Source organism: Psammomys obesus, unplaced genomic scaffold (assembly GCF_907164565.1).
Source record: "Psammomys obesus unplaced genomic scaffold, mPsaObe1.curated_primary_1811, whole genome shotgun sequence".
NCBI classification, from domain to species: domain Eukaryota; kingdom Metazoa; phylum Chordata; class Mammalia; order Rodentia; family Muridae; genus Psammomys; species Psammomys obesus.
Genome location: NW_026596051.1, coordinates 39533204 through 39605292, shown reverse-complemented (window position 1 = coordinate 39605292; position 72089 = coordinate 39533204).

Here is a 72089-nt window from a genome sequence, read left to right as displayed (position 1 = left end):
ATTTGAAAAAAAAAATGGTGTGCTTATGATGACATAGTAGAAAACAAGTTACCTGAAGTGGGAGGACAACTTTTTTAGAAGACTGAACTCATCTTGGAGTTAAATTGTGCATACATAAATGTGAAAATAATGTTACACCGAAAATATCTCCTGAGCATTTAAAATCACTCTAGAATGTATTTATGTCTTTAAAATAAGTATAACAAAAAAATTGGCCACAGTAGAATGTTCTGATTCATACTCTGAGTGAGACTGAACAGAATGAAACCTTTGTCAATATAACATGTAACTGTTATATGTCTAGAAACTGACTTTAAATCCTTCATGAAGGGCAATGTGGTAAATTTATGTAAATTCCTTTTCATTTACCAATCTGACCAACAGCAATAAAGAGTAGATCTTTGGAAGTGGTTGGTTTAAGGTTCTTACAGTCTAGACCAATATTCCCATATGACTATAGCTGCAACAGCTTTTACCTCAGGTCAAGGTTCCAAGAAATTCTTTATCAGTTTCAGTGTGTGTCACAGAACTTGTTTGCTTGCAGACTGAGTAGAGTCAAGACACAGCAAGTAGGAAAAAAGCATATATTCTGGCTTTTATGTAGAAGGCAGAAGAATCAAACCTCTAAGTAGTCTAGATGTCGAGAGAACATTTACGACTCAGGTTTTGATACACACACGCCTCCACCCCATCTAGGAAAGCTACAGGCAAGTTTTATAAATGGCCTACACATAAAACTTTTCTAGAACCCTGTTGCATTGCCTCTGATGAAGCCTGGGGATGGTACTATCAAGATGCCTGAGGTGAGAAAGCTGCAGATGACAAAAGCTGTATGTTCTAAGTAACTATTTATTGTAAAGGAAGAAAGGAACTTGAGATTTGACTTCACAGCAGTTTGGACTGAGTTTGTGGAGAAAACAAACAAGTTCAACCTTTACAGTATTAATCTACAAATATAGATATATTTAAGAATCATTCAATAATTAAAAATGACCAAACTGACTTGATTATGTTTATACTAATTCTTATTACTAACATGTTTTCTATACACATTTTTTTATTCTCCACCCATACGTAGTTATTAAAACCTTCATTTTTATAAAGAATTTGATAAAGGAGATAAGAGTGTGTTTTATACACATAGTTTAATAAGCTGGTACATTAGTTTTATTTGAAAAACAAGGCAATAGCACTTCTAAAACTACTACAGACACAGTGTCTTTACTTGTATAAAGTATTTAAAAATGTGTAGGGACAGAAAGAGTCTTCTTCATTCTATTCATGGGTAAACCCTGAAATAACTGGAAGGTCATATAATTTGCTTAGTGTCACATACTTAGTGAAAGGCAAAATCAGAACCATTCACGGCTAACATTTGGGGTGAGAGGGTTGAGCTTACTTGCTTTTTTTTCTTTAATTGAAAATGAATCTTTTTCATATAATATATATTAATTATAAGTTCTTTTCTCCCTCTATTTCTAATTCCTTCCTATTTTTCTCCCCTCTAGATCCACTCTTTTTCTGTCTCTCACTTAAAAAGAACAGGTTTCTAAGAGATAACAACCACACATGACAAAATAAAACACAATGAGATGACACAAAAAAACTATCATACCGAAGTTAAACATGGCAACCAAACAGGAGGAATTATCCGAAGAGCAAGTTTTAGCATTGGAGGTCACTTGTTCTCACAGTCAGGATTCCTATAAAGATACTAAGCTAATAGCATATATATATATGCCAAGGACCTGGTGCAGATACATGTGGACTCTATGCTTGCTGCTTCAGTATCTGTGAGCTCATATGTGCCTTGCTTAATTGATCCAGACGGCCTTGTTATCCTGGTATCCTCCGTCCCCTCTGGCTCTTATAAGTTTTCCCTCTCTTCTTCCACAGATTTGAGGGGACAGGTTTGAGGGATACCTCCCTTTTAGACTCACTCTCTTCAAGTAATATCTGGCTGTGCATCTCTGCATTTCTCTGCTGCAAGAAGAATCTTCTCTGGTAGTGGCTGGGCAATGTACTGACCTAAGAGTAAAGCAGAGTATAATTAGGAGTCACTTTATTGATACTTTTAACTTATTATTTGTTTTAATTTTGTGAGTTAGTTTGTTTGTTCAATGGACCAGGAATGGACCAGAATCCATTACTATTAATCTAATGTAAAAAAAAGAAAGAAAGAAAGAAAGAAAGAAAGAAAGAAAGAAAGAAAGAAAAAGAAAAAGAAAAAGAAAAAGAAAAAGAAAAAGAAAAAAAAATTAGAGCTGTCCTCAGAACTACAAGCCACAAATGTGCCAACCATGGAACCACAAGATTCTTTTCTCAACTCCTGAGAGGCTTGCTTAATGGAATCTTCCTTCCATATTCTGCACACTTTGCTTAGTCACTTAGCAAGCTATAGTGAAATGAACAAGTATTCTCTTCTCTAACACAGCCACACATTCATCCCTAGGAAATAATCTACCCCCCGGGATTCTCTGACTGATTGTAAAGTGGTTTTCTCATGCTGTGTTTTCTGTAACCTAATAGAAAACATTGAGTTTATGAGATACAAATCACACCTTAGGAACTACGTCCCCTTCTATGTAGGTTGCAGAAGTTAATCATAGTTAGTATATCTATCAAAAGCTATAGATGTCCACTACAAACAAAATACAAAAGACAGTCAGATGACATATTCACAACAGTGCCAGAAGGGCCTATTGAAGATACTCTTGGGGATAAGATTCTCAGCCATTTTTGAACATACACAATGAATTACCCAAGAGTAAATGATAGCAAAGTGTTGTGCAATGATAAAATGATTGATTTATTTTGGCTTTTACCCTGAATCAGATGGGGAAATCAATTGTTAATATGGCCTTGATCATTTCAAACCATGCTCACAGGCCTATGGGCAATGACACCACAAAGAACAGAAACATAAATAAAGAAAAACAAATCCAAGAAGATTGTTTGCTACCTAAATTTGGTTTGGGTTTAGAATTTATTTTTTCCCTAATAGAATTGTGATGCATTTTTTTTTATTTGTACAACAAAGACATTTCATTAAAGAACTCTCTCTCAGGAAATGTAAAATAATATTTTAAAACCATTTTCTAAGTAAACAAAATACAAAACTCTAAAGAGTTCATCTGTTTGTGGCAACAGTGGTTCCAATGAAAAGAACAAGAGGACTTTCATTATTTGTTTCCTGAATGCTGTGTGTGGTGTGTGAAAACAAAAACTAATGTTTCCCTTTGAAGCAGCTGGCTCATGTTCATTTATCTCTTTTTCTTGATTTTTTTTTCCTTGCTGGTCATTTGTGAAAACCTTTGCAATTGTAAGTTGTTGTTTTTTTTGTTTCATCCATTCCAGAATGCATTCTTCCACTCTGAGTTGCAACAGAATAGTAGGATTTAAAGAGAAATACATAGAACAATACAATGTTAGCACACATAAACAAAATATTAAGACTGGCTTTGGAAAGTTAAGAGTCCCAGCTTTTCCTAGCGTGCTTGACTTTCGCCTTCCTTACATTGATATATTTTAATAAAACACTGGCTACTGGATATAGATCTATTTGTAAGGCCACATAGTGTAACCTGTATGCCTTATCAAAAGGCAATGCTGTAGGTAGAAATATAAGCAGTATATACATTCAAATTTGCTCAAAGTATATGTATTGAGCACCTCCTGTTTTCCAGACACCATACATTAGAAGAAGCAATGAGCAAAAGTGTAAGGAAACATGATAGGTTCACAACATGGAGTACAAAGTGAAAAATCACAGCCAGAAAACAAAAGGGTGAGTATGTATGTTTATTACCTCATTAGGAGAACAGAACTTCCCCAGATGGAACACTGACCTCAAAGAAAGGATGGAAGCATATTAGGAGAACCTGTACATATTTGTGTGAGGAAAGCACTTTCTAACAGGTACAATCCCATCCATGGAGAATGTAAGATATGTCCTTTTGATCATGGTCAGTTAGCATTATAGCTCAAGAAAAAAAAAAAAAAAAGGAAGAAGAATATGGCCGAAATGGGTGCCTTTGCATACATTAGAGCAGTGTTGTAAAGGCAGTGGAGAGATGGTCAACAAGAGTGGAAACTTGGAAATTTGTGTCTCATTCCTGACTTCCATTATCAGTCATTGACAACTACAGTGACCTAGAAGAAAGAAAGCAAATCTACAGACAGACTTGTGGAGGAGACAAAACTGAGGTGCCAAATTAAATAACCTCTTTCCCTCAGCCCCTTCCCCAGATAGCTGTCTCAACGTGTGTATACTCAATTGAATTAGGAATGACTCTCAAGCTTCAAATTTGTAACCAAGGGAAAAAATATCTTTGAGTAAAATTAAAACAGATCTTCTCTAAGTTCCCCCATACATTTAAACTATTTACAAAGTGGCCAATATGTCTATTTTCCTATTGACTACATTTCAGTAAATAGAGAAGGTTGTCACAGTGACATAATAGTTAAAAAGAAAGCTGTATTCAATAAAAAGTTGATGTGCTCTTTCTTGAGCAATAGTATGTTTCCTGCATAAAGAATAGCATTCTTTAGTTGTTTGTTCTTCTTTGTGTAGGGTTGAGCCTTTTGGGCTCCCTACCAATCTAACCCAAACTCATGTCTATGTTACTATATCTATTGTTGTTGTTCTTGTTCAGCTCATGTTCGGCCAATTATGTCGGTCAGACTTTATGGGTTTAGCTTCTGACATTCCTTGCATACACAATCTCACAGTCAGTGGAGCAAATCGACGGATCTCTGGATCATAGAGTCTTTTGCCTCTTCTACAATCATCTTTACGCCTTAGGCGCCAGAGCTGTGCTGTAGAGATATACAGCTACGAATGGGGCCCATAACTGTATTTTGATTGGTTATGTTTATCTGTAATGGGATCTAACTGTGGCAAAGAGTAGTTTCCTTGTTGAAGAGTGAAGAGGACCTTCAAAAAATGGTCATCCCAGAAAAGATACGTACAAATAACATACTACAGACTGAGTAGGCTGTTTTGCCTATTTAAGTGGACTTGGAGAGGGGCATGGGTGGAGATGAGAGAGGTAGGGTGGGGTTGGGAGGAAATGATGGAGGGGGCTACAGCTGGGATACAAAGTGAATAAGCTATAATTAATAAAAATTAATAAAAATATATGTGCATATCTATAAATATCAGTTAATTTTTTTAAAGCCATGGATTTGAAAGAGAAAAAGGCATATATATATATAAAAGCATTTGGAGAAAGAGTAAGGAAGGAGGAAATAACTTAGTTCTATTACAATTCTAAAAAAAAAATCAAAAGAAAAAATTGTATGATTTCATAATTATTATTCTGAATAGAAAATGGAGGAAGGAAAATGGATGGCTGGGTTGGGCTAACACACCTGCTGCCAAGCCTAATAACCTGGGTTCAATCCCTAGAATATGATGGGAGGAGAAAAGCAACTTCTTTAAGGAGACCTCTGGCCTTCGCATGCATGAAAGTGCACAGGCACACACACACTTGAGCACACAGACATCACCTCCAGAACATGGAAGGGGAGAGAAGCAACCCCTAGAAAGTGTCCTCCTGTCTCCACGGGCATGCAGTTGCACACACACACACACACACACACACACACACACACACACACACACCACGGTGGTAGGAGAGAAGCAACTCCTGTAAGGTGTCCTCTGGCTTTCACATGCATGTAGTTGCATGCACTCGCGAGTGTGCACAGACACAGACACACACACACACACACACACACACACACACACACACACAGGTGGAGAGAAACAGAGACAGAGGAACAGAAAGAGCTCGAAGGCTGTTCTCTTTGGATACAAGTTAGCACATTAATATGTGTTTTAGCAGAGGCTAGAATAAAATGATTAAGCAAGAGAAAAATGAAGTTTCTGCAGAGCTATTTACGGATTTCATCATTACTAAAAAAAAAAAAAAATGACAAGTAGAAAAAGAAATATATTCCCCACGACCCAGCATCTCACCAACTTCCTGAAGCTTCTATGGTTCCAATATTGATAACCATTTTTAAGCTAAAACATACCATTTAAATTATGAACTACAGTAGAGCAGCTATCAACAAGCATTTTGAATCACTGTAACCAGATCTCAGTCTTCCAATTAATTAAAATATGGAGAATCCATGTAGTCATTTGAAATAGTCAGGCACTTGATAGAAGCTAAATTATCTCATATTAAATGAATTAGAGGTGTCTGAAAAGACACTGGTTTGATAGCATCAAAAATATGAGTTTCATAAGATGGTAAGTGACTTTATATCTGCCTGGCTTAATTGATTCCATTTATAATGATAGTAAAACAAATTTTCTTTCACCAAAGAAATCATTTCTTACTTAATTGGTAATAAAATGATAACTTCATATATTTAAAGGTTATTAAACTATATTATTCACTCTAATGATTATATTCTTAATAGATTAAAGAATAGTAGAAATGTTCACATTGAAGCATAAATCTGTTAACCTTTAAGTGCTTAAAATTTCATCACTTACCATATTATTACTAAATCTTTAAAATTTTAAACAATAGTATTCATGATCATCTTAATATTAAATCAAAATGAGAATGTAAGGTTCATGGTAGCAGACAATTTCCATGGTAATGTCCAATCTCTTCATAACAAAAGCAACATCATAAATATAAACTTCTTTGTTAAACAGAGTTAATAATTTTGGTTTTGGGTGCTTTTTTGGAAGAAGAAGAAAATTTATAAAGTATTATTTCCTATTGAAACCATTTACTAAAAGCAAAATTCTATCTATAGTTGTCTTTGCAAAACTTAGACTCTTTCATTAGTGAAGGAGTAACTTAACTTTCAAGCAATTTAGGAATTTAGGAAAAAGCAGTACCTCGGAGATCCAAGATCAATACAAGATCTACTGCAAAGTTAATGACTGTCTCCATGGGCAAATTATAAAGTATTCTGTAAAGAGACAGTAAGATATAATCTCAAAGTAATTAGTATTGGGTAACGCTTCTAAGTTATGTCTATTTGATTTTTGCATAATTTTATGTTTTTCTGGTGTTAATCGTTGAAAAGGCTTTATTGGGAAATTTTCAAATTCTCACAAAATTTGTTTTTCTGAGAATATATAACTTTCAGTCACGGTGATTAGTTTTTCTCTATTCGTTGTTGCTGAATTTACACTTTCAGAGATATTTCTGGGGCTTGGGTATTTCCTTAAGCAGTATTTGCTATTTTAGTGTGCTTTGCTTTGCTTTGGAAATATGTATAAAACATATTTAAATATTCTGATTGCAATTATTTGAATGTAGAATAAAGCATAAACTTATGGTATTTTATAAACACAACTATTTTCATGAGAAAAGATGCACTTTCTGGCTATTATGTCATAATCACACATAAATCTGAAACTCGGTGTTTACTGAACTGGGAATAAATATTAGAGTGAGAGTTCTGTAGAGGAACAGACTAATCAAGTGAATATATTATGAAGGACATTATTAGACTGGCTTACACAGCATAATCTCTGTAGTACAACAATGGATTCTGCAAAGTGGAGAGGTTAAAATCCCAGTAATTGTTCAGTCCGTTTTGCTGGAATCTTCAACCGTCTCCATCCAATGATGAAGGCCTGGTTGGTTCTTGAGGAGAGCCAGCAGTCTTCAGTCAAGGTGGGAATGCCACAATCATTGGTTTTCAGTGTCAGAGAGAAGTGGCAACAGGCAAAGCAACAACAGGGTAGATGCCATCGTGAAAATGAAGCGGAGACTGCTGGGCAAGTTCAGCCCTGCTCTAGCCTCAGATCTTCACACCTGGGCCACTGCAGAGTTTGCTGCCTGTCCTGGAGAAAGCCCTTTCCCTTTATATTAATTAATCCTTCCAAGTGTCACAGTTCTCTCCAGAGGCATAGTTCTTGTTTATCCCACAGCAAACCAAGTTGGCAGCCCCGCCTATCCATAACAGCAAAGTTCATACATGGACTGCTGTCAGATTCAGATGAGCAGAATGATTCTACTTCCACAATATGAAGATATTACCCTCTAACAGCAGACTGTAATGTGTGCCTTCACACACAAGTTGCTGTGTCCACTAAGGCAAAGAAAATACAGAGATTTTTTTTAAAAGACTAAGTGGTAAATATGACAAAAGTTATTTAGTCTTGACTGTTAGCATCAGCAGCACGGGAACGCTCTTCACAGGGTCAAGGAGGTCAGGTATCTTCAAGAACAGTGTCCATGAAACAATCAGGCATCTTCCCGAGCTGTGTTCGTGCACAGTTGTGGTTTTGGCAGTCTTTTGTTATGGTTTTTGTTATTGATCAAATATTAAACAGAACTTTCCCTTTCCAGTGCTGCTAGACCATTTTATTGAGATTTTTACATGACCAAATTCATTTTGATTCTGTCAACTTTTACAATGTCATGTAAGTAAAATAATTATTGGAGTGACATCATCACATGTCTTTATAAATATTATCTACGAGATATATTTCAATAAGGCTATGAAGAAATGATCTGAAAACCACAGATATGATTATCCTAAATGTTTATAGGTGATGGAATTCAGGGGAAAATGCTGTACTACAAACGTCGATGACAAGTGATTCTATCCTTCCTATAGCCTACCATTCCTTATATTATTACCTCTGCAAACAAGGTTCACGGTCCAGCCATAAAGATGTATTACCCCGGAAATGTATCTCCCTGGAAAATAACAATCCCATCACAAAAAGTGCTAGATCAGAGTCTGTATTAAATATTAAATTAAATTAAAAATTAAATACTTTCTCTGGGATATTTATTCATTAGAGAAGCACCTGAACTCTTTGTATACCCTGTGGAGATGAGCACTTTTGACTTTATTCTTTTTATTGTGACTCTACTATTTAACAAGAAATTACTTTCTTAGCAAATTTTAAATATATACTACAATTTATAAACATAAGTACAAGTTTTTTAGAAGTGTTCTAGAATTTATTCATCTTCCATAGCTTTAAAATGAAACAATTTCTTTTGTTAGAGAAAAATAGTTTACTGAGAAAAGTTGAGGGATGTGGAGTGAATAGGATCAAAATATATTGTAGAAAACATTCAAAAAAGGATAAATGGAGTTGGATGGGTGCAAGGCTGGGGAGGTCTGGCAGGAGATGGAGGAGGGAAACTGTGATCAGAAAATACTGTATTAATTTTTTTCAATTAAAAAATAAAATAGAGAGTACAGATTGAATGATTAAAAAACTAACTTTAAGATATGATAGAGGACATAATATGTCCCCTGCACAGAGGTAGCCCATGGCAGTTCAGTGTCTAAGTGAGTTCCATAGTAATGGGAAGAGGGACTGCCTCTGACATAATCTGATTGGCCTGCTCTTTGATCACCTCCCCCTGAGGGGGGAGCAGCCTTACCAGGCCACAGAAGAGGACAATGAAGCCACTCCTGATGTGATCTGATAGACTAAGATCAGAAAGGAGAGGAGGGCCTCCCCTATCAGTGGACTTTGGAAGGGGCACGCATGAAGAAGGGGGAGGGAGGGTGAGACCAGGAGGGGAGGAGGGAGGGGCTTATGGGGGGATACAAAGTGAATAAAGTGTAATTAATAAAATAAAATAAAATAAAGATAAAAAACAGTTAATAAATAAGAGAGCATCAATTTGAAGTAGAGCAAAGAGGTGGCTGTGGAACGGTTTGAAGGTAGTAGAGAAAAAGAAAGAAATGTAATTATTAAATGATGTAATATCAAAAGTGAGAATAACAACTAAAACAGAGAAATTAGATGGTAAAGATACATATAGTTGAAAAACAACTCTCAACGTTTTGAAAACCACATATGTACTGTTTGTCTCAGTAAGGGAGGTTGCTTACAGCTTCAAGTTCCAGCTTATTTAAATGTTTTTTTTATCTAAAATTTGCAGTATATATAATACCAATCAAGGTAAATGTCAGCACATATTGAAAATTTGATTGCTGTTGATAACTTAAACATACCTAAAAAGCCATGAGAAGACAAATTTGTTAGTATTCCTAACACCATCTAACTACTCTCTAGTAGCTAGGTAAGCTTTGTAGAAAGTTCAAATCGAACAACCAATGTGAAATCTTCTGATGACTGAAACGGAAATTGCTTCCAGTCCAGCAGATAGTCCTATAGTGGCCCACAGCTGCAGCCTTTGCCAGTGGCTGACACCTCCTCCATTGAACCACAGATATTTCCCCGAACCGTCCTAGCCCACACCTATCTCGTTATCCCTTATGCCAACTCAAGCAGGCAGTTCCTAGGAACCCATGGGTCACTCTTGCCAGTGAATCAAGTAGAGTAAGTGGAGATATTCACATCTTCCTTTTTTCCTCCAAATCCAGCAGTCCAGTAGCATCCCTGGCTCTTTTGCAGAACATCTGCTGTCTCTCCTCACCCTCAGCTGTCATTCCCAGGGGACTATAAAGATCATGGTGAAAAAACCTCCTTTTCTCCCTTCTGTGGACACTCTTAGCTTCCAACCTAGGCCATCCTCATTCCTAAGTTTTAACTCCCAATATCATAAATATATTTTACCTGGAACCCCCAGTGGCCATACCTAACAGGATCCACAAATTTCTTACCAGGCATCAAATAGCCACTACACTCATGTAAGAACCAGAGAGGAAAACTTAAACCAAAGAACAAAACAAGTACCCACCAAATTCAGGCCTGGAATTACATTTCTCCCAAACCTAGAAGCTTAGATCCCACAGCAAAAATACAATAAAAAAAGCATACAGAATAATATACTCTTCTGTGGCACAACAAGTCTAGTACACTAAGCCCTGATAATTACAACATAGCTAAAGGAAAAAAATACCTTTAACTAGCCTTTAAGAATATTGTAGAAGAAATTCATAAATCTATTAAAGAAATTTGTGAAATTCTAAGCAACCAGTGAAGAGAAATGAATAAAACCATTCCAACCTGTAAGTAGAAACACAATTCATAATAAAACCCTAAACTGTGGGAATTCTAGAAAAGAAAAATTTAGGAATTCAAACAGGATGCTCAGAGGCTAGCCTAACCAACAGTATACAAGACATGGAAAAGAGAATTTCAGACATTGAAGACATGATTAAAAAAAATGAATACTTCAGTCAAAGAAAATCTTAATTCTAAAAAGAAAAAGAAACAACAACCAAACAAAAATCCTCCTATCACAAAGCATACAGAAAATCTGGGACACTATGCAAAAGCAAAGTCCAAGAAAAATAAAAGCAGAGGAAAGAGAAGAAACACATGGCACAGAAAGTATAATAGTTTCAGCAAAATCATAGGAAACAATGCTTCTACCCTTAAGAAGGAGGTGCCTATGTAGGTACAACAAGCACACAGGACATCAAATAGAATGGACAAGAAAAGCAAGTACCCTTGGCACATAATAACCCAACTCTAAGGGTACAGATCAAATTATATTGTAAACTTCAAGAAAAAAAGGTCAAGTAACATATAAAGAAAGACATATTAGAATCCAACTTCTCATTGGAGATTCTAGAAGCCAAAAGAACCTGGGAAGATATTTTACAGACTCTGAGACAACACAGAGAATAGGCCAAACTACAATACCCAGAAAAACTTTCAATCAGCATAGTTGGAGAAAATAAGACATTTCATAATAAAAACAAATTTAAACATTATTTGTCTATTAATCCATCTAATAGAGCTGAGAGAAGGAAAACTCCAACCTAAACAGTGTACCCTCCCCCCCCCCCAAAAAAAAAACAGGAAAAAACACTCTCAGACAAGCATATCAAAAAAGAGCAACATGAAGATGGTGGCACCGACAGGGAGGGTATCTGAACAGCACCTCAGCAGTGAGAGCAAGAGTGACCTGCAGCCTGTACTGTGGACCCAGAAACCCTGCCATGTGTGTAGATGTCATGTTTCTCAGGTAAGATAAGAACCCATGGAGAAAAATGAGGGTCCATCTTCTGCCCCTCTGTTAGTATTTTGGCATCGGCTTATGCGTTGCCTAGCAATCTATGATGTCATCATGTGTCTCCAGCCAGGTGAGCACATCTGGTAGGCATGGTTACTTTGCTCCTTAAAAGGATCAACCCACTACTTTGTCTCTCTCTTGGCCTCTCTTGTCCTCTGGTTCTTGCCTTCTCTTGCCCTCTCTTGCCCTCTCCCCTTTCTCTGTTGGGGCGCCCTCTCTCTTCCTCCATCATGTCTCCCTCCCTCCTTCTCTCTCTCTCTTCATCTCCATCTAGTAAACCTCTTTCATATAAAATCTGCTGTGTGCCTCATCAGTCATTAATTTGATCCTAACACCCCTGGGATCTTGCCTGGCACTGCTGCAGTCCTAAGCCACTTGACCAAGCCCACCACCGGTCCTGGTACTAGTGGCTTGCAGCTCTGACCTTGGGTGCTCACTTTCACTGTCTCCAAAGTAGATACCTTCTGGTACCAGGATGAAGCTCCAAACCTCAGCACCCAATCTCACTGGCCCCAGGGACACCTTCTAGGTACCTGTGGCTCCTGGTTCCAAACACCAGAGTCTACTCTAACCATCCTGTGGACATCTTCCTGATATCAGCGGCTTGTGTCTCCTACCTAGGGCACTCACTCTCACCCAGCTTTGGAGTGGATACCTTCCAGTACCAAGAAGTGGGAGGGACACTTAGTTCCAACTTTGGGGCACAGCTCACCTTCCTGCAGACACCTTCTCGTACTAGCAGCTCCAGGTTCCATACTGAGGCCCACTTTCACCATCCCAGGCAGGCAAGCGGCTCCAACTGCAGGCCTCCTGATGCTTGGGACCAAAGGAAGCAGTGCCAGTCAATGCTCCAAGTCTCCCTAAAAAGACCAACAGGACATCTGAGCTCACAGGTTCTCTAAAAAGTACGCCCAGCAAACAAAGTGCCTGGGTTCACTAACCTCAGACTAAGAAAGCTAGTGGCAGGGCAGCTGACACCAGGACTTCAATCTTCAAAAGGAGAATGGATCCCTGAATTCCTAAGGAACCCAGGTGGTCCCCATGATCAAACATCTGAGGATACCCACAGGCAATTTCCAGAGAACCACCCGCCAATCTGAGATCATTTCCACCAATCTGACAAGGGCTCCTGCAGAGACATCCAGCTTCCTGCCCCGGGCTCTTCCTGCATCCTATAGGCAACAGAATCTGGTTGCCAAAGAAAACCAGAGACCTCTAATGCTAAAGCCAATCAACAAAAGGCAAAAAAATATGACATTCCCACAACCCAGTTACCCAAAAGGAAGCAGCCTTAGATGCCTAAACATAACTGAAACATCAGAAAATAACCTTATCTATGCTTACCAATATGAGAACAGAGTAAACGAATAAAATCCATATAGAAATACAAGGAGACGTAGTCAAACAGAGGTCTTTAGAGAAGAAATGATTAAATTACTGAAGGAAATATAGGAAAGTGCAAACAAATAGGTGAAGGAATTGGACATATTGTATAATGAAATGCAAGACAATACAAACAAACAGGTGAAGGAAATCAACAAAATGGTTCAAGATCTGAAGATGTAAATCGAAACACTAAAAAACAAAATAAAACACAAACTGAAGAAATCTGGAGAGGGTGAACTTAGGGAAGAAAACAGGAATTACAGAAGTAAGCATCACCAACACAATACAGGAGAAGGAGAAAAGAATCTCAGGTGTAGAAGACACAATGGAAGAAATGGGTGCATCCATCAAAGAAAAAGATAAATCAAAAAAAAAAATTCCTGACATGAAATATCCAAGAATTCAAGGACACCATGGAAAGAAGAAAACTAAGAATAATAGGAATTGAAGAAAGAGGAAATTCCCAGATTTATGGACCAGAATTATTTTCAACAAAATTACAGAAGAAATTTCCCCAATTTTAAGAAGGTTGTGCCTATAAGCATACAAGAGGATTACAGAACACTAAATAGATTAGATGAGGAAAGAAAATGCTCCTACAACATAATAATCAAAACACTAAATGTAAAGAACAACAACAAAAAAAAGCTGCAGGAAGAAGGCCAAGTAAAATATAATGACAAACATATCAGAACCACACACCTGACTTCTCAGCAGAAACCATAACAGCCAGAAGGGCATGAGCAGATGTCTTGCAAAACCTAAAAGACCACAGAATGCCAGTCCAGACTACTATACTCAGTAAAAATTTCAATCACCATAGATGGAGAAAACAAGATATTCCAAGACAGAAACAAATTTAAACTATATCTATGCATTAACCAAGCCCAATAGGAGAAACTGGAAGGAAAACTCCCATCCAAGGAAATCAATCACACCCAAAAAAACCACAAGATATAAATAACTTAACAGCAAAACTAAAAGACCAGCACATAAACACACTACCCCAAACAACATCAAAATAAAAATGAACTAACAGTCACTGGTCATTAACATCTCTCAATATCAATGGACTCAATTCTCCAGTAAAAAGACACAGACTAACAGAATGGATACATAAACAAGACACATCATTCTGCTGCATACAAGAAACATACCTTAGCTACAAAGACAGATATTACCTGCATGTAAAAGGTGGGAAAAAGGTTTTCCAAGCAAATGGGCCCAAGAAGCAAACTGGAGTAGCCATTCTAATATCTAATAAAATTTACTTTCAACCAAAATTAATCAAAAGAGATGAGGAAGGGCACTTCATACTCATCAAAGAAAAATTCCACCAATAGAACATGTCAGTTCTGAACATCATCACTCCAAATACAAGGGTACTCACATTTGTGAAAGAAACATTAAACCACAAATAGATCCCCACACATACATAGTGGGAGACTTCAACAGCCCACTCTTACCAAAGGACAGGTCAATGAAACAGAAAGTAAACATAGAAATAATGGCACTAACAGATATCATGAATCAAATGGATGTAACAAACATCTATAGAATTTTTCACCCAAACATAAGAGTATACCTTCTGCTCAGCACCTCAAGGAACCTTCTCCAAAGTTTACCATGTATTTGGTCACAAAAGCAAACCTCAAGACATACACAAAGTTTGAAATAATACCTTGTATCCTATCTGACCACTATGGACTAAAGCTGGACCTTAACAACAGAAATAACAAAAAGCCATCATAGGCATGGAAAATGAACAACTCTACTCAATGACTGCTAGGTCAGGGAAGATTTAAGGAAAGAAGTTAAACACTCCTAGAATTCAATGAAAATGAAGGCACAACTTACCCAAACTTTTGGGACACAATGAAAGCAGTGCTAAGAGAAAAGTTCATAGCACTAAATTTCTTCATAAAGAAATTGGAAACATCTCAAACAAGCAACTTAAAGGCACACCTTAAAGCCCTAGGGAAAAAAACAAACAAACAAACAAAAACCGAATCAGACACACCTAAGAGAAGGAGATAGCAGGAAATAATCAAACTGAGGGCTGAAATCAATAAATTAGAAACAAAGAAAACAATTCAAAAGTTCAAGAAAACCAAGAGCAATTTCTTTGAGAAAAACAATAAAATAGACAAACCCTTAGCCAAACTAACTAAAAGCAGAGAGACACTATCCTAATCAACAAAATCAGAAATGAAAAGGGGGACATGACAACAGACACAGATCAAATCCAGAGTCATGAGGTCTTATTCAAAAGCCTATAGCCCACAAAATTTGAAAATCTAAGTTAAATGGACAATTTTCTTGATAGATTCCAATTATGAAAGTTGAATCAAGATCAGGTAAATAAAATAAATATTCCCACTCTTCCTAAAGAAATAGAAGTTTTCATCAAAAGTCTCCCATCCAAAAAAATTTCAGGGCCAGATGGTTTCAGTGCAGAATTTTACCAGAACTTCAAAGAAGGGATAATAACAGTACTCTTCAAACTATTCACAAAATAGAAACAGAAGGAACATTACCAAACTCATTCTTTGAGGCCACAATCACCTTGGTACCTAAACTGCACAAAGACCCAACAAAGAGAATTTTAGACCATTTACCTTCATAAATATTGATAACAAATATACTCAATAAAACACTTGGAAACAGAATCCAAGAACACATCAAAGATATCAAACACCATGACAAATTAGGCTTCATCCCAGGCATCCAGGGGTGGTTCAGTATATGGAAATCCATCAGTATAATCCACCAAATAAATAAACTGAAAGAAAAAAAAAAAAACCTCATGATCATCATCTCCTTAGAAAATGCATTTGGCAAAATCCAACAACCATTCATGTTTAAAGTCTTGTAGAGATCAGGGATATAGGGAACGTACCTAAACATAGCAAATGTAGCTCGCCTATAGCCAACATCAAATAAATGGAGAGAAACTGAAATGATCTCACTGAAATCAAGGACAGGGCAAGTCTAATCACTCTCTACCTAGCTCTTCAAAACAGTACTTGAAGTCTTATATACAACAAAAAGACAACTAAAAGAGATAAAGAGGATGCAAATTGGAATGGAAGAAGTCAAAATATCACTATTCACTGATGAGATGATTGTATACATGAGTGACCCCAAAATTCTACCAGGGTACTTTTACAGCAGATAAACATCTTCAGCAAAGTGGCTTGATACAAAATTAACTCAAAATAAAATCTGAAGACTTCTTGTGTTATAAAAGCCAAACAGGATGAGAAAAATTAGAGAAATAATATCCTCACCATAGATACAAATAACATAAAGTATGTTGGTGTAACTCTAACCAAACTGGTAAAATATTTGTATGAAAAAAACTTCAAGCGTCTGAAGAAAGAAATTAAAGAAGATATCAGAAGATGGAAAGATCTCCCAAGCTCATGGATGGGTAGGATTAACATAGTGAAAATAGCCATCCTGACAAAAGCAATCTACAGATTCAATTCAATTCCTATCAAAATACCTACACAATTCTTTACAGAACTTGATGGAACAATTCTCAATTTTATATGGAAAAACAAAACTCACAATTGCTTAAAACAAACCTGTACACTAAAAGATCTTCTGCAGGTATCCCCAATCTCAATCTCAAGTTGCACTGTAGAGCAACAGTAATAAAAACCTCACAGTACTGGCATAGAAACAGATGGGTCGATCAATGGAATTGAGTCAAAGATCCAGAAATATACCTACATACCTATGGATACTTGATTTTTTTAAAAAAAGAAGGATACTGTCATTTGGACAAAGAGGCACCCGACAAAGTGGGAAAAGGTTTCTACCAACTGCACATCTGATAAAGGGCCAATATTCAATTATATATACACATATATATATGTGTGTCATTTATATATATTATGTATATTATGATATCCTGTTCAATGTTTGTATGAGATTCACAAGTGTGCAATGAATGGGTCTCTGCAAGTCAATTATTGTACTGTTGAGATACTTTTCAACAATGTAAGTTGTCATTAGCCATCAAGCCAAGAGTGGATAAAAAAATTCTTCATAATTTGACTATACATAGTATCAGTGAAGAATCACAATGGCCAGCCTCCCAAATACCTAGTTTAGTGGTAATAATTTCTCCATTTTTTAGGTGAAAATAAAGTTTAAAGGAGTTATGTGGTGTGCTCTGAGTCATATGACTTCTATATGATAGTGCTATAATCTATTTTCACTTTGTCTCTGAGTTTTAGTCTGCTAAAATGACTGCAGTACAGCACTATAAACTCAGTAGCTTGTAAATAAAAGAAACTGATTTCCCAAAGACTTAAGTATCTGCTAAGGTCTTGCTTCCTTTCTAATAATTGTCTCCATCTGTATTCTCACAAACAGAAACTAGGGGACTGAAGTCATGTGCTAATTCTATCCTTGAGGTTTTTACTTCCCCGAGTAATCACCTCCTGGAACTGTCATGTTAAGTATAAAATATTCAATGCTCAAAAATTAAAAAGTCAAAGCATTTTTGCACATAGAATAACTATTAGACAATTTAAACTAAAAGGGCTGCTGTAAATTATCAATCAATGAAAACCTTGATATCAAGACATCTAGAGATCAACCATCATTAAATTGCAAATTGGTTTATACTTTCCCCATTTCTTCTAAATAATACTAATAAGCTGATAAACAACCTTATCAATGGGGACTCCTAATATACTGAAATGTTTCTATCTGAATGTACTACAGGATTTTTTTTTTGTCCTTCTTTTTTTTTATTTTATTTTTCTTTTTAGTTACATTTTGTTAACTCTGTGTCCCAGCTGTATCCCGCTCCCTCATTCCCTCCCCAACCCCACACTCCCTCCCTGGTCTCCTCCCTGCCCCTTTCCAAGTCCACTGATAGGGGAGGACCTCCTCCCCTTTCATTTGACCCTCTTTTATCAGGTATCTTCAGGGCTGGCTGCAAAGTCCTCCTCTGTGGCCTAACAGACTGCTCCTCCCCTGGGGGGGGGGGTCAAACAGCCTGCCCTTGAGATCCTGTTAGAAATAGTTCGTGTTCCCCTTACTTTGGAAAACTACTTGGTTACTGAGCTACCACGGGCCACATCCGAGCAGAAGTTCTAGGTTATATCCATAGATGGTCCTTGGTTGAGTGTCAGTCTCAGAAAAGACCCTGTGCCCGGATATATTTAGTCCTTGTAGAGCTCCTATCCTTTCCATATCATACTAACTTCCCTTCTTTCATATGATTCCCTGCACTCTGCCGAGGGTTTGGTTATGAGTCTTAGTGTCTGCTTTGAAACACTGCTAGGTAGAGTCTTTCAGATGCCTTTTGTGGTAGACTCCTGTCATACGTTCACTGCACATCCCATTTGTCTTTCTAAATGAGGATTAATCACCTTCGCCTGTGTCCACTTTCTTGATTATCTTCTTTAGGTGTGTAGATTTCATTATGTTTATCATATCTTGTAGGTCTATATAAGCGAATATATACCAAGTTTGTCTTTCTCCTTCTGGGATACTTCACTCAGAATGATCTTTTCTAGATCCCACCACATGCCTGCAAATTTCATGATTTCCTCCTTTTAGATTGCTGAGTAGTATTCCATAATCTCCAAAACGATCCTGTACAACAACAGATCATCTGGAGGTATCTCCATTCCTGATCTCAAGCTGTACTACAGGGCAACAGTAATAAAAACTGCATGGTATTGGCATAGAAACAGAAAGGAGGATCAATGGAACCACATAGAAGACCCAGAAATAAACCCACACACCTATGAATACTCAATATTTGACAAAGAAGCCAAATCCATTCAATGGAAAAAAGACAGCATCTTCAACAAATGGTGCTGGACCAACTGGATGTCTACATGCAGAAAAATGAAAATAGATCCATATTTATCACCCTGCACAAAACTAAAGTCCAAGTGGATCAAGGACCTCAACATAAAACCAGATACTCTAAATCAGTTGGAAAAAAAAATTGGGGAACAGCCTAGAACTCATTGGCACAGGAGACAACTTCCTGAACAGAACACCAACAGCACAGGCTCTAAGAGCAACAATCAATAAATGGGACCTCATGAAACTGAAAAGCTTCTGTAAAGCAAAAGACACTGTCATCAAAACAAATAGACAGCCTACAGATTGGGAAAGAATCTTCACCAACCCTTTATCGGACAGAGGGCTAATATCCAGTATATATAAAGAACTAAAGAAGCAGAAAAGCAACAAACCAAGTAATCCAATTAAAAAATGGGGAACAGAGTTAAACAGAGAATTCTCGAAAGAGGAACATGGAATGGCAGAGAAACACTTAAAGAAATGCTCAACCTCATTAGCCATTAGGGAAATGCAAATCAAAATGACCCTGAGATTTCACCTTACACCCATCAGAATGGCCAAGATGAAAAACTCAAGTGATAGCACATGCTGGAGAGGTTGTGGAGAAAAGGGAACCCTCCTCCATTGCTGGTGGGAATGTAAACTGGTTCAACCACTTTGGAAGTCAATCTGGCGCTTTCTCAGACAACTAGGAGTAGTGCTACCTCAAGACCCAGCTATACCACTCCTAGGTATATACCCAAAATTTGCTCAACTACACAACAAGGACATTTGTTCAACCATGTTTGTAGCAGCTTTATTTGTAATAGCCAGAACTTGGAAACAACCCAGATGTCCATCAACGGAGGAATGGGTACAGAAATTGTGGTATTTTTACACAATGTACTACAGGATTTAAGGAAGTATTCCACTGAAACTTTAAAATGTTTTTCTGCTGTATGTTTACTATTAGTCTGACCTGATTTAGTATAGAAGATAAGGAGCAAAGATGGGCAGGGACCCAATTTAGCACAGAAAATAGGGAAGTAGATTCTGTGCATTCACATATTTACCCAGGCGGGGTCTATCACATCAAGTACCGAACATTAGCTGCAATTATCACAGTTGTTATGGAGGAAGAACTGAATATATTTTAAAAATGTGCAAAAACAGAGTGATCAACTAGGAGAATGGAATTTCAGAAGGAATGGTGTGTGGGAGAGAGGGAGAATATTCTAGACCAAAAAGAGATGTGGCATGAGAAATGGATTGTAGGACACTTACAAGCTAGTGTGGTTTTAGAATGAGGACTTTATGGAAATCTTTATCAATCAATGAAAGTGCAGTGCCATTTCACTAACTATCCTGGAGCTAGGCAGAAACTGAAATCAAACTACCTCCTTCACACAGAGCAGAGTTAGTTGTTTTATGATCAGGTAAGACATTAAATAAATAGTTCCTATATAGAGATTTTCAGTGTATTCCAACTTCTTTACAGTCTCTTCGGTTCTAAGTCTGATGACATGATCCCAGAGAAATAAGGCCTCTGCCCAGTTGGCAGGTCAGAGAAAAATGCACTGACTGTCTATGCTTGATAACTGTACATGTTAATACTTTTACCTTTGATGGTATCTTCGAGCAGTGGATACTCCCATAGATTAGCCCACTCCCAAGATATTTTGACAGTGCCCATATCTGCATCTACTTTACATGCATGCTATTGTCGCAGGTATAAGCTCAATTTGACAACTTCCCTCCCAGCATCAGGGCTGATGTCTTACTCTTCCGAATATGAGTTTCCTCTGTCCGAACTAATTTATCACAAAAATTCGAATAACCACAGTGGTGCTTAATTTACAGGAATCTGTTCAATATTTCTGATTCACTTGTACATTGGCCATGAACTAGAGATTCACTCTGTCATATAGATGTTTTCTCTTGGACATCTAATTCCCCAAATGCTCACCATAGCTTGCAAAGGTGACACATTTATTATCTGAAAGGAGAGTGGCACTGAGAAGTGTTTGTCAGTTCTTTTAAAGCTGTGAGAAATAGCAGCTGCTGTTTCCTCCACTTGACCCTCTGTGTCGCATGGGGACGGTAAGGTGACAAACCTTAAGGAGATGTTAGCTTGTGTCTTTTGTCTTCACTTATTCCTTAAGCTCCCTGGGGACTTCATCTTGTAGTGAATGAAAGCAATAGATTCCAAGTCATTTAATATTTTAGAAGAATTAATATTTCAGTTAGTGATGGATTAAGCCAGCAAATTGAACTTCGCCTTATAGACTGGTAGACTGAAGTCTGCCCAGAGGAACGTCAAAGAAATGTATTGCACACACACACACACACACACACACACACACACACACACACACAATGCAGTATCTGCCGCAAAACTGGTCCATGGTTAGAATTTCACAATCTCAAAAAGTACATAATTTTCAGTGGTAATTTCTAAGACAGTTTTTTCTTTTTTAATTTTTTAAAATTATTTTAATTTTTATTAATTACAGTTTATTCACGTTGTATACCCCCTGTAGCTCTCTTCCCCCTCCTCTCCCAATCCTCCCTCCCTCCCTTCCTCCTCCCCATCCATGCTCCTCCCCCAGTCCACTGATAAGGGAGGTCCTCCTCCCCTTCACTCTGACCCTAGTCTATCAGGTCTCATCAGGACTGGCTGCATTGTCTTCCTCTGTGTCCTGATATGGCTGCTCCCCTGCTCCCCCCTCAGGGATAGGTGATCAAAGAGCAGGCCAATCAGTTCCTGTCAGAAACAGTCCCTGTCCCCATTACTGTGGAACCCACTTGGACACTGAACTGCCATGGGCTACATCTGTATAGGGGTTCCAGGCCATCTCAATGAGTGGTCCTTGGCTGGAGCATCAGTCTCAAAAAAGACCCCTGTGCCCAGACTTTTTGGATCTGTTGCTCTCCTTGTCCCCATTCAGAAGAGCGAAGAGGATGGACATCAGAGGAGGGAGAAAACAGAAAACAGGACAAGAGCCTGCCACAAAGGGCCTCTGAAAGATTCTACCCTGCAGGGTTTTGAGGCAGATGCTGAGACTCATAGCCAAACTTTGGGCAGAGTGCAGGAAATCTTGTGAAAGAAGTGGGAGATATTAAGACCTGGAGAGGACAGGAGCTCCACAAAGAGAGCAACAGATCCACTTTTTCCTTTTAGTGGAACAATTACATTAGTTACTTTCCATGATCTTGTAATTCTTTGGAAAACAATTTTATTTCTCCCAATGATGAGTCCATTGTGATGATCAGGCTATGTATAATGGTGCTAGACCTGTACTTAGGCCCAACGTTATCTACAGAGACAGTATCTCAACGCATTCTTTGCCTTAGTCATCTGCTATCTCCTCTCATTTTAGGCTATTAGAAACTCTGTAGCCCATGGCAGCTCAGTCTCCAGGTGGGTACCCTAGTTATGAGATCATGGACTGTTTCTCACATGAACTCAGTGGCTGGCTCTTTGATCACCTCCTCCTGAGGTGGGGAGCAGCCTTGCCAGGCCACAGAGGAGGACAATACTGCCAGTCCTGATGAGACCTGATAGAGTAGGGTCAGATGGAAGGGGAGGAGGATCTCCCCTATCAGTGGACTTGGAGAGGGGCATGGGCGGAGATGAGGGAGGGAGGGTGGGATTGGTGGGGAATGAGTGAGGGGGCTACAGCTGGATACAAAGTGAATAACCTCTAATTAATATAAAAAATAAAAATTAAAATAAAAAAGAAAATTAAAAAAGAAACTGCATAGTAAGACAAAAGACAGTGTCAACATGAAAAACTAGTGATTTTCAGAATATCAAATTGATTTTTTGTGCATATTTCCATACATTTCTCCAATAACATTTTCTTTTTGCTTTTAAAAAGTACAAATCCTAAAGTCTTTATTTGAAATCAACATGTCTGATCTGAAGATGTTTTTCCATGCTCATGTCTCTTTGAAGGGTTTTTATTCTTTTTTTTTTTCTTAGATTTTCCTCATGATTTATTCTGGTTGACCACTCTGTTTTTAGTCTGTTTAGTTATCAGCAATTTTTTTAATTGTTTAAAGTTTCTCCTACCATTTAAAGACTGTGATTATTGTACCAGTGATGACTCTGTGTTCCAGATGGATTTCTCTATAGGGTGACCATCTGGGTCAATTTGTGAAGGGTACATCTTGATTATACTTTTTTTGTTTTTCCATTCACAAAACATTACCAAATGTCTGAAAGGTCTGGGATTTCAGACTTGATTATGATGATTATAGCCTGCACTGATGACTAATGTACCCCGGACCCCACTTCTCCCACCATTCTGCAAACTTACTGCCACTCTGGTGCAAAGCGAGAGGTACATGCTCCCTTCTGGAGACTTTCTGAACAACCATTGGATTGCCCTTGTTCTCAAGCGTACAGCCTGTTCTCCTGAAAACACTTGAAGCTCAGAGTCCTGGGCTAGTGAGTTTTAAAGTTGACTCCTGGGAAAGTCATGAAAACATAGCCTAAGCCATTCCACAAACAGGTACACGGGCTTCCAGACCTGGGGTTCATCAATCACTGTTTACCTTTCGTTGTCATAATTGTAATCATACGGGACAGATGACAAAACTGCCGAGGATACAATGGCAGCTAAACTGCCATTCATTAAGCTGCTCGAGAAATTAATTCTGAATATAAATGTTTTAAGACACCATAAACAATCAAAAATTTAAAAGACGGAGTAATAAAAAGTAAAATAATAAGAGTAAAAATAAAACAACCAAAGAGAGACTTTGAGCCTCCAGAAAGATTTTCCTACTAACAGAGCGCAGGGATTGCATCTTTTATAGAAACTGCAACTTGACAGACTTTCTTCCTTAAGCATGTAGTTATGTCAGATATATAAGTCCTTCTGAAACTGCCCTTGAACATAGTTTAGATCTACAGGAGGATAAAAAGTAATCCCTAGGGATAGAGACTGGGCACTTAAAGGTGCATTTTCCCTTGAGCTCTTACTGACAAATCTTATATTTTCTGTTTCCTCCCAGTTTATATATCTTGCTTGTAAAATTTTTATTTGAAATGTTTTTATTAAGTGTGATCATAATAAATAAAATAACGGTATTATATAATGATCATTGAGGCAGATACCTCTTAATCCAATTCAATGCCCATTTCATCTTGCCTCATTTAGCAGAAATAAGTTATTTTTCTGTGGGGCATATGTATGTACAGCTTAAAATTATCCATTTCCATGTCTCCCTTCTAGACAGGCTGGCTATGTAACTTCGTCCTGACTAAGGAGGCACGAGCGGAGAAGAGCACTTGCCTTTCAGTCTCTCTGAACAGTGAAAGGAAGGTATAGCTTTGTCTCTCAAAAGTACGCAATTTACAACTATCAATACTGAAAAGTGACAGGAAAATTCATAGGAAGAGGAAGTAATAGCAAAGAGATCAACTATCCAGAGGCAGATGGTGTTGTGCAGTAGGAACTAATCTTAAGTGGATGATATTCAGGAACAGTAGTGGTTTGTGTATACCATTATTGACTAGTTAAATATTATTTGGTTCACAAGTTGTGGTTTATGCTCTTTACCATTTAAAAGCATACATTCTGTATCCTAAATATAGTTTGTTCAAAGAACAAATATAAATGAGCAACAAGATGCACTGTATGTTTTTCCTGCCTTTTACAAAAAATATTACCAAGAACCAATCAAACTCTTTCTATATCCACAGCTTGGAAAATTTGCCAGTAGTCCTCCATACCAGTTGTACCTTTAGCCATGAATTATTTTCCAGTTTCTGCTACCTCTAAGTTATTGCTCCATTAAAGCTGTGGAGTTAATCCCACAGATATACTTTATTTTACAATTCTTTTTTATTAATTATACTTTATTCAGTTTGTACCCCCCCTGTAGTTCCCTCCTTTCGCCTCTCCCAATCCCTCCCTTCCTCCCCCTTCTCCACGCGTGCCCCTTCACAAGTCCACTGATAGAGGAGGTCTTCTTTTCCTTCCTTCTGGTCCTAGCCTATTAGGTCTCATCAGCAGTGGCTGCATTGTCTTCCTCTGTGGCCTGGTAAGGCTGCTCCCCCCTCAGGGGGAGATGACCAAAGAGCAGGCCAATCATTTCATGTCAGAGACAATCCCTGTTCCCATTACTATGGAACCCACTTGGACACTGAATTGCCATGGGCTACATCTGTGCAGGGGTTCTAGGTTATCTCTATGCATGGTCCTTGGTTGTAGTATCAGTCTCAGGGAAGACCCCTGTGCTCAAATATTTTGGTTTTGTTGCTCTCCTTGTGGAGTTCCTGTCCTCTCCAGATCTTACTGTTTCCCACTTCTTACATAAGATTCCATGCACTCTGCACAAAGTTTGGCCATAAGTCTCAGCATGTGGTTTGATAGTCTGCAGGACAGAGCCTTTCAGAGGCCCTCTGTGGCAGGATCCTGACTTTTTCCCTGTTTTTCTCCTTTTTCTGATGTCCATATTCTTTGCCTTTCTGGATGGAGATTGAGCATTTTAGCCAGAGATACTTTTACAACTATCACAATATACTGCTCAGTGCATAATTTAGAACATTACCAGAAGCATTTCCCATTGAGAGAGTAGCAGGAAGATATTCCATCAATATCAGGCAGGTATCTCCTAGCGTATGTGGAGATGTTAGAAAACAGGGGTCATGCTGCTGTCTCTTGCTGACACACACAGCTTCTGAGTGCACTGGAAAGTGTTCTCACTCTCAACTCTCTCAGTATTCCTGTAAAGTCAAACTCGTATTCTGAACTAAATTTGAGTAAGCTGCGTATCATGGATAGACTTTACTGTTGTTTTATGTTTACATCTTGCTGCTAAGCTGCCTTACAGCTTTATTTCCTTTAAAGCTATTGCCAAGTGGAGCAGAGCTTCTCAATCTCCCTGGTGCTGGGACCTTTGATACAGTTCCTTATCTTGTGGTGATTTCCAGCCGTAGAATCATTTTTGTTGTTACTTTGTAACTTTAATTTTGCTACGGCTGTGAATCATAATGTAAAAACCTGTGTTTTCTGATGGTCTTGGGTGACCCTGTGAAAGGATCTTTAGACCCCCCAAAGGGGTTGTGACCCACAGGTTGAGAACTATTGATCTAAATTCCCTTTTAAATCCGATAATTTTTTCTCTAGATTAATGTTCTATATTAATATAGTGTTCACATAATGACAACTGGTAAGTTTCATATTGTAGCTAAAGTATAGTTATAATTACATTTCCTCATTTTAAAATTAGAACAGGAGCAAACTTGTGAATTCTTTGATAAATCTCAAATTCTGTTTTTGTTAGTCTAAGCTTGCTCACTTAGTTGTTCATTTTATTTATATTTTATTTTCTATTCAATCAATGAATCAAATTTTGAGAGATGTATAGAAATTAAGTTGCAAAAACAATTTATCTTTTAGTTCTGTTAATACATTTTATACATTTTGCTGTTTCATTATCAAGTTCATGTTGTTTAGTGTCATTGCATTTGCATTTCAAAGTGAACTGTAATCATAGTTTCTTTTTAAAATTTAACTTGTAGGCAGATAATACTATAGTTTTCCTTTTTTAAAAAAAACGGCTTTTGTTTGAAATTGTATTTTTAAATTACTTATCCTAAAGTTTTTGAAAGCATACTTTTTTGAATTTTTGTAAAATAATATGGAGATTTTTTAAGCTCATCAAATTAAAATACATTCTCTGAACATAAATAATATGTCTACTGGGGGCTCCCAGTCTATTTGAATTTGATAACAAATCATTTTATACAGAAACCTTTAGGTTATGACATTCAGAGTTAAACTTGATCAGAAGTTTAAAGAACCAGTAACAAAAATCTTTCAGAAAGTCTTTTAGAAGATTAATAAAAGGTCACTTTTCCAAGTTAATGAAGGAGTCCCAGTAAATAGTAAAAAAAAAAAAAAAACAGAAGAATTAAAATCCAACATCATTCAACATCATGGGCCAGAAATGCTTAAGAAAACAAAAATTATATCCATATATGGTTCTTGGTGGAGTGTCAGTCTCAGAAAAGATCCCTGTGCCCAGATATATTTGGTCCTTGTGGAGCTCCTATCCTTTCTATGTCATACTAACTCCCCTTCTTTCATATGATTCCCTGCACTCTGCCGAGGGTTTGGTTATGAGTCTTAGTATCTGTTTTGAAACACTGCTAGGTAGAGTCTTTCAGATGCATTTTGCAGTAGACTCCTGTCATAGGTCCAATGCACATCCCATGTGTCTTTTTAAGCGAGGATTGATCATCTTGTCCTGTGTCTGCTTTCTTTTTAATCTTCTTAGGTGTATAAATTTCATTATGTTTATCATATTTTGTAGGTCTATATAAGCAAGTATATACCATGTTTGTCTTTCTCCTTCTGGGATACTTCACTTAGAATGATCTTTTCTAGATCACACCATTTGCCTGCTAATTTCATGATTTCCTCTTTTTGATTGCTGAGTAGTATTCCATTGTGTAAAAATACCACAACCTCTGCTCGTATGTAGCCCATGGTATCTCAGTAACCAATTGGTTTCCCATAGTAAGTGGAACAAGGACTATTTCTGATAGGAACTCAATGGCAGGCTCTTTGACATCCCCAATCCCCAAGGGAAGAGCAGCCCTGCTAGGCCACAGAGGAGGACTTTGCAGCCAGTCCTGAAGATACGTGATAAAACAGGTTCAGATGAAAGGGGAGGAGGTCCTCCCCTATCAGGGGACTTGGAAAGGGGCAGGGAGAAGATGAGGGAGGGAGGGTGTGATTGGGAGGTAATGAGGGAGCGGGATATAGCTGGGATACAGAGTTAATAAAATGTAACTAATAATAAAAAAGTTAAATTAAATTAAAAAAAGAAAAAAAAACTTGCAAGAACATAAAAAAAGAAAAAAAACTTGCAAGAACATAAAAAAAGAAAATAAAAATTAGTATTATGTCCTCATGACGTTGAATTTATCTCAGAAATACAAGTTTTTTTTCTCCCCACATTCGCAAATTAAAAAAATATAATTTTTTACTTCAATAGAATGTTTCTCTGGTAGGTTCTTACAAATTACTTGGTAAAATTTAAATCTTTAATGTTAACTTATTTTTTTAATTTTTTATTAATTATACTTTATTCATTTTGTATCCCCCCATAAGTCCCTCCCTCCCCCCTCCCGATCCCACCCTCCCTCCCCTTTCTGCATGCATGCCACTCCCCAAGTCCACTGATAGAGGAGGTTCTCCTCTCCTTTCTGATCTTAGTCTATCAGTTCTCATCATAACTAAAAAGAAATTATAGAGCTTTTTCAAATGTGTTAAAGGAATTGTATACCTCTAAATGTGTATGTTGAGTATGTATTGAAGACAGACATTTAAAAATGTACGTAGAGAAGTGAAAATTCAGAGAGATAGTAACAACCATAAGCCAGCAAGAACACACCACCAGAATCATGGAATCACACTGATTTCTTTTTTTCATTACTTAATTAAATTATTTATCACAATTTCTTCAGTTTGTATCCCAGATGTGGTCTCTTCCCTCATCTCCAACTGGTTCGACCCTCCCTCCCTCTTCTCCCACTATGCCCTCCCCTAGTCCCTTGATAGGGCAGGTCCTCCTCCCCTACTGTCTGACTCTAGACTATCAGGTCTCAACAGGACTGTGTGGCTCCTCTTTTTCTGTGGCCTAGAAAGGCTGCCAACCCTCCCCCAGGGAGGTAATGAAAGAGCCCACCACTGTCTGTCAGAGACAGTCCCTCCTCCCCTTACTAGGGAATCCCCATGGAGACTGAGCTGCCCATGGGCTACATCTGAGAAAGGTCCTCTCCATGCATGGTCTCTTGGTTGATTCATCAGTCTCTGAAGAACCCCTGGGTTCAGATTTTTTTTTGGCTCTGTTGCTCTCCTTGTGGAGCTCCTATCCCCTCCAGGTCTTTCTATCTCCCCCTTATTTCTAACATGTGTTAGAAAAATATTGTCTGTGCTTGAATGTGTCCGTTTATGATATCATTAGTCATCCCCGCCGACTATAGGACAAACATGAAGGTTACAGGTGATCTGTTAAATGGCAAGGTGCTGAATGGATCCCTTCAAACCAGGAAATCCTTCATATTGCTTGTTTCATTTTATGATTTTTTTCTTTACTATTATTTTCAGGGGTTTTAGAATTTTTTTTTTAAATTTGAAACAGATGTATTTAGTGCTGGGGCAGGGCGATGTGTGTCCCATAGCAAGTATGTGGAGGTCACAAGGTAGGTTCCACCAGCACATCTCTGCTTCCACCACGAGAGTCTCAGGAGTTGAACTCAGGTCCTCATGCTTGGAGGTAAGAACCTTTCCCACCGAAACGTCTTTCAACAAGGAAATTTATCCTCACCATCCTCACCATTTTCATTGTAAGACAATGTCTAGACATTATGGAGAGAAAGGGGGAAAAAAAAAGATGTAAAAATTATATTTATTTGCAGTCAGTATGTGAGTCTGTAAATTAGAGTCCAATTTGTTCAATTTAATAATCAAAGTAAATTGCTAGAGCTAATAAGTGAATTCAGTGAGACTGTAAGACACAAAGCCAATGAGCAAAATTCAGTTGGATATCTATAATGACAACATACAATTGGAAGAAGAAAATTTATACCATACAAGACAAACAAAATTTTCAATCATAACCATAAAAATTTAAGATATTTGTAAAGTTTAGGAAGGAATAATGAGTGGGTAGATTAAAAAAATAAACTAGTAAAAACATCAGAACCATATAGATGTATGTAAACATATATGATGCTAAAGAAATGGATACATGCATAAGATTAACTTCAAACTGTAGAAAAATACTCCTTCCCAGGTTCTAGGGATGTCCTTCTATTGGTAGTGTGCGTGTGTGTGATTAATGAAGCGTTCGATTGCATCCCCAGCATTGCATTTGCCAGATGTGGCAGCACACAACCACAATTCTGGAAGTAGAGAAGCATCTGAAGCTCCCTGTCATCCTTACCTAAGGGCTGAGCTCTAAGCCGACCTGGGACACTTGAAAGCCTGTCTCAGAAATGTAGGTTTTTAATTCTTGAGAGGATCCTAAGCATGCACACAAGCTGAAACTATGCATTGTATGGATTAACACAAGACAGAAAGTCTTTATAGTCTTGGTTGGCAATGCAAAATTACTTTAGATTTAATAAAATAAAAACTCAAACTAAGACGTAAAAATGTGCACGTTGTCCACTGAATTGAAGCAGTCCAGTTCCTGTAATCCATTTTTTCTATGCTGGGCAAGGCTGAAATACCACATATGGGAAATCATATGAGATCCTTACATATGTACCTACCTTTGCTTGTGTCAGCAGCGAAAAGATCAGTAGCCTTGTATTTTCATCTCCACAGTACTTTTCTGTGTGGTGGTTCTCTTCAGAGCCACAGAGAGGTTTCCTTGTTTGGAGGCAGTGCAAATAATATTGATTTTAGTATTAGGTATCAGTGTAAGGAATTGAATTGGAATATATTTGAGCATACAAGGCATCTTGATTAAAGGTTCAGTAATAGTTTTAGACAAATTACAGGAGTACTCTTAAATGAGACAGGAAGAAGACACATTGTTTTTTTCTGTATAAAAGAAAATCACAACCTTGGTGATGTAGAGGCCATACCTGGAGCTGTTTGGCAGGATGATATAGAAGCAAAGCTGATCTGTTGATTTCTTGCTTGGTCCATGCCCATTCAAGGCACCTGGCATGCAGCAAGGTCAGTCATGTTTTCACCAGCCATTATAGCCTAAAAAGGCGGCATGTAAATGCAAGTTATTAAAACAAATGAAAAGTCACCAACAAAAGTTAGCTGCTTCTTAAACAGTATTCTGTACAAACTGTTTTAGTCACTCAAAAATTGTTTCCCTTAATTTAAAAATGTTTGACTTCAACCCAAATGTAAACTTTCTTTTATGCCGTTGAAGAATGATTTTTTTAAATGAGAAAACGGCATGCATTTGCTTTCACTTAAGTCAGCAGGACATTTCTGTAGCCTGTCATACCAAACCCAAAGAAAATTAAAAAAAAATCTTCCAGTTTTTCACAATAATGGGCTTTGGGCAATAATGCTTCTAAGCAATCACTAGACTAAAAATATTTCTACCTACTTACAATGAAATTTACATATCCCAGTAGAGGCAAATGTTACCAAAACACAAACCTCATGCCTGTGTTATTTTTTAAAACCAGGTAATGAACCATACTTATCTTTGAGAGGTCTAAGAGTAAATTATATTCATTTGCTTCCCTTTATTTTTATTTAAATGAAATATAATAATTCAAATGTTTTACCGAGGCAGAATTGAGGTGGGAGGTTAGATGAGCTCACTGTGTTATATGCTTGAATGGTGCTCTGAAGGGTTCCTGTATCTTTTCCAATAGTGGCATTCTTGTTGCTGTGTTGGCATTCTTCAGTGCCATTTTGAGTTGTTTTTTGTTGTTGTTGTTGTTTAAATATGAAGGCTAAAGTTCGGTAGGAAAAAAAAAAAACTGAAAAGATGTGTCCTTACATTTTAATATGTAAGATACCAAGATGGCTCAGTGTGACAAGGTACTTACCATCAAGTCTGGTGTCTGGAACCCACATGGTAGAAGGACAGAACTGAATTGACCTCTGACCTCCAGGTGTGAGTAATGGCATATGTGTGCACACTACAAAATAGATTTTTTTTCCCCAAAAACTGTTAACGCTCTTGTGAATGTCCTTGCCTGCATATGTGTGAGTGTGTGTGTGTCGGTGTTTGTATGTGTATGTGCGTGTATGTATATGTAAATGTGTATGTGTGTGTTTATGTGAACCATGTAGTGTTTTTCCGTGATGTGACCTGTTACTTTTTTATTAGTAAACGGCACAATGCATCCATTCCCTATAATTGTGATAACAAAGTATTTCTAACTTAGTGGCTGTTTATAACATGAGCTTATTATCTTACATTTTGTCAGTTTGAAGTCTAGAGTGACTCACAGTGAGACCACATTCATTAGTAGCATGGAAGTGGGAGATTAAGCCAAGAGGTAGAAAACACTGTCACCAAACTGATGTGCAGTCGACACAGCTGGGTGGTATGGGAGTTGAGAGTAAAATGAATGTGAAGGACACATGCATGAAGAGATCGGATTAATACATTTGGACAGAGGAGTCATCCTAAGTTGTAAATGTGAGAGCTATAATGGGTAAAACTTGTCTGAGTCTGTTGCCTTAAGGCTCGTACTGGGACCGGAAGGTTTTGTTTTGGAACTGTAGACAACTACTTTGGAGAAGTAGTTTTCTTTCTTTCTTTCTTTCTTTCTTTCTTTCTTTCTTTCTTTCTTTCTTTCTTTCTTTCTTTCCTTCCTTCCTTCTTTCATATTTATTTATTTATTTATTTATTTATTTATTTAGTATTTATATAGTACTCAGCCTGCATGTGGGCCTAGACACCAGAAAAGAGCATAATAGATGGTTGTGAGCCAGCATGTGGTTGCTGGGAATTGAACTCGGGTCCTTTGGAAGGACAGCCAGTGGTCTTAACCTCTGAGCCATCTCTCCAGCCCTCTGGATTTCTCTCTTATACAGCAGTAGAAGCCACAACAAAAATTTAAATAATGAAGTATGTAATTGAACTTATAGTTAAAATATCTTATCTTAGCTGATGTGTGGAAAATTATTTCTGTATTTTGAAAGAATAAAGAACAAAACCAAGAAAACCCTAAAAATGAAATGTTTTGTACTTTATTAGGATTTTTTTTAAATCAGGAAGCATATAGGGAATACTGGGGAAATGATTAAGAAAAGTGAAAGAAAGAAACTAAAGAAGGGTGGATGGTTTAGCCTGGTTAAACAGTTTCTATGTTATGTTTAAACTTAGACCTTCCTTCAGGAACACTCAGGTATTTTTAATTTTTATTTTTTTCCACAATTTATTCATTATATATCCCAATTGAAGCTCCCTCTCTCATCTCTACCCACTCTCACCCTTCCTCCCATTTCCTCCCCATCCCCTTTCCTTTGTCTACTGAATGGGGGGGGGTTCTCCACTATTGCCATCTGCCTATAGTTTGTTAAGTCTCATCAGGACTGCCTGGATCCTCTTCTTCTGTGACCTGGCAAGGCTGCATTACCAGGGAAGAGTGATCAGAGGGCAGTCACTGAGTTCATGATAGAGGCAGCCCCTGCTCCCCTCACTCAGAGATCCACATGGAGACTGAGCTGCCATTTGGCCACAGCTGAGCAGGCGGTCTAGGTCCTCTCCATGCATGGTCCTCTGTTGGTGCATCAGTCTCTGCAGCCCCCCCCCCTGGCTTAGTTCTTTTAGTTTTGTTGTTCTCCTTGCGGGGCTCCCTCCTGTCCCCTCTAATCCCTCTAATGTCCCTCTAATCCCACTCCTCTTTTCCTCCATAAAACTCTACGCTCAGTTTTTTGTATTTTTCAATCCCTCTCTTTACTAGCTGTCGCTTATTGATTTAGAACAAAGGCAGGGAGACAGTTGTTCCATGTCTGTCATTGAAGGTTGCATGTATTATTATATGTGTCTCGGTAGGGAAAACCACTGATGACCCTCCACAGGTACAGAATGTTGGGGAAAAAATCCACCAGGACTGATATTTACCATCATGGTGATAGGTGCCAAATAATGAAAGGATTTGCATTGTGGAACCAGGAATCGTGAGACCCACTGTGGCAGGCACTTCCAAGGATTATGCTATATTAACTCTTTTCTGTATAATCTTGTCTGTTTGAATAGGAGCATCCTAACTTGTCTTGTGTTTGAGAAACTGCTCCATGTCAAATTCTCAGAAGAGTCATTTATGCTTCTCTTCTAATCTAAATCTTTTGTACTTTCCTTACAGTTAAGAAGTAAATTTCCATCCATTTCCCCAAGGGATTAGAAATGATCCCCAATCGTATACTTTCAATCCTAACTCCACTTCTTTAATTTCCCCCCCTTTTCATTTTTGTTTTTTTGTTTGTTTGTTTTTGTTTTCTCCTTTCCCCCCACTAAGTTATACATTTTAAAAAATTTCAGGTTCACTTTTCTAGTAATTTCTAATCTCCCAAAAGGAGGCATATATAAGATAATGAATTACATCAGAGTTGAGTTTAAAGAAAAATCCCTTGTTTCCTGTTCTGCAGTGATTCCTGAGCCATATGTGAGGGTCTTGTCTTGTGGATATAGTCATTGGTACTGTAATCCACAACTCTTCATTTTTTTGTAGTGTAATTTTTTTTCCATCTGCTGCAAAAAGAAGCTTTTTGATGAAGGCTGAGGACTCTGCCTATCACTAGATGAATATTTAGAATGCAGTTAGGGATTATGCTGGTTTCATGAAGTGGTATCGTAGGTTCTTCTCCATGATCCAAGACTTCATTAGCCCTGAAAGAGTATAAGGGACATAGGAACAAGGAGATCAATGTGAACTGGAATCTTCTCTTGTCAGGAGCTACACCCATAAAGTCTTAGCAACATGAGTGTTAAGCATGGATTGAACAAGAATAGCAGTAACAGACATGCTAAAGTAGATGGGGAAGCTTAGGAGGCCTCAGCTGTGCACAAAGAACTACAGACAGCTACGGAATCCTACGAATGGGAGAATAGTCCTCCGCAGGGAAGTGACATAAACTAGTTATTCCAATACCAAATAGTCAGCTTTCAAAACACGTACATGAAAGTAACATTATACAGATTTGGCAGGTTGTACTTACGTTTTTAGGAAAATATATGTATGCATGTGATATCAATTAATAAAAAAAGAGGCCATCAATTTGAAAGAGAGTAAAGAAGGGAATGTGAAAGGGTTTTGAGAAACAAAAGTAGAGAGCAAACTGAACTGATTATGTTATAATCTTAAAAATGGAGATGAAAAAAAATAAAAATTCCTTGACACTTAGACTTATTACTTTGTTTTATACATTTATTTTTGGATTGGAAATTACTTGGTTCTCAGACAGAAAAGTAGGTAAGTATCTCTCCATGCCAACTCCTGAAGTGGTATAAAAATGCCCCTTGACAGAGGAAATTGGAACATGGGCAACAACCACGAAAGATATGGGCAGAAAAGGATTAGAAATTACAGAAGCTTTTCAGTTTCATGAGGTCCCATTTACTGATTGTTGCTCTGAGAGCCTGTGCTGTTGCTGTTCTGTTTAGGAAGTTATCTCCTGTGCCAATGAGTTCTAGGCTGTTCCCCAATTTTCTTCTAACTGATTTAGTGTATCTGGTTTTATGTTGAGGTCCTTGATCCACTTGGACTTTAGTTTTGTGCAGGGTGATGAATATGGATCTATTTTCATTTTTCTACATGTAGACATCCAGTTGGACCAGCACCATTTGTTGAAGATGCTGTCTTTTTTCCATTGAATGGTTTTGGCTTCTTTGTCAAAAATCGAGTATTCATAGGTGTGTGGGTTTATTTCTGGGTCTTCTACGCGGTTCCATTGATCCTCCTTTCTGTTTCTATGCCAATACCATGCAGTTTTTATTACTGTTGCTCTGTAGTACAGCTTGAGATCAAGGATGGAGATACTGTCCAATGATCTGTTGTTGTACAGGATTGTTTTGGAGATTCTGGTTTTTTTATTTCTCCATATGAAGTTGATAGTTTTTCTTTCAAGGTCAGTAAAGAATTGTGTTGGTATTTTGATGGGAATTTTATTGAATCTGTAGATTGCTTTTGGTAGGATGGCCATTTTCACTATGTTAATCCTACCGATCCATGAGCACAGGAGATCTTTCCATCTTCTGATATCTTCTTCAATTTCTTTCTTCAGTGACTTGAAGTTTTTTTCAAACAGGTATTTCACTTGCTAGGTTAGAATCACCCCAAGGTACTTTAGTGGCCATTGTGAAAGGTTGTTTTTTCCCTGATTTCTTTCTTGGCCCTTTTATCTTGGTATACAGAAGGACTTCTGATTTTTTTTGAGTTAATTTTGTATCCAGCCACTTTCTTAAGTGAGGTATCTCAGGAGCAGAAAGACACACATGGTATATACTCACTTATAAGTGGGTACTAGACCTATAAGATAGGATAACATACTAAAATCTGTACAACTAAAGAAGATAAACAAGAAAGAGGACCCCTGGTAAGATGATCAGTCCTCACTTAGAAAGACAAAGGGGATCGACATTGGTAGTAGGAGAAAACAAGTAACAGGACAGGAGCCTACAGCAGAGGGCCTCTGAAAGACTCTTCATAGCAGTGTATCAAAGCAGATACTAAGACTCATAACCAAACTTTGGGCAGAGTGCAGGGAATCATATGAATGAAGGAGGAGTTAGTATGACCTAGAGAGGACAAGAGCCCCATAAAGATCAAATATATCAGGGCACACGGATCTTCTATGAGACTATTTCTCCAATCAAGGACCATGTACAGATATAACCTAGAACCCCTGCTTGGATGTAGCCCATGGTTGCTCAGTATCCAAGTGGGTACCCTAGTAAGGGAGACAAGGATTATTTCTGACATGAACTCAATGACTGGCTCTTTGACGCCCCTCCCCCCCTGAGGGAGGAAGAGCTTTGATAGGCCACAGAGGGGGACATTGCAACCAGTCCTGAAGATACCTGATAAGCTAGGGTCAGATGGAAGGGGAGGAGGACCTCCCGTATCAGTGGACTTGGAAGGGGGCAGGGAGGAGATGAGGGAGGGAGGGTCGGATTGGGAGGAAATGAGGGAGGGGGTATGGCTGGGATACAAGTAAATGACTTGTGATTAAAATAAAAAATAAAATAATAAAAAAGAAATCAATATTACATATTGGGACTGATATCTTAAAATGCCTTTTCCCACACTGCTCTTATTCCTGTTCCTATGAAGCAATGCTACAGTGTTGAAAGTGTGTTCACTCTTCCTCCAGCCCTGAATTAAAGATAAAGAGGGGCTAAGTTTGTTGCATCCAGTATATACTCATTTGAAGGGAAAGACTGTTGCTTAATCTGCAATGTGACTACCAGCTTAGAGTGATCTCTCTGTTAAATGTGTTTATCTTGAGGTGATTAACTTGTGATAATCTTCCACATGAGGGGGAAGATGCTGCACTGTGAATGGGCTCATTTGAATGCTAGGGAAGGTAAGTAACAACTTTTGCTTTGGGCTAATCAACAGTAGTACAAAACTAATATAATTTCAGTATTATAGGTAATATTATTTTACTGATATCTTGAAATTACTGTATCTATGAGGTCTAACCAATAAGTAATGATGTTTTGTTAAAAGGCATGTAATTGTGAGTATTTTATATGTGTCCCTTTAAATCAATCTGCTTATTACTTTAAGTCTTGACCCAATAATGGGCAAACCTCATGATTTTATGATGATGTTTATTGCACAGCACACAGGATAATAGTTAAAATGGGTAGAGTTTTGTGTGTGTTTGTGTGTAAGAGACAGAGTTTTTATCAAGATATCCACTGATATATGTGAAAATCTTACCTGTATACATAAATGTTATTCTAACATATTTTTTAAATCTATGTATTTATAATATATAGTGGGTAAAAACTGTTTATGGTGGGAAAAAGACTACAGGCTCAATAATTATCAAAACAGTTCATGTTTTATTAATTAAATACAAATAAATATGCAAGTAGAAATGTCTATCAGCTAAGAAAGTTTAATTTACTACATTTTCTGAATGACAAAGTGTTTATTTCTATGCCCTGTATTTACTATTTTCTACACAATTTGCAAAAACCAATATATACAAGATATATTCTGTGACATAGAACACTTTCTAGCACAGAGTAAGTAAATTCTCTTAGTTAATAATAGTTTGATGAATAAAGGAGAGTCAGAGAATATGAAGCATTAAAGACAGGCCACAAAGACAATGCTGAGAAGTCTATTCCATATGTCTTTTGAAAGATGAGTAAGTCTTTCTGAGATGTAATAGAAATAAAAGAGTCAATGTCAGAGGGAGAGGTTAGGTACAAGCCTATGCTGGGAGTCCATACAGAGAAAAATATGTAAATATATAATGAAAAAGAAGAAGGGCTGGAGGGAAAGTAAGCGAGGTTAACAGTTTGCTGCAGAAAGAAGAGGAGAGTAGTAATCAAATCTATTTTTTTTCCTTTACGCCTCAAAAAATATTTAAAAAGCGTAAGCAACGGGTGTATTATCACAGTTATGGTTTAACAATGTCTGTGTTGGGAGTGGTTCATAGAGAAAGCGAGACACATGCTCATAAAGCACAAGCAGAGGACTATAAGAATTAAAGGAAGTGTTAAGTGGGGGAAAAATGAGATTCGGTTAGCCTTGGAGGAGCTCAAGCGAAGAAAGGATCCCTTTCAATGAAGCGGAAAAGTAAGTTTTCTTTTGGAAAGTAAGTCGAAGCAAAAAAATCAACCAAATGTTCATTGGATATAAGGACCAGGATATGCATGTGCATAAGTAAATGATAGTTATTATCGTCTTTACATTTTATTTAAAAAATGTATAACAGGTCATTAGACAATCCTGAAAACCTGGATGTTCAACATGAGCTAATGATGGCAATGAAGTAAGACATTTACTTTCAATGAATTCAAACCTGCTTCAAAAAGCTGATTTTTATTAATGTATATTAATTTAAAATATAATAGTTTTTATATAAGTTCATTCAGTAAGATTAGATCATTTTACTGCCTTATCTTATTTTCTTCTTGCAGATGTTCCTTTTCTCTTTCTACATCTTTAATAGCACATGTTTTATATTTCTGCCTTCTCTCCTACCTAGACTCAGTAAATGAAGGGAAATATGTGCTGTTTGATTTTGTGTATCAGCTTGCTACAAAAATTACCATGATGATCCCCAGTTCCACACATTTGCCTCCAAAGTTCATAACTTTATTCTTCTTTATAGTTAAATAAAAGTGCACTCTGTATATACCACATTAAATATGTTTGGATATATGTATTCTTGTATTAGATAACCAATTGGTGTGCTCTCTGGGGAAGACCCCTGCTCTCAGCTTTCTTTAGTTGCCTGAATTTCCTTGTGTATGGTTTAAGGTCTCATGGTCTTTTTTCCTCTACCAAAACTGAAACACGTGTTTTTTGTTATACTAGTCACAGTTGCCCTGTAATGGAAATGCTGGGCTTTAACAACTCTCCAGGAGACATGAAACAAAGCTTTAGGGCCATGCTACATGAATTGGCAGTGCTTAGATACTTGTATACCTTCTATGACATCCAATGAGTACCCGCTGAGATAGAATGCATGAAAGAGAGATAATGACATCTGTGGTAGGTCCCACTCCTGTTCCCTCTCTTCTACCACTTCCTGGGTTGATGCCATTTTCCCTTATGAATTAAGCATCTTACCTAGCATCCTCCTTGTTATTTAGCTACTTTAGGTTTGTACATTTTAGTATGTTAATCATAAATAATATGGTTAATATTTACTTTTAAGTGAGTATATACCATGTGTGTCTCTCTGCTTCTGCGAAACCTCACTTAGAATAATTTTTTCTAGTTCCATCCATTTACCTGCAAATGGAGCCTCCACAGATGTCCTCTAAAAGATCCCAACCAGTAAGGGATCAAAACAGATGCAGAGACTCACAGCCAAACTTTGGACAGAGCACAGGGAGTCTTATGGAAGGGGGATATAAATGGACCGGGAGGGGACAGGAGTCACACAAGGAGACCAACAAAGCCAGCAAAAGCATGGCCCAAGGGGAACTGCAGAGACTGATGCATCAACCAAAAACCATGCATAGAGAGGACATAGAACCCCTGCTCAGATATAGCACATAGACAGCTCAGTCTCCATATGGGTTCCTTGCTAAAATGAGTAGAGACAGTCTCTGACATGAACTCAGTTTCCTGCTCCTTGATCACTTCTCCCTGGTGGGGTGACCTATCCTGCCCACAGAGGAAGAGGATTCAGACAGCCCTGAGGCACCTGAGAAGCTAAGGTCAGACAGTAGGGGGGAAGAAGTGAGAAGAAGGGAGAAGATGAGGGAGAGGGCTACAATTGGAATACAAAGTAAAAAAAAAAAAATGTAAATAATAATAACAAAAGAAAAAGAGATAATTAAAGTTGTGGAACAATCAAGTCTCCTGTTCTTGGGCACATCAGGAGTATGGGTATGGATGCCAGTAAACAGAGCATGCTGAAATCTAATCAGATAATGACTGGTTAGCCAGGCATAATGGTGCACACCTGTAATCCTAGCACTTGAGAGTCAGAGGCAGGTGCAGCTCTTTGAGTCTGCGGCCAGGTTGGTCTACGAAGCAAGTCCAGGACAACCAAAGCTACATAGAAACCCTGTCTCTAAAAACTGAAAAACAAGTCAAAACACCAAAAACAAAACAAAAGAAAAAATGAATGTTTATTCTCATCATGTTTGTGCTATTCCATCACAACACAAAATCTGTTTGGTTTGGTTTGGTTTTTGTTGTCTGTTTTGTAAGTGTATATATATTTTTTTCTTTGTCAGTCTTTTCTCTTACAACATATCCTGATTATAGTTTCCCCTCCCTCCTCTCTTGCAATTTCCTCCCCACCTCTGCTCTCCTCCAGATAACTCCCTTTTTGGCTCTCGTTAGAAAAGAATAAGCTTGAGACTCATACTCCAACCAAGGACTATTCATGGAGATAACCTAGAACCCCTGCACAGATGTACCCCATGGCAGGTCAGTGTCCAAGTGGTTTACCTAGTAATGGGAAGAGGGACTGCCTCTGACATAATCTGATTGGCCTCCTCGTTGATCACCTCCCCCTGAGGGGGGAACAGCCTTACCAGGTCACAATAGAGGACAATGCAGCCACTTCTGATGAGAACTGATAGACTAAGATCAGAAAGGAGAGGAGGACCTCCCCTATCAGTGGACTTGGGGAGGGGCATGCATGCAGAAACGGGAGGGAGAGTGGGATCGGGAGGGAAGGAGGGAGGAGCTTATGGGGGGATACAAAATGAATAAAGTGTAATTAATAAAAAAGTTAAAAAAGAACCAAATGTGACAGAATAAAATATAATGAAGCAAAAATATTCACATTGAAGTTTGACCAAACAACCTAACAGGAGGTGGAAAAAGACCCAAAAGGAGGCGTGTCTGTCTGTGGCTCTCTGCATCTGTTTCCATCTGCTGACAAAGGAATCTTCTATTATGACTAGATAAGGCATCAGTCAATGAGTACAGCAGAATATCATCAGAAGTCATTTTATTGAAACCTTTATAGATTAGTTTCAGTAGTAGTTGGTTTTACCTTAGCTCTCTGGGCTATCTAGTCTCTGATTCCGGCTACCCAAGCAGTGGCAGCTATGGGTTGCATTCTAATTGACTGTACCTTAGGTCAAATAGGATACTGGTTGGCTACTCCCAATAGTTCTGTGCCACCACTGTCTTGGCCTGTATTTTCCAGCAGGACAAATTTTAGGTCAAAGGAATTTCGGCTGGGTTAGTAGCGACATTTTCTTCTGGTTGCCTGCAGGGTAACTTTCCCTCACCAGAAATTCTAAAACGTGGGGGTGAAGGCTCCCTATTGACATTAGCTTCTCTTCTCTATGCTCAGTGAGTTGTGTTGCTGTTGTCTTTGGCAATGAGGCCCAGCTTTAAGTTTGTAGAGAACCATCCTTTGTCTTAACACCAGCCTGGGTGGTTTAGGGATTTCTATGGGACACCCTTGGCCAACAGCTCAATAGAATGCACCTAGTCCAGTCACTGGAATCCTCGCATGATGACAAGAGATAGCCACTGAGACTCCATAGCCTTTGTTACTAGGAGTCTCATTAGGATCACCTTCATAGAGTTCAGGAAGACAATTCCACTGCTCTAGGCTTCCACACCACCCGCCAAATGCTCTCCAATTTTAGCCATCTCTCTCTCTCTCTCTCTCTCTCCCTTCCAGTTCTTTATTTTGTGATTTTGTTTTGATGGATGTTTGCCGTTTTTTTTGTTTGTTTGTTTGTTTGTTTTTAAGCAGAGAGGAAGAAAGAACATAAAGCAGGGTAGTTAGTGGAGTGGTATTGTCTAGGAATAGCTGGGAGAGTGAAAAACATGATTAAAAAATACTGCATAAAAATTAAATAATATTTAAACATGGAAATAAAGGATAAAACATAAGGATATATAATTAGTTCTAATTCTAGAGGCGACAATTCATGGACTATTGGAGATAAATTGTAATAATTTTGGAGAATAGACCAAATTAAAAAGGCTCAGAAGGACTGGTCCTACCTGAGCCACGCTCCACGGTAGACAGCCAGCTCCTGACACGATGAATGATGTTCTGCTACGTTTTCAGCTTACCACGACTGTCCACTGATCAAGGCAGATGCTGGGAGTTGCAGCCAAGCATGGGGGAAAGATGGAAGGACCTGCAGAGGACAGGAACCACAAGACCACCAGAGGAAAATGTCCCCAGTGGCTTACAGAAATTGAGACATCAGCTAAGGAGCATGCATGCTCTGGACCTAGACCCCCTGTACGTATGTGGTGAAGAGCAGCTTGATCTTGACATAGGTTGCCTGGATAGTGGAGGAGGGTGCTGTTTCCAACATGGATTCTATTGTCTGCTTTTGGATCACTTCCCCCTGGCAGGGCTGCCTTGCTTTGCCACAGTAGAAGATATGCTTAATCCTGTGTGACTTGATGTGTTAGGAAGGAGGGGTCCCTTTTTCTGGAAAGAAAGGGGAAGGGGAAAAGAAGGGTAAGGGACTGGGAGGACAGAGGTCACCCTTGGAATGTAACATAAATAAACTTAAATAATATAAAAATATTTAAAAAGTTGAAGTATTGGTCACCCGGAAAACATACAAACACATACAAATTAAATTATACATACTAAACCGGTTATATTTATGCACTTATGAGTGTACATGCGTATTCAATAGATTAAGCATGTAGCAACAATTAATAGAAAAAATAGCCTATTAATTTGAAAGAGAGAAAGGAAAGGTATATGGGAGGCTTTGAAATGAGAAAAATGAAGGCAGAAATGAGATAATTATATTAATCTCAAAATAGAAATAATTTTAAAAACTAAATATAAATCATGTGAGCAAATATATGTCTACAGACAAATAAGTTTGCTAAATGTATAAAATTTCCAAAGTCACTTTAAATGAACTCAAAGTGCAATGAAAACTTATTTGCCAAAAAAAATGATGATATACCAACAGCAGATTTCTCTTGAGCACAGATGAAATTTAGAAAAGAGTGAAGAACAGAGGAGGACTTTGCAGCCAGTCCTGAAGATACCTAATAAAACAGGGTCAGATGAAAGGGGAGGAGGTCCTCCCCAAGCAGTTGACTTGGAAAGGGTCAGGGAGGAGATGAGGGAAGGAGGGTGGGATTGGGAGAGAATGAGGGAGCAGGATATAGCTGGGATACAGAGTTAATAAAATGTAACTAAATAACAAAAATAAAAAGAAATAAAAAGAAAACAAAAACAAACAAAAAAAGAAAAGAGTGAAGAAACTAATAAAAGAAAGAATGTTAAATAAGTATCAGCTTATGACTTTTATGTAGGTAAGGCATTGTTCAAGAAAAAGAAGTGAATACATATTTTGTAAATTAATTTAAAAATATATATCATCACGGTGCAGTCACTCAATAAGAATTATTTTAAATATTTACTTTTGTCTAGTATCAACAATTAATAAACAGGGCCTCTGGAAACTGAAAAGCTTCTGTAAGGCCATCAATAGAATGAAATGACAGTCCACAGATAGGGAAAAGAGCTTCACCAATCCTACCTGCAACAAAGGGCTAATATCCCAAATATATAATGAATTCAAGAATTCCAACACCAATAAACAAAATGACTCAATTTAAAAAATGGGGCAGAGAACTAAACTGAAAATTTTCAACAGAGGAATCTCAAATGGCCAAGAAACACTTAAAGAAATGCTTAACTTACTTAGTCATCAGGGAAAAGCAAATCAAAATGACTCTGATTTTCCATCTTACACCTGTCAGAATGTCTAAGATCAACACCTAAAGTGACAACACATGTTGGCTAGGGTGTGGAGAAAGGGGAAAACTCTTCCTTTGATAGTGGGATTGAAAACTTGTACGATCACTTTTGAAATCAATCTGGCACTTTCTCTGAAACTTGGGAATAGCTTTAACTTAAGACCCAGCTATACCACTCCTAGGTATATACCCAACAGATGCTACTTCATACAAGTACACTTGCTCAACTATGTTCATAGCAGCTTTTGAAATCCCCAATCTGGAAAAAACCTAGATGTCCCTCTACCGAAGAATGGGTATAGAAATTGTGGTACATTTATACAATGGAATACTACTCAGCTTTTAAAAATAAAGAAATCATGAAATGTGCAGGCAACTGAATGGAACTAGAAAAAAAAAATCATCCTGAGTGAGGTAACCCAGACACAGAAAAACATAGATGGTATGTATTCACTTACAAGTGTATGTTAGCCATAGAGTACAGGAGAAGCATACTACAAGGCACATAGTCAATGTTGATAAATAACAAGGAAGATTGAACAGGGGATGCATAAATCTCACTTGGAACAGGAGATAGAATAGAAGAGTGGGAACAATGTAAGACAGGGGGCAGATCAGACCAGGAGGGAGTGAGAGCAAGAGGACAGAAGGCCTGTAGAGAAAAGAGAATCTGGGAATGGGGACATCTCTTTGACAAGCTCCTGGGGGTATATGAGCGGTATTCAAGTACAACATTCTAGTAGCAAAGGCCTTATATACTGAAGAGTACACCCTCTAATGAGACTAATCTCTTGGTACAGGGAGAGAAACACCAACCCACCCACAAAAATAGTTAAATGCCAAATTTACTCTTTCTACAATTTAATTAATGTTCAAGTACAGAGATAGAGCAGTGATTGAGGGAATGCCCAAGCAATGCCTGGCCCAACCAGAGATCCACCCTATCAAAGAGTGCCAACCCTTGATACTATGAATGATACTCTGCTAAGCTTGTAGACAGGAGTCTGTCAGAGTTGTCCTCTGAGAGAGTCGTCTACTCAGCAGTACCTCAAAACACATGCTGGGAGTCACAGCCAAGCATTGGGTGATGTGTAGGGAGTCTTGTGGAAAAGTGGGAGGAAAGAAAAAAGGACCTAAAGGTGACACGACTCCACAAGAAGACCAAAAGAAGTCAACTAACCAGGGCCCAGAGTGGCTTGCTAGATGGAAGCATCAACCACGGATCATACAGGAACTGGACCTAGGCCGCCTACAAGGGTATATAGCACATGGGCAGCTTAGGCTTCATGTGGGTACCCTAGTAAGGGAAGTGGGGACTGCATCAGACAGGAACTCTCTTGCCAGCTTCCTTTTTTTTTAATTTTCATTTTATTTTCTTTTTTAATCCCTTCTCTTTGTAGGGCTGCCTTACCAGACCACAGAGGGAGAGGACATGCTCAGACATAATGCAACTTGATGAGCTTGGGGTGGGGTGGGAAAGGCAGCTCCTTTTACTGAGGAATAGGCTAGTGGGGAGTTGGAAGGAGAAGGAAGAGTGGTATTGGGAAGGGAGTAGGGATGAGGCTACAACCAGGAAGTAAAGTGAATAAAAAATAAATTTATTAAAAAAATAATCAAAGTGAAAATAAACAGCAACCAAAATATATGAACAGAAATCATATTATTATCCACTTTCAGAAAATACATATAATACATATATATGCATTATATATTATATGTATATATATATATATCATATATATATACATTTACATACACACACACACACACACACACACACACATATTGAGAATCTTATCCTGCAATTTGTACTTCCTCCAAAAGCAAGTAGATATGAAGTAGAAAATTACAGGAAGATGAATGAGATTGATATCTTTCTGGAAACTTGAGGATTTTGAGCTAATTAGACTGTGGGTAGAAATGTGTATTTACTATTTTGTACCACTCTCTATTTTGCTCAGACATTTAAGCACCCTGAGAAACATCATGGCCTAATGGTGGCTCTGTTTCCAGCTGTTTGGTTGAAGGAATGGAATTATGTCTATATTTCAGAATGTTAAAGCTGGGGAGAAAGTAACCACTATAAAAAACAATAATAAGAGAAGTCCAGTTGTTGAGACAACTGGTGTGTTTGCATAGCAGTCTAAAGAAGAGCGGTGTTGAGAGAGGGAATGAGGATGGGTACGTGGAGTAGGAATTATTTGTGGGAATCTTGACTTTAGGAATGGATGTACATGCTTTATGTAGGAGAACAAATTATCAACTATTTAAATGTTTTTTTCTATTTCATTAAGTTATATTTAAGTTGTTTAACATGTCTCTATATGTGAGCATTCGTCCATATACCCATTTAGTCATCTTTACATGTAAACTAACATGTATTAGAACTTGGTTCCAATATGTCAGTACTGCAGTAGCTTATCTGCATTTTCTCAATATCTTAAAAGCACAAACATATACTAAAGACTCTTCAAATTTAGTTAATGCCTAATGAGCTCTTAACTTCAGTAAAATAACAATTTTACGGGATCCCTAAATCTTTAGCCTAAAAGAGGTCTCTCTAAGCCCATCATGTGTTAATGTTTAAGCAGTAGCAATGTCACCATTATCTGTTTTGTTTTTTCTTTCTTTCTTTCCTTCTTCCTATTTTCAGATACATTTTTACTATGTGGCCCAGGCTGGCAGAGAAATAATGATACTCCCCTGTTTGCTTCCCCAGCTAGAACTCCATTTTATAGCTCTTAAAATGATTTATTTTATTGTATGTTCACAGGTGTTTTGGCTTAACATGTATGTGTATCAAATGTGTGACTATTGTCAACAGAGGCAAATAAAAAATGTTTTTTTTTTCTTTTATTTTTTATTCTCTGGATGTACAGATAGTTGTTGGCCATTCTATGGATGCTAGACATTGAATCTGGCTTCGCCGGTAGAGCAGCCAGTGAGTGCTTTTAACCACTGAGTCGTTTTCCTGTTGAATTCTATTTTCTAACCCCCACCCCCCAAAACAAACAAACAAACAAACAAACAAACCTCTCTTCAGGGAACCTGTAGTGTATCACAGGCTTTCACACATTATACACTTTTTCCCACACATCTTTACTTGATGTAAAAGTGTCTTTTATTCTCCATAAGTAATTGTTACCTCAGAGGATTACTGCCTCCATCTGCTAACATGGGTGTAGTCCTGGAAACCTGCTCTATCTTCCATACAATCTTTTCTAGGCCTAGAATGTTTTTAGCCTCTTAAACTTATTGCTGAATAAGCTCACCCCTTCTAGTTCTTTCTGAACTCTGGTTGGCTGATTCAGTTCAGCTGTTCTGGCTCATAACTCCTCTCCAAGTTGATTGACTCAAACTGGCTTCTTTCGGCTACTGACTGATGTTTTCTGCTTGGCTTCATATTTACTTTGGCAAACTGTTCTAATCTGGCTCCTTCTTAATCACTGGCTCATAATCTCTTCACCTATTCTCTCTCTCTGCAACCTGTCTCTGTACAACTGTCCTAGTAAAACTGCCTCCTCTCTTTCTCTCTCTGCTCTGCTCTCTTAAGTCACCTCTCTTTTCTCTCCTGGTCTCACGTGAGTTGGGCATATTCTACCTCTGACTTATCTGTCAAATCTCTTGTCATTTTGTTTGTCCTCAATTAGATGTCACTTTCAAACATGGCTGAATCCTCTTTTTAAATTATTAATTAATTTATTTATTACAATTTATTCACTTTGTATCCCAGCTGTAGACCCCTCCTTTTCCCTCCCAAGCCCTTCTACCTCCCTCCTCTCCTCCCATGTGTCCCCCACAGGCCATTGATAGGGGAGGTCCTCCTCACCTTTCCTCTGACCCTAGCCTATCAGGTCTCATCAGGACTGGTTGCATTGCCTTCCTCTGTGGCTTGGTAAGGCTGCTCACCCCTCAGGGGGAGGTGATCAGACAATCAACCATTGAGCTCATATCAGAGACAGTTATTATTCCCCTTACTAGGATATCCACTTGGGTACTGAGCTGCCATGAGCTACATCTGTTCAGGGGTTCTAGGTTATCTCCATGCATGGTCCTTGTTGGATTATCAGTCTCAGAAAAGACCCCTGTGGCTAGATTCTTTGGTTCCATTGCTCTCCTTGTGGAAGGGGAATCTTATGAAAGGGGGAGGGTATAGAAAGACCAGGAAGGGACAGGAATTCCACAAGGAGAACAACAGATGTCACTTTCAAACATGGCTGTTTCCTTCTATAAACTGACCTTACTTTCATGTTTGGGATTAAAGGTGTGTACTAAGCACATGTCTGCATTTCTTTTGGGTCACTCAGACCTGGAAGGACTTTGGATGTGTTCCCTGTCTAGAGCAGCCATGTTGCTAGACTCAAATTTCTCTACAATTTGCAAATACGTAGTGCAATGAGTCATTGATCCAATTTGAAGCCTTTGGCTTCTGCTACACTATCAATTCTGGATTTTTGAATTTTGGTCTTGAAATTTTGGTCTGACTCCTTGAAAACAGTTCATCACTATGTCTGTCTGTGTAGAAGTATATCTATATATTTATACACTTTTACACACAAATTATTTGTGTGTATGTTTGTGTATACATCCTTGTTAGTGTGTAAATGTGGATGTGTTACACACAGATGCCAGAAGAAGGAATTAGATAACCTGGAGCTATAGTTACACACTTGTTACAGTGATGAGTTCTCTGACTTGTATGCTGGGAAATGAACTCAGGTGCCCTGCAAGAACATAGGCAATTTATATAAATAAAAAATAAATTCGCCAAGAGTCTCAGTATCTGCTTCGATCCCCCGTTGGGTGGAGCCTTTCAAAGGACCCTTTATAGTAGGCTCCCATCCTGTTTCCTCTCTTCCACCTCTTCTGGTGTTTATACTGTTTGTCATTCTGAATGAGATTTAAACATCCTCCCTAGGATCCTCCTTAGCGTTTAGCTTCTTTATGTCTGTAGATGTCTAGCCAATGTTACACATCTAATACCTGCTTATAAGGGAGTGTGTACCAAGCCAGTCTTTCTGTTTCTGGGTTACTTAGTCATGCAGGGAGTCTTATAGAAGAAGAGGGGGTGAGGATAGAGGGATATAGAGGGGACAGGAGCACCACAAGGAGGCCAACAAAGCTAAAGAATCTGAGCCCAGGGTGTCCTGCACAGACTGATGCACCAACTGAGTACCATGCAAGCAGAGGACCTAAACCCCCTGCTCAGATGTGGCTGATTGGCAGCTCAGTCTCCATGTGGATCTCTGAGTAAGGAGAGGAGGGGCTGCCTCTGTCAAGAACTCGGTTGCCTGCTCTTTAATCACTTGCCCCTGGTGATGCAGCCTTGCCAGGCCATGGAGGAAGAGGTTCAGGCAGTCCTGATGAGCCCTGATTAGCTATGGTCAGAAGACAGAGGAGCAGAACACCCCCTTTCAGTGCACTAAAGGAAGGGGATGGGGGAAGAGGGAGGGAGAGTGGGACTGGAGGGAGTTGAGGAAAGGAGCTTCAATCGGGATATATAGTAAATAAGTTGTAGAAAAAAAATTTTAAAAATTTACCTATTTTTTGTTGCTCTTACCTATTTGTATTTAGGGCTCACTATTTGAGATTGCCTACCTAGCAAGTAACTCATCACCAGAGAAGATTATTTCTCCCTCGCTGAGCATCCTTTACTTGCCTGTGACTTGACATTTAAAGGATGATGCCTTGTGAGGCTTCCCTTTTTGCATTGGAAGTCACTTCATCTTGCCTTTGTGCCAATTTAGTTTAGATAAGCATATTTTTGAAGTTTACTGGTTCATCTTCCTTGTCATACAGAGACTTCATTTGACAGATGGTGTTCTGATGGTCTGTCTCTCTTCCAACCTGTTCCCCAAGCTGTAGTTTTAGAGGCTGCGTTGTAGAAGCATAAGGTGGGGTTGGCCCCTGCATGGAAAATTGTTTCCTGAATTTCGGCCAGGTGTGGTTTCTGTAATTGTCCCATTCTGCTGAACATAGAAGTTCGATTAGTGGTAAGGGATATATAATGATTGTAAGAGAACGATCTACGGGTACAAGGATAACCAAGGGGTTATACTAGTTTATGAAATTGACAGTAGTAGAGTCTCCTCTAGATTTCTACATACTTGGTTTTGTTTCCATGAACAGGCACAAACTCCCTTCTGTTGAGTGAGCTTTAGGACCAGTTACATGACTATTGGTTATTCTCAAGAGAAATATCACTATTACCTGCTTGGGCATATTTTGCCAAGCTGGTCATTGTGGCTTATGAGAAACAACTATTACTTGCTTTTTCCTCTTGATAAACTACAAAGCACCTTAGAGCAATAGACTGTCCAACAAATTCCCAGTTTCAGGCATGGGAAACCTCCACTTAAGCTGGTAAAGAGAGTCTGAGTGATAATATGAGTTATTGCATTTGCCCTTGGTTCTCTCCCTGACTTGAACATAAGTTGCCATTGCTGAAGTCACCACACTCTTTGGACATAAGACATAAAGGAATTGAGCTGGAACTGACTTATAAGCACTCATAAAAGGTGAGCCATATTGCAGCCCTCACACCATTATATTTATAACCACATGTATAGGAATGAAAAGACATGGTATAGAGAATGCTGAAATAAAGTGGGCAAACAATTTCATAATCTTTTACATCTTTGTACCTCAGTTATCATTATTGCCATTCCTGAATCAAAATATTTGCAAATGTTAAAACTGGAAATGTTTGGTTTGGACCAAGGTGTTCATCCATGGTTTCTTGGCTGAGACAGAATATCATGGTGTGCAAAGTACAGTAGCCAGAGCTGCTCACCTCATGATGGCCAGGAAACAGAGTGGAAAGAGGAGTGCAGACAACGTATAGCCTGCAAAGAGTTACTCCCTTTAATAATGTCTTACCTTCTTACTTTTCATCATCTCCCAGTATTAAGCCAAATTATGAATCAGTCAATATATTAATAATCTATTAGTGACACCAGAAGACACATATCAAAAGACTTCAAAAATGCAGACTTCTACATATTACTTCAGTGGGAAATGTAACCATAACAGAGCATGTTTTCTTGGCTTTAACAGCTTTGTTTCACTTAGTACCTTCAAGCCTATTTCATTGTACAAACAAGATCATCTGTTTTGGGGCTTAGAATTTTACATGCAATCATATTTTTTTCAATTACAAATTCTTTAAACTTTGATTATGAATGTTTTGCACTTCTGCAATAGGCCACATTCAATTTAATATACTACATTCAACTCAATCTCAAAATTATTTTAGATTACTTTATCACTCTTTTTTTGTGTGTTCACTAGATTTATTATTAATACAAGTTTTAAATCTTTTTTTCAGTATAATCTTTTCAAAAATCCTTTATTAATTACATTTTATTCACTTTGTATCCCCCCCTGTCTTCAATCCCTCTTCCCGTCTCAATCCCTCCCTTCCTCCACCCTCTGCATTCATGTCCCTCCCCAAGTCCACTGATAGGGGAGGTCTTCTTTTCCTTCCTTCTCATCCTAGTCAATTAGGTTTCATCATGACTGGCTGCATTGTCTTCTTCTGTGGCCTGGTAATGCTGCTTCCCCCTCAGAGGGAGGTAATTAAAGAGCAGGCCAATCAGTTCGTGTCAGAGACAGTCCATGTTCCTATTACAATGGAACCCACTTGGATACTGAACTGCCATGGGCTACATCTGTGCAGGTTATCTCCATGCAAATCAAAATGACCCTAAAATTTCACCTTACACCCATCAGAATGGCTAAGATCAAAAACTCAAGAGACAACACATGCTGGAGAGGTTGTGGAGAAAGGGGAACCCTCCTCCACTGCTGGTGGGAATGTAAACTTGTACAACCACTCTGGAAAGCAATCTGGCGCTTTCTCAGACAACTAGGAATATCACTCTTTTAAGATACATATTTATCAAGAAATCTGACCTTCATGGACATTATTAAAAAAAAATTATGGCACTATACTTAGCATGATTTCTCAGTGGGATTTGGTAATATAGCAGTTATCACATAAAAATAAATGATCATATTATATACAACATATACTAAGTCAATATAAAATTTACAAGATCAGATCTCTTCTCTATACAGTGGGAAGCTGTACATTCAGAGTTTATAGTTTTAGTTAGGAAGATGTTTAACTTAACTTCTTTAGGGAGTACATAATCACTTCTGTCTAGTTAAGCACATCGAGAAAAAGACTGTGGAAGTTTTCTAACAGTGATAGCACAATTGGGATGAAATAATCACGTGTATATTTAGCTCCAAGAATGATAGCATCGATTGAACAGTAAATGGACCCCAAATTGTGTTTTGGATTCTGACGTCTTACATATTGTAAGCAAAAAATGTGTCTGGAAAGAATGTTCTGCCTCGAAGAAATGGGCAAGAAGCCAACTATATCCAAACTCATCAGACTGTGATGGGGAAAGTATATCTCTCTGGTTGGGAGAAAGGGAAATTTCTCAGACATAATACTCCTTTCTTTAGTATAAAAAGTGCACTAATAGGCTTCATTGAGCTACTGACAGCTTCTGTGAAGAGTCTCTTCCTTTCAAATGCAAATATTTCAGAATCAGTCATGTTCCCAGCACAGCAATTTAAAGCCAAGTCATTCTCCACTGTGGGCTAACATAATTGCACGCTTGGGACATTATATATTTATACAGATAATGGGTGCAATTTAAGCAGCTGCCTACTGAAGCTAATGGAAAGTTACCTATTGAAAAATGATACAAATTTATATATATATATGTATCTGTGTGTATCTGTATAATGCATATTTATATATGAATATATGTGATTTTTCTTTTTATCCTACTCAATCTCTGACAAGACATTTGACAATGCTCTTGCTCTGCAGTTTGAATTTTCTCATTCTGAACTTTTTACTCTCACCTTTCAACTTTATCTTTTCCTTTACTTAAGCCTTCTTTCTTTCCTTCCATCTCATTCTTATCTCCCTTTAGCCTGCTTCCCCCCCTCGCAGACATTTTTTCATTATGTGCTACAGTCTGGCTTCTAACTTGAGAGTCTCCTGGTTCAGCATACTTTGTGCTGAGATTACAGACCCACAGGCTGCTTATCTTTCATATAATAAATTCTGTGCGAGCAGAGGTGGAAAATTCTGTATCAGTGTCCCGTAATACGTCTAAAACACAACTAGAACTAAAACTCTTATTTCATAAAAGTTTTATGTATGCCATTAATGAGACTATATTTTGGAACCCAAACTACTATGTTGTAATTGTAATTCTATTTACTTTTACATAGGTGTTTTTCGGTTATTTAACTTATCTGAGACTCAGTTACCTCTTAGAACTTGTCATATTACATATTGAGACTTCATTTGACCTTTTCCTTTGGTTTCTTTGGGGTATGAATTCTTGAATTATTAGGAATTTAGTGCCTATTAGTGTGCCATAGTGAGTTTTTATTGTTTTTTTTTTTTTTAAGATTCATTACAAAGCTATTCACAGAGTCTCTTTGCCCAGACATTGAATAAAAGGGGATGAAGAGGAAAATATTTTAAAAGGAAGAAGTAGTAGGTGTCTGCAGCAAAAGCGTTTACTGGACACAGCTCCATTGCCAAAGGAGTTTGCAGTGGCTGTGAATGCTGCATAAAACCTACAAGAGGTCAAGCCAAGATAAAACAATAACAACAGCAAAAACAGCAACAACAACAGCAAGAACGAAACAAACCCTCCAGCCTGGGTGTGGGAGGGTCTCATGAAGTAACACAACTAGTGCTGGGAAAATTGTTGGTTGATGGCTGTTTTGGGGAAGGAGAGTCAGCTTTCTTCAGGCATGTGGTCCCTGATTAGCTAAACATAATCCAGTGGAGGATGCTTTACCATACATATGCAGGTAACATCTGCCAGGCCACAAAGGAAGATGATGCAGCCAGCCCTGATGAGACCTGATAGGCTAGGGTCAGAAGGAAGGAGAGGAGGTCCTCCCTTATCATTGGACTAGGGAAGGGGCATAAGGGCAGAAGAAGGAGGGTGGGTGGAATGAGGAAGAGATGAGGGAGGAGGCTACAGCCAGGATACAAAGTGGATAAATTTAAATAAATAAATAAATAAATAAATAAATAAATAAATAAATAAATAAATTGATAAATAAATAAATAAATAAATAAATAGAAAAATGTTAAGAAATACAGCACAGGTGGTGTGGAAGAAAATGTAGTTGAGGGGATATAGGAGTTGGAGAAAAAAGGAGGTAAATTTGACCAACAGGTTTTATATACATGTATGAAGTTTTCAAACAGTAAAAAATACAAATAGTTCCAAATAAGTAAAAAGATGAGACCATTAAACTGCGTTTCCACTTCTGTTGCCTAACAAATAAAAATATCTCGTGGACATGATGGCTCAAGAAGCCGAGAATGGACTAATACTGAGCTTTCATTGCAGCCCAAACACAGACCTGTGAATAGCATGGTGCAGCATGCAAAGCCAGTCTCTTTCTGGTTCTAGACAGTGAGTGTAGAAAACTGAGACATGAGCCAGGATGCCACTAAGGCTCACCTGTCCTTGGTTTTGGTGATGTGAGTATAAAACGATCACACAGACTTTTTGTTGTTTACTTGACCAACTGTTGTCTCTCTCTGTTTCTACTCTGCTACAACTTCAAACATACTTAGCATTTATTTCCAATAGGTGGGGATGCTGTAGCATTTTGCACATTGTTTTTTATATCTATCCAATTTATTGAATTGTTCTAGTATTTGACTTATAGTTCCAAATTCATTATATTATCTTAAACAAAAGGAAGAATTATTATGCAACTTTTATATATTTGCATGTAATTTTTACAAGTAATTTATTTTATGCACATGGATGCCTTTACCTGTGTGTATATCTATATGCAGTGTGTATTTAGTGTCATGGAGACCACAAGAGGATGTGTGATCCCCTGGATCTGAAGTAAAGGACTGTGTTAGACACCATATGACTGTAGGGAACTGAACGTGATTTTTTTTTTTTTTTTTTTTTTTTTGCCAGTGCAGTAGTGCTGCTAATCCATCTTTCCAGCCCTGATGCCTTCGACTTTAGAGCTAGTTTAGTGCACAGGCTCTTTAGAACAGATGCTGTATCATTAGGAACAGTGAGAACACTTATACTTGGCCATGATAGGGAACATTTGCACTGTTTTATAATGGATACTTTAAGTTTATCAAGAAAGAGTTTCAGTGATGCTTTGGGAAGAAACAGTGGAATATTTTAATAAAATTTTTATTCTTCCATTGAGAGGTATGACTTTTTATAGTTTATAGCCCCTATCACATATGATGTATGCGGTGAAATCACGTTTAATTATAAGATCCTTATACATGTTTACATGTAGGTTTGAAGGCAGGCAAGACAAATCAGTGGTAAGACGCCTGCTGTCCAGACTGATGCTGAGTTACATCCATGAGTTCTATATGATGGGAGGAGAAAACAAATCCTGCAGGTGACTCCCACATGTGTGCTACAGTACATGTACACACATGCGCACGTGACCCCTGCCCCGCACATACACAACGTAACTGACAAAAATAAATGCAACTTGCGGTGATTAAAGAGATGAGAAAACTAGCACTGGGATTAATTCACAGAGTAGGAGGATAACTACAACTGACTTAGCAGCATAAACAAACTAATGTCTACTACACGATGGAAATCTCAAGTGTTCTTACAAGATGATCTTTTTCCTGTAAAAGTTGGGTTTGGAGAAGTGTAAACAAAGAAGACAGAATTAAAAGAAACAGGATCTTTGCTTGAATCCAAGTGTAGCATGCCACTTATTTGTAGAAGCTTTGAGGAGTGTACTTGGAAGCACCATTCTTCATTTATGGTGCAACTTGAATACAGTTAGGAGGAATAAATGGCCATCTTTCTTCTCATAGTTGCTCCTCCTTGACCTGGAAAATGTCTTCATGTTTTTATTTGAAAAACAGACAAACCATAAAGAAAGACTATAATATTGCCATCTAAGTGTACCCAATGCAATGACTTAATCACCTGAAAGATCATATCTGAAAAGTCCTATATTTTTGCATATTTCTACTGTATGAAAGTACTTATGCCATACACGTAACCATTTATTCAGTTTAAATGTACAATGCAGTGATATTCACAGTTACAATGTTACATGATTATCAATTTTCACAATTTTTCATAACTTCAAACAGAAATTCTGTACCCATTAAAACGACAATTTCCCATTTTCTCTTAAATACAATACCTAGAACCTTTATATTATTTTCCTTCTCTATGAATTTGCCTGTTTTAGACATTTCAAGTAAGTAGAATCATATATGATTATATATTATCATATATAATACGATATATATATATATATATATTGTTCCTGGCTTATTTCATTTAGCAACATGTCTTCTAGGTCCATCCATTTTGTAAAATCAGGCTTTCCAAGTTTTAAAGTACATTCCATTGTGTGTGTATGTCACCTACTGATGGAAACTTTTTTAAAAAAAATTTTAACCTCATAGATATTCGAAATTACTCAACATTAAGTATTCTGGTTCCTTGGAGGAATGGAATTGTTGAATCCTATGATAAATTGTGTGTTTAATATTTTGAGGAACATTATACCATTTTTTTTAAACAGAAGCTGTTCCATTTTACATTCCAACTAGCAAAGCACAAGGTTTTCTTGTTTATCCATGTCCTCGTCAGTACGTTCTGTTTTCCAATTTGTAAATAACATCCATCCTCATGAATGTGAAAGTTTTTATTATTTTTGTTTTTTTAATATTAATTACAGTTTATTCACTTTGTATCCCAGCTGTAGCTCCCTCCTTTTTTCCCTCCCAATTCCACCTTCCCTCCCTCTTCTCCTCCCATGCCCCTTTCCAAGTCCACTGATAGGGGAGGTCCTCCTCCCCTTCCATCTGACCCTACCTAGTATATCAGTCATAAGTGGATATTATACTTATAATGTAGGATAAACACACTAAAATCTGTACACTTAAAGAAGCTAAGCAAGAAGCAGGATCCTGGGTAAGAAGATCAATCCTCACTTAGAAAGGCAAATGGATTGGACATTGAAAGAGGGAGAAAAGGGAACAGGACAGGAGACTACCATAGAGGGCCTCTGAAAGACTCTACCCAATAGGGTATCAAAGCAGATGCTGAAACTCATAGCCAAACAGAGTACAGGGAATCTTATGAAAGAAAGGGGAGATAGAAAGACCTGGAATGTGAAGTTCATGTATTTATTTATTGATTGATTGATTTTTATTTTTATTGTGCCACTGACTCAAATTCCTTAAAGTGTTTACAGACTGCCTGCATCTATGTCTGTTCTTTGATAGAGGGTTTCAGGTCTTTGTCCATTTTCTTTTCAGTTTGGTTGTTTTTAGTCCTTGCTAGGTGACAGGTCTTTATACATTCTAAGTAGCAATACTTTATTATATATGGTTTTCAAATATTTTATCCCATTCTGAGAGCTCTCCTTACACTTTTTACAGTATTTAGATATATTATATTCTCCTCCAAAATTTAGTATTATGAAGAGAAACAAAAAACTAGCATCAAATATGTGATAAATTATGTGAAAATTATTTCACATGTAAAAATATCAGTGTAAATTTTCTATATAATTAAAAATATACTTTTAGCAATAATATAATTATTTTTGGCTAAAAGAACTGAAACACCAAAGAAGTAATTAAGAAGATAATAGATACTCAACTGAAAGAGTTAAAATTACTTGTAAAAATATATTCTATTCTCAGAATGTTGTATGCAAGTAAAATTTGACCTAATGTATGCATAATTTTGTTTCATATAGCTTTGATTCCCTTTCCAAGTAAAAAAAAAAAAAAACATTTCAGAAAGAAGTGGAAGATGATAAAGGGTTGTGAATTCAGGCAGCGTCTTGGCGTCCCCGTTTGTCCCCGTGTTAAGGGAGTCCTTATCTTGGCAGACCTCTGCCGAGCATTCAACCGTGGGAGTCATTCTCTAGGTATTTTTGGAAGTAGCTCAATCAAACTTTCTGACTGATACTGTACCACAACTCCAATCATCAACATCAACCATGTCGTACCAGAAAAAGTTTCTGTAGTTATCACTGTAGTAAGATATACACATTAAAAAAGTATATATGTGTGTCTATATATAAGGGGGAAATAGAATATAGATACACACACACACACACACATATATATACATATATATGGGGAATAGGATAAGAATTTAAGAAGAAATAACAGTTCTCTCATTAATTTTATAAGAGAGGAAAAATGAATATTAAATAAATAAAATAAGCACAGGACATTCCAAACCTGAACAAGCTCTTATTGGTAGCTAAATACATTATAACAATGACAAAAATAACCACTGAAAGCTAAACTGTGAAAGAAAATTAATTGGAAATCGCTCATAATGTAGATAAAATCTATCAATTAATCTGTATGTACATCTGTCTATTTGTTCATCTATTTATTTCTGTCTATCATCTATTTATCTACCTATCTATTCTTTTATGTATGTTCTATCTATTCATTTATGTCTGTTTATATGTGTACTTATTTTTTCACTATCCTTCCACTAGTAGTATCATAAATTTAAATGTCACAAGAATGAGCAAATGAGAAAAGAGTTGTGTAATAAATGATTCAAAAATGTTATATTCTGTAGCTCACAATTATCAGTAAAACACAAAGTGTACAAAAAATAAATAATTCCATTACATTAAAAAACAGCAAATATAAAGAGGATTACCGAACATGTTCCAATATATGGAAAAATAAAATTGTTACATTTTTTATTAAATTTTTATTTTTTATATTAATTACAGTTTACTTACTTTGTATCCCAGCTGTAGCCCCCTCCCTCTTTCTCTGCCAACCCCACTTCCCTCCCTCATCTTTTCCCTGCCCCTCTCTAAGTCCACTGATAGGGGAGGTCCTCTTCCCCAGGAAAATAAAATTAAACAAAGAAAGAAAGGATTGTGGAGTATCAGAACAGACAATATTTATATATTAATACCAATGTGAAATACTAAGAAAATATATGAACAATGTTTAAAATGCTAAACAAAATATTTCTGTTTATAACTTTCATTGAGTTACAGTATCATTCGAATTGGAAGATGCAAAATAACCCACAATTTTTTTAATTTTATTTTTCTTTTTAGTTACATTTTGTTAACTCTGTGTCCCAGCTGTATCCTGCTCCCTCATTCCCTCCCCAACCCCACACTCCCTCCCTGGTCTCCTCCCTGCCCCTTTCCAAGTCCACTTTTCATTTGACCCTGTTTTATCAGGTATCCTCATGGCTGGCTGCAAAGTCCTCCTCTGTGGTCTAACAGTCTGCTCCTCCCCTGGGGGGGGGGGGGCAAACAGCCTGCCCTTGAGATCCTGTTAGAAATAGGTCGTGTTCCCCTTACTTTGGAAAACTACTTGGTTATTTTTAGATGTACAAAAATATCTCCCACACCATTTGTTTTCATGATGCTATGGGAAAAGGAGTGAAAAAGAAATTCACTGTGCTATAGAGCAACAGTAATAAAAACTGCATGGTACTGGCATGGGAGGGGGCTACAGCTGGGATTCAAAGTGAATAAATTGTAATAAAAAATTAAAAAAAAGAAATTCAGACTTTCACATTAGGAAAATATTTTGGGCAAATTGGATAGATTCAAGCACAATCATTCATTACTCTCAGTAACTAGATGATAGACATAGAGTACATGCTAGAGAAACACGATTATTTCTTCAGATTGCTGTAAAAGTCACATAACCTATGTGTCACTACAGCAGTGGGCTCTGATCACGTTACCTCAGCATCAGGAAAGTTTCTGGCCAAAACTTTGGCCTGAACACCTTATGAGTAGTGACATCATGATAAGAATAGGAAAGAATGAATAGATAATAAATGCTCAGCAGATGAAATACACTCTTGTGTTTTGCACCCTCTGGTGGCTTGAGTATGATTGGCCCCACTGGCTCGTGCCTTTGGATGCTTGGACCAAATAGAGTGGCACTATTAGGAGGTGTGTGGTCTTGTTAGAGAAGGTATGGCCTTGTTGGAAGAAATGCTTCTGTGGAGTGGGCTTAGAGGTCTCATGACTGTATCAGTTTCCTTCTCCTGCTTATGGATCAAGATGTAGAACTCTCAAATTCTTCTCCAGCACCAGGTCTGTCTGCATGCTGCTATGTTTCCTACTGTCATTACCTAAAGGAAGCATGCACAAGATTTTCACCATTAACTTTCTGCTTCTGGGGGAGGGTCTTACAAAGTTCATTGTTCCTCAAAGTTTATAGAGCTAAGGATGCTATGGCTGAGAAGCCATGAGGTCCTGGCCTTCCTGAAAATATATGCGCAGATAAGCATCGTTAGAAGGCAGAGTTCATGAGTCCACGTTCCTTCCCCCAATTTTCTACAGTTAATCTCTGTTGGGAAAAGTGATATTTTACCCTGTCTATGCTCCTGCAAGTAATTCTTCATTCACGTTTCTTTATGTAATGTTAATTATGCTGTTTGGTTCACAAAGCTGTACCTCAGTGCAAGGGTGCAAGAGTGCAGGGTTTTGTTTGTTTGTTTTGTTTTGTTTTTCCTTTCTGTAATTCTTAGCTCCTTGGAAAAGTTCATACAATGTACCTATTTGGGCTAGACTACAATACATTCTGAACTATGTAGAATATACATTAATGGAATAACCTATTGCTCCAAGGCTATGCTAAATAAAATAATATAAAATTACATAAGGCATAAAAGGAAATTGTGAAAAAGATGTACATTAAATGTGAGAGATCAGATACTATTGACTATTAGAATTTATTTTTGTCATCTTGATAAAAACTTGGATCATTTGGGAATAGGAAACCTCAGTTAAGAGAATGTGTCCAGCAGACTGACTTTTAGGCAAGTTTGTGAGAACATTTTATTAATTAGTGATTGATGTAGGAGGAAGCAACCCTCAGCAGACCATGACGTCTGTGTACAAGTGTTCCTGAGGTCCATCAGAAAGCAGGTTGAGCGAATCATGGTGATTAAAGCACTAAGAACTGTTTCTACACGTTTGTTCCTTATTCCATCTTCCAGATTCCTGGACTGCTTGGTAACGTGCCTTGGCTGCTTTTGATGATGAGTATGATCTGATGTGTCCAGTCTCCAGTCCCTTTCCTCCCCAAACTGCTTTTGGCCATGGTCTAACAGGCTACCTGATATTCACCATATGTGCAAATACATTAACCTAGTTTCTGGAAATGCTCTTTTAGACATACCAGTTAATAACAGCTAATTAGATATATGAGCACTTCGCAGCCAAATACAATAGTCTAATTGGTAATACGGAATACCCATTAGAGTTTCATCTCCTGTTAACTTGGAATCATACACACATCCTGGAATGACATGAAATTCCCAAATCAAGAAATTAAGGAGGATGCCATGATTGGTTAGGTGGAGAAGAACCATGTGGGAGAAGAGAAAGTACCTTGAGGATGGCATGAATGAAGAAAAAACCCAGATGAAGAATGCAAACAAATATTTATAAGATTATGTACAGAAGTCTTGACAGTATATGCACGTTCTGTCAATTTTCCTAATGTACGTGGAACCAGAGAGGTGTTATTTTCTTCTCTGAGTGAAAAAAAAAATGTGATGGGATGTGTGAAGGGACATGGGAAAATGAGGCAAAGAAATCATGAATAAGCCAAGGAGAATTCCTGTGCAAGAGTGGTGGGAACGCCACAGATCTGGGTACCACAGCATGGTAACCCAGGGACCCGAAGAGCCTCAGTGTAGAGTGAATGTTATCCAGGACCCTCTGTCACCCTGAACTCTGTCCCACTGTTAACCTGCTATGAGTCCATGCCCAACCTTAAGTAGAATATTCTGAGCTAGAAATAGTTTCCCTCCTTCAGTGGTCAAATTGTATGGTCTTTTCTGTTGCTATCCTGAGGGGGGGGTAGAGTGATGAGTAACTTTCATAAGTAGAGTGAAAATAATGTATTTCCCTGATGAGTAAGGGCATTCAGCATTTCTTTAAGTGTTTCTCTGACATTCGATATTCCTCTATTGAGAATTCTCTGTTTGGCTTTGTACCCTATTTTATTATTATTATTATTATTATTATTTTCTTTTTAGTTACATTTTGTTAACTCTGTGTCCCAGCTGTATCCTGCTGTACCCTATTTTTTAATTGGATTACTTGATTTGTTCCTGTTTAACTTCTTGAGTTCTTTATATATTCTAGATATTACCCCTCTGTCAGATATAGGGATGGTGAAGATCCTTTCCCAATCTGTAGGCTGTCATTTCGTTCTGATGACAGTGTCCTTTGTTTTACAGAAACTTTTCAGCCCTGAGATTTTACCTTACACCCATGAAAATGGCTAAGATCAAGAATTCAAGTGACAACACATGCTGGAGAGGATATGGAGAAAGGGGAACCCTCCTCCATTGCTGGTGGGAATGTAAACTTGTACAACCTCAATTTGGCACTTTCTCAGAAAACTAGGAATAGTGCTACCTCAAGATCCAGCTATAATAACTAGGATCAGAAGGAAGGGGAGGAGGACCTCCCCCACCAGTGGACTTGGGGAAGGACATGGGTGGAGAAGGGAGAGGAAGGGTGGGGTTGGGAGGGGTGGAGGAAGCTACAGGGGGGATGCAAAGTGAATAAACTATAATTAATAAAAATAAAAAATGAAAAAATAAATAAATGTTATCTCAGACTCATAAAAAAAAAGACCCAGTTATAAAACTCCTAGGCTTATATCCAAAAGATGCTCAAGTATACAACAAGGACATTTGCTCAACCATGCTCATAGCATCTTTATTTGTAATAGCCAGAATCTGGAAATAACCCAGATGTCCCTCAATTGAGGAATGGATACAGAAATTGTGGTTCATTTATACAATGTAATACTACTCAGCAATTAAAAACAAGGAAATCATGAAATTTGCAGGCTAATGGTGTGAACTAGGAAAGATCATCCTGAGTGAGCTAGCCCAGAAACAGAAAAACACACATGGTATATACTCAAATCTGTACACCTAAAGAAGCCAAGCAAGAAGCAAGACCCTGGGTAAGATTCTCAATCTTCAATCAGAAAGGCAAATGGATAGACATCAAAAGTTGAAAATAAGGAACAAGAAAGGAACCTACCATACAGGGCCTCTGAAAGACTCTATCCAGCAGGGTATTAAAGCAGATGCTGAGACTCATAGCCAAACTTTGGACAGAGTGCAGGGAAACTTATGAAAGAATGGGAGACAGAAAGACATGGAAGGGTCTTGAGCTCCAAAGGAGAAAAACAGAACCAAAAATTCTTGGCCTAGGGGTCTTTTCTGAGACTGATACTCCAACCAATGACCATTCATGGATGGTCATATGAAGCCCTGCTCATATATAGCTTACACCAGTTCAGTGTCCAAGTGTGTTCCCTAGTAATGGGGAACAGACTCACCAAGCCACAGAGGAAGACTATGAAAGACAGTCCTTTTGAGACCTGATAGGCTAGGATCAGATAGAAGGGGAGGAGATCCTCTACTATCAGTGGACTGGTGAAGGGGCATGGGAGGAGATGAGGCAGGGAGGAAGGTTGGGATACCAAGGGAACGGGGGTGGGACTACAGCTGGGTTACAAAGTGAATACATTACAATAAACTAAAAAATTATATTAAAAAAGAAAATAATGCTAAGCACCATGCCAATCATTCTCCCCCAGTTCTAACAGTTCCTAGGTTGAGAACAAATGCCCTACACCACAAAAGAAAAAAGTCCAAGTTGAGACACAGGAAGAACTTCATTTAAATCATCATTGTCAGAACTCTAAGTTACACTAAACGTAATAACTGAGCCTTAAGTTTAAGAGACACCGGGCAACCAAAAACTTCAGGAGAGTCCAGCTTTCTGCCTCTCAGGAACCACTGAGTCTGCTTAGGTGATCACCTCCTTCTAAGAGTCAAGAAAAGCACAGAAATTTCTTGCAGGATGAGTCCTGAGTGTATTTGTTCTATAGAACACTCCTTTGGAGAATCTAACATGAGCCTCATGAGTTGGAAGCAATAAGTGATCAAACATGCTTTGAAGAAGTTATTTTCTCTAGCTTAATGTCAGGATTTGCTCCTTAATCTTGGAGTATAAGTATAATGGAAACCTGCTGTTGGGAAATGGAAATATTAAAAATCGATGATTATAAAAAAAAGAAATTAAGACTAATATAATTGCATCTAGTGGATTGTTATAATAGATTATTACAAACAATATATATTATATTTTGTGACTTTATTATATAAATAAAACCAATGTATTCACAATTAAAAGACATTCATAGCACTCCTCAATATTTTTAATTAAGTATTTTTTTATTAATTACACATTATTCACTTTGTATCCCAGCTGTAGCCCTGTCCTTCATTCGTTCCCTCCCTCATCTCCTTCCATTCCTTTTTCCAAGTCCATGGGTAGGGAAGGTCCTCCTCCCCTTCCATCTGACCCTAGCTTATTAGATCTCATCAGGACTGGCTGCAATGTCCTACTCTTTGGCCTGGCAAGGATGTTCCTCCCTCAGGGAAGGAGGTAATCAAAGATTCCTCCACTGAATTCATGTTCCCATTACTAGGGAACCCACTTGGACAATGAGCTGTTTATTATTGTATATGTTTTCCATAAACTATAAATATTGCCTATTATAAAATAAAACAAATGTTAAAATATCACAAAATAAATTACATTGATTTTATAACAAAAAAGAATAAACCATGAAAAAAAAAAGACATTCATAGAAAAGTAAACAGAGCGATGGATTTTACTTTTTATATCTTGTAACTTGTACATGATGGAGTAAATTTACCAGTACATACACATGTTTATGTATGTATGTATGCATATAAAATCCTCTTTAGTTCCAACGTAAAGGTGAAAGGAATAAAGACATATCAGAACAAACAAAAGAAAATACAAAAATTAAATTATCACCTGAGTTTTTAAATTTCTTATGTGGTCATACCTGGTTTTCAGATCAATTTCTACTTTCTGTGTTACAACTCAGCCAGTTGTGGCTCTTCATTATTTGGGACAAAAGCTTATTATTGAATATTCTTTAGTCTCTAGTCTAAATTAAGTCCTCACAGTCTTCCATAATCCTTAATCACAGAGCATGATAATCTTGAGAGATGCCTACAGGGTATCTTGTTTTCAAGAAATAGTCATTGTAGCTTCTATTATAAAGTGACAGTCTAATTTTCCTCATGGTCAGAGTCAGGCATTCTACCCAGCACGGTAATTTCTCCCTTGCCTGTTGAATGAGAGCGTGCGCAGTCCAAGCGACCTAATAAAAGTCTGCTGGTTAAATTGAATCATTATTGTTTCTCATGGTAAACCATGTTTTCCTTTGTGTCATGTGTGTCTTAGCCACACTGTCAGGTTTCTTACATAGCGAATAGAGTGGAACTACAGAACCAAAAGTTCAGAGAAATTGCCTCTCAAATCTAAACAGACTCATGTACTTTGTTTCCAGGTATAGGAGGAGTCAGAAGTAACTACGTGCTCCCCACGTTAAAAGAAATGTGCTCGCATGTCCCAGCCCACTGGATGCTTCCAAATTAACCTTGTTTTAAGTGTCTCTGTATTTTCGGGTTCATATCTAACTCTCTGGCCTGCAAACTTCATTCCTAAAAGTCCAAAGTAGTTAGTTTATTGATCATTTGATTCAATTACTGTAGATTTGTGAATATTATGGACTACTGTGATGTGGCAATCACATTCCTTGTGACCAAATTTTGAGGTAAGGCAGACTGCTAATATACCTGTGAATTAGTACTGTAAATGCATATTTTTGGCATTACATGCTTAGGAAAATGGCTTCTGGTGTGTCATGAAAGCAGCTATACACAAAAACACATTTGCTATGTGTGTATATCTATGTTTCAGGTGTTTGAAGATGATTTATTTCCTAAAATATCTCGTGATGCCACTGGACAAGGGAGGGGCATAGAAGGAGAAGAGGGACGGAGGGATTGGGAAGAGATGAAGAAGGGGGCCACAGCTGGGATATAAACTGAATAAATTGTAATAAATATTAATAAAAGATTAAAAATAAATAAATAAATAAATAAACAAATAATGATTCTTTTAAAATCTATTAATAATAGCTGCAATTGCAAATAGCCAGGACTGACTGATTATAATCTGCATACATTATTCAACATCCACCACTATTTTGCACAAATAAACTATGAACACTGAATGAAGATACAGTGGGAATCACACTGTTTAAGTCATTCTTTAGGAGTAAAGTATTATTTCTTAGTTATAAATTCTCAAGGTAGGTAGATAGTTCAAGTGACTTCCATTTCCCTTATACTGTTACAATGATTCTTACTTCATGTGACAGGGAACTGATATGGGGATTCTACCAGCTGCCATGTGGACTCATTCAAGCTACGCTTTCAGTTACTATGGGAATAATTACTATGGGAATAGTCACAGTACACACTGGAAACAACTTTATCCACTGTGAGATAGACCTTTGCTAAAACTGTTCATCACACAACTTGCCAAAGTTTCTAGTCCTACTTTTGGACGACAACAGTGGCTTTTCGGTTGCTTAGCATTAGTCTCTCCTTTAAGTTGGTACGCAGTACTGGTGCCATGAAAATTACATTTGCCCCAGGAAAGGCTGCAAGCAACGTTAGGGAAGACTTGGAGAAAGACGTCAGTTAGGCTTGTTTCCCAGTTCTCTTGTTCTTTCCACTGAAGGACTTCTGCATCTGCATTCTGTCTCAAATCTAGGAAATAGTTCAAGGACCATGGCTATTTTTTTTTAAATAATACATTCTGCTAATCTGGAACCCTTCTGCTCATACAGGATTTATCAAACTAAAAATAATTTTATGTCTAGGGTCGCTGAAATAAATTAAACAATTGTAAGTTATACTGTCCGATATTATTTTCCTATTTTATCCTATCAATATGGTAGTTAAGTGTCGTAACTTGGTGTTAAACCCCAAAACATGGAAAATCTCCTTGTAAGCATCTTTCTTAATTAAGCCACTGAAACTTTCAACATAATGTCTGGGTTCCAGGTATGAGCAATCAAAGAATTATTCAGGGTTGCTAAATTTCCCCTCACACGTCAAATCTGTACATTTTAGATCTTCTTAACTTTGATACAGAAATCATAAAAGACAAACCCACTTTCATATTGTAATCTCCTTCTTTTGAAACACCTCCCTGAACTTAGAATCGAAACATAGCTTGAATTCCCACCTCACTTTTTGTAGGCCATCTTTTGTTTCATATTTCAATCCATCAAGGAAAACTACATGTTTTAGAGCTTTGTAAATTCAGTTTCTTCCTAGTGACTCATTCCTGTCAACAAGTTAAAACTGAACTAACATATGCCCCTCCTACTACTAGCTCACACTCTTTGTGTCCGTTTTTTTTTTTTTTTTTTTTTTTATGTTCTCCTAAGACTTTGATGTGTGGTAATAGGAATTTCTTTTCTTTGGAATACAATGTACTTCTTCACCGGTTAGACTTTAGGAATCTGCTTGGACTTGAGTGTAGTTACTGTAAAGAATATCATGAAAGTGGGTCTTGTAAACAATCAGAATTTTCTTTTTTTACTTATTTATTTATTTAGAGTTATATTTTATTAACTTTGTATCCCAGGTGTAGTCCCCTCACTCATTCCCTCCTAATCTCACCCTCCCTCATCTCCTCCCTGCCCCTTTCCAAGTCCACTGATAGGGGAAGACCTTCTCCCTTTTAATCTGACCCTGGTTTATCAGGTATCTTCAGGACTGGCTGCAAAGTCCTCCTCTGTGGCCTAGCAGAGCTGTTCCTCCCTTGGAGGGTGGGGAGGACAAAGAGCCAGCCATTGAGTTTATGTCAGAAATAGTCCCTGTTCCCCTTACTAGGGTACCCACTTGCATATTGAGCTACCATGGGCTACATCTGAGCAGAGGTTCTAGGTTATATCCATACATGGTCCTTGGTTGGAGAAACAGTCTCATAAAAGACCCCTGTGCCCAGATATATTTTTGTCCTTGTGGAGCTCCTGTCCTCTCCAAGTCATAATAACTCCCCTTTTCATACGGTTCCCTGAACTCTGCCCAAGTTTGGTTATGAGTCTCAGTATCTGCTTTGATACACGCCAGGTAGAGTCTTTCAGAGGCCCTCTGTGATAGGCTCCTGTCCTGTTACTTGTTTTCTCCTACATCCAATGCCCATCTCATCTGTCTTTCATAATTTTCTTGAAGGGCAAGTATTTTAAGGGAACCATTAAAGATTTCCCAATGAGTTACAGTTAATTTCCTCAAATAGACTCGAAAATGTGATATCACTGTGAGTGAAGAGTCACAAGCAATAGGAATAATAAATAAAAACCTTCCACACCCATAAAAAATACTCATCAGAATTTAGGGACTCTTTCTAGCTATCTTTTCCCCAACATTCCCAAGCCAAATCTTAAGATCTCCCTCTTTCCAAATGAATGTTTACACTTTAACAATAGATGTCTTGGAAGGTAGGATTTCTCTTTCCATTGTAATTCATCTCTTAAGTAATTTCAGTTTCTACGTTTGATATTTTTGACTTTCAGGATATTCTTACATGTCACTTGTCACTCCACAAAATAAGATATAATCTAGTCTTCTCATAGGGTTCTCATTGTTCATCAAGGCATAAGTGCAGTCCAATCACTCTTCATAGTGAAGGACACAGGCAATCCATCTGCCTGCATGGTTTTTACAGTTCTATAATTTTGCACTTATGAGTCACATTTTATATTTATTTATGATATAAGACTGATTTACAACTTTTAATTTAACCACTGACTTATGCTTGTTTTCGGACTATGGGTCTATATAAAGATATGAGTGGTAAATTGAAACTGAAGCTCAAATCTGGAAGTCTGGAATTACAGTACAAAGATCTTTACTTACTAGTCATCCGGGTTTAGAATAAACTCCTTAGTATATATGAATGGATAATGTGAAGAGTACCTTACTGTGGGAAGTGACTGTGAAATCTTTCTGTTAACTAGGCATGCACCAGTCTCGAATTAAGTGGGAATGACATGGTGGCTATATTCAGCTCGTTTTCCTGTGGTTTATAGGATGTAGTGAGGACTGCTCCATATTGTGTGTATAATAGACTTTATAAGCAACATCACGGAGAGTAGTAACCGTATCTACGAACATACAGTGAGCAGAGTCAATCAATTCTACCTCAGCAAACCACAGAGGCAAAATGCCCAGTGCCAAGAGGAACAGCAGCCAAAACAACAAGGAGAGGAAGAAACTGAGAGCCAAGTAGCAGCTGGGGAATTTGTATTTCTGCCAGGACACAAAGAGGCACCAAGGATCACAGTGTATATCGCTGCTGAGGTATACAAGCAAATCTACTCTGAAAACTGAGGGACCAACACACTATTATACTTCAACACAATTTGTCCTTCTAGTCACTGTGCAAGGTGGAGCTTATACGATAATGACAGAAACAACGACTAACTCACTTGTATGTGATTTCTCTCCAAGTAGGAAAATTTGTTTTTATGTTTTTTTGTTTGTTTGTTTTTCTGTTCTCTATTTTTGGAAGGAGCAATTATCCATAATGTGGTGATAGCTATATTTCTGTAGGTAGTAGAGGAAATGCTAACTAACTTGAAGGAAGCATTTTTATTCCATAATGCCTTCTCTTATCTTTTCTTAATTCTGAAATGATTGTTTTTCCAGAGCTAACAAGATCAAGGCCAAAATGATCATATTTCCTGGTAAGTCAACACCATTCTTCAATCTCTTCATCTTGGCTCAGACAGATTTATCTACTAGTTTTTTCCTTTGTTTTTTACTGACAGTGTTGAATTTACACAAAACACAAATTTTTGAACATTTTTATCACATTTATTTATGAAATGATTCCTATGGAAATCATCACAGTTTTATAATTATGACTATGGTGCTCTCTCTCTCTCTCACACATAATTAAAATGCATGTATTGGACACTCCTGAGAAGATAGACGAGAATCTCTTGACTTCATTTTCCTGAATCTATCATTATATTTTTCCTGTGTGTATTTAAACTTTCATTTAAAAATTTCTTTTATATATGAACTGATGGGCACTCATGGTGTATCCTTTTTGTCCGTCCTGTTACTGAAGAATTTTTAGAGCATTCTTGGGTCAAGACTATGCTTTGTTTTACAGAGATGGTAGATAATCATATCTTTTAAATATTCCTTAGATGTTTCCCAAAATTAAATTTTGTTATCTCTGCTGTGATACTATTTAATATCAGTCTCTAATTTCAGAGCAATACTAAATTCTAAGAAAATGGAGCCTGTAGAAAGACTTTCAGCAACTCAATACCAACTTTGCAATGAAATGAATGTTACAAAAATCGTTATATAAGTACAGAAGAATTTAGAATTATTTTCAAGTTAAGCTTTGCATTTTATATCTTTTGAATCACGTTGAAAATTCAAAACAGCAGCCTACAGTTTGGGAAAATACCTTCATCAACTCTACATCTGACAGAGGGAGAATATCTGAAATAGACAAAATCTTCAGAAATTAAACATTAATGAGTCAAATAATCCAATAAAAAATGGGGTACAGGCAGAGTCAAGAATTCACAACAGAGAAATCTCGAGTGGCTGAGAAGCACTTAAACAAATGAGCCATCAGAAAAAAGCAAATCAAAGCATCTCTTACTATTCCATCTTATGCCAGTCAAAATGGCCTAGATCAAAAACTCAAGTGAAAGCATACGCTGGTTAAGTTGTGAAAAAGAGGAACCCTCCTCCATTGCTGATGGTAGTGCAAACTTGTACAACCTCTCTGTAAATCAATCTGGTGTTTTCTCAGAAAATTGGGAAGAGTTCTCCCCCAAGACCCAGCTATACCACTGCTGGGCATATACCCAAAAGACGGTCAACCATACAAGGACATTTGCTCAACTATGTTCATAGCAGCTGAAGAATGGATATGGAAATTGTGGTATATCTTCTGATATTAATACATGCAAAATTTTGGAAAAAATCTTCCAATAGTTTTAATTTAAAAAGCAGGGATATCCAACACTTGGTTAATTCCTGGATACAAGTAGAATATATATATATACATTGAATGGATGTTAAAAATACACACATCCAAAAGTAATCAGAGGCCAACTCAACACATTCAAGTTTTATACATTAAAGCACCTTGTCTTTTAGTCCAGGTCTCCACTTTCAGGAAACATCTGTCCATATTAATATGAAGTATCCAATATTCTTCTGTTTCTCAGAATCAATTCGAAGAATCACAGTTTGATTGCAATATTCTGGTCCCCCAATAGCATACCAGATAGATTAAACAGAAGTGTTTCTGGTGGTGGTTGGAAAGAGGTGAAATAGAAGGCTCGTGAGAACACAGCGTGGTAGATTAAGAAAACTAAGTTCAGTAATTGCCAATTATTGTCCTTGCAGGTTGACAGAGCTGAGTTCGGCCTTGCCACTCTTAGAAAAACAACCAGAGCATGGCAATTGCTGGCACACTGGCTGCCGTGGGGAAACCGGACAGTGGCATGTACAGAACAATACAAGCAGGCATGTAGGCTTAGGAAAAAAGTCCTTCTACAGGCACTGGGAGAGTCTCTTAGTTCCCTTTGAAGCAGAAAGGAAGTGAACAGTGAGACAGGAATTCTGATTGTACAACCAGAAAGAACAAAAGGGGGGCTTGGGTCCAGAAGTGCAAAGCATTCTGCTTCGGGAACTGCTTCTCTGGGAGTGAGAATGAGTGTATGAGAGAGCACCACTTTATAGTTTCTTGACTTACTAATATGGCCAAATCCTACCTGAGTATGGCTAACAAGAAAGGAAGGCTGTGTAGAAGGCAACTGTGTAAGAGATCATCAAGGGAGCAAATTCCAGGATAAAGTCCCATTCACAGTGAGTTCTTATGTGCCTGTACCAACTTGAACAGCTGTGGATCTCTAAGTGCGCTTCCTAATCCTTCTGTGTCTGAGTTCCTCCGTCTGTGAAGACGGATTCTTACACCTGTTCACAGCCAATTAGGTAAGCAGTTGTGGCTCCCACAGCCTGATGGAGTCAGTT